This window comes from Rosa rugosa, chromosome 7, assembly GCF_958449725.1.
Source record: "Rosa rugosa chromosome 7, drRosRugo1.1, whole genome shotgun sequence".
Classification (NCBI taxonomy): Eukaryota; Viridiplantae; Streptophyta; class Magnoliopsida; order Rosales; family Rosaceae; genus Rosa; species Rosa rugosa.
The window spans coordinates 38,132,489-38,204,577 of NC_084826.1; the positions used below are offsets into that span (position 1 = coordinate 38,132,489).

At 38.8% G+C, this 72,089-nt stretch overlaps 3 protein-coding genes and 1 long non-coding RNA gene across 9 annotated transcripts in view; 3 read left to right on the forward strand and 1 right to left on the reverse strand.

The window, feature by feature from the left end:
• The first annotated feature begins 15,550 nt into the window (after positions 1–15,550).
• On the forward strand, positions 15,551–22,328 carry LOC133720833 (cationic amino acid transporter 4, vacuolar). Of its 6 annotated transcripts, none has more exons than XM_062147312.1 (13): positions 15,552–16,020; positions 16,123–16,409; positions 16,493–16,633; positions 16,746–16,864; positions 16,944–17,040; positions 17,831–18,003; positions 18,094–18,160; positions 18,799–18,957; positions 19,207–19,474; positions 20,071–20,179; positions 21,219–21,331; positions 21,716–21,791; positions 21,923–22,328. In XM_062147312.1, the coding sequence occupies exons 1-13, from the start codon at positions 15,885–15,887 to the stop codon at positions 22,080–22,082; spliced, it is 1,905 nt and encodes a 634-aa protein (XP_062003296.1). In that variant the 5' UTR covers positions 15,552–15,884; the 3' UTR covers positions 22,083–22,328. The 6 variants fall into 6 exon arrangements, 3 of the variants coding, with proteins under 3 accessions (XP_062003296.1, XP_062003297.1, XP_062003298.1); XM_062147313.1 differs by having other exon boundaries at positions 20,074–20,179; XR_009851989.1 differs by lacking the exon at positions 21,923–22,328 and having other exon boundaries at positions 15,551–16,020; positions 20,074–20,169; positions 21,716–21,792.
• Positions 22,329–24,017: 1,689 nt separating this feature from the next.
• LOC133723560 (uncharacterized) lies at positions 24,018–31,423 on the forward strand. Its single transcript, XR_009853114.1, has 3 exons — positions 24,018–25,070; positions 25,846–30,546; positions 31,322–31,423. It is a non-coding gene; the product is annotated as an uncharacterized LOC133723560 (long non-coding RNA).
• Positions 31,424–34,863: 3,440 nt separating this feature from the next.
• LOC133720428 (BTB/POZ and MATH domain-containing protein 4) lies at positions 34,864–40,361 on the forward strand. Its single transcript, XM_062146718.1, has 4 exons — positions 34,864–35,371; positions 35,454–35,802; positions 35,887–36,166; positions 39,936–40,361. Exons 1-4 carry the CDS (start codon positions 34,953–34,955, stop codon positions 40,205–40,207), a joined length of 1,320 nt encoding a protein of 439 aa, XP_062002702.1. The 5' UTR covers positions 34,864–34,952; the 3' UTR covers positions 40,208–40,361.
• A 29,433-nt stretch (positions 40,362–69,794) lies between these two features.
• The window catches only part of LOC133720153 (cationic amino acid transporter 2, vacuolar-like), a 15,598-nt gene continuing 13,303 nt past the window's right edge, over positions 69,795–72,089 (reverse strand). The window contains exons 13-14 of the mRNA XM_062146324.1: positions 71,783–71,858; positions 69,795–70,198 (exon numbers count right to left, since the gene is read on the reverse strand). Of these exons, the coding sequence (XP_062002308.1) occupies positions 70,042–70,198; positions 71,783–71,858 (233 nt within the window). The 3' untranslated portion in view covers positions 69,795–70,041. The remainder of the gene's footprint in view (positions 70,199–71,782; positions 71,859–72,089) is intronic.

Below are 72,089 nucleotides of genomic sequence, written 5' to 3' on the forward strand. Positions count from 1 at the left end.
AATACTCTTAATCATCATCTTTACTGAAATCTCAATCACGTAATGTCGAACATCTCGAAAACTCTTGAATATATAATGATATTTCAAAAATTTCGTTAAATTATTCATATCTCAAGATCATATCTCAAATAGGCGATGACTAGAGGGGACTGCCGACTAGTCATCTCATGCCACCTGGAGGGGACTGCCGACCGGACGAGGAGGTGATGGTTAGAGGGGACTGCCTGTGATGACCTGGATTTCCGTTATTTAATTTTGGTAATTATTAATGGACCAGTTGTACGAATAATTGTTATTGTGTGTTATTCGTAAGTTGTATGTGAGGTGGAATGGTTTTCGTACGTATAATTATTCGAATTTCACAGTTTAGGGGGTCGTGTGAAGTTTGACTTTTTATACTTTGGGATTCTCGGAAAACTTCCTTCACGAAAGTTGTAGAGCGCGTCGATACGAATTCGTGGACATGCGGAACGCGTCAATCGGAGTTCGTATGACAAAGTAATGGCTAGCGGAAGAAGTTTCCGTTTTAGTATAAATATAGAAAATCAGAAAATGAAATCATTAATCCCATTTCCATTTCCGGAAACCATCTTTTCTCTCTCAGTCGACACCTTCAGAATCGAAATTTTCCGCCTGACCCGACCTGAACCCGGCCGACCTGACCCAACTTTTCCGGCGGTCTCTGGCCGTGAAAATTTCCAGACTAGATCGTCTCAACCGTCTGCTCCTCCCTCTGGTGTCCTCTAGTGGCGATTCTCCTCCACGGCGGCGCTGCAAGACGGCAAAGATTGAGGTTTTCGGACTCGACCGGAAAACGTAGCTCCGGCGACGACACGACTTCAAGTTTCCTTCTTTGGCTTCATGGGAGCCTTCTGGATCGATCTATGGTGTTTGTTTGGATCGATTTACGTGGAAATCAGTTCAACTTAGATTGAGGAAAAATTCAAAGCTTGTGAGGTAGTTTTCGACCCTTTTATGCTTGTTTTCTTACTTCGAGCTAGTTATGAAAATTCACAAGCATGCTTAGATGAACAGCTTTGATGTTGGGAGTTTTGTGAAATATTGAGTTTTGGCAGGCGGCGGTGCGCCACCGCCTGTGGCGGCGTTCTGGTGGTGTTCCGGCCATGTAGGGAACTGTTTTTGGAATTATATATGTTCTACTCGTTGATACGAGCGTTTCGATATATAGTATGCAAATTTTGGAGTTCGTATGGATTTGTTATGATTTTTACGGTTTCATACCGGTCGATTTATTAGATCCGTGAGGATTCGAGCTTCCGATCGACTTGTGGTTTGGACATATCGATTGTGGAAGTATTCCGGAGACTTTGGGAGGTCTCGGATGTGGTTTTGCCTCGATTGGCGCCACTTTGGGGATTTTAGTTCAAAACAGGGATTTCGGACTTAAATCAAATGTGAATCGTTACTAAGTTAAACCGTATATAATTAGGTACTTGACGAAGTATTTTGGACGGTTATTTTGTGGATTGGCTGCTTTATTCTATATTGAAGACTCAGTGGGAGTTTCGAGGTGAGTAATCTCACAAGGTTCATTATGAACGGAATTACCATTATTGTTTTGGCGTTAATTATTTAACTGCAAACTATAGTTGGTATTAGTAGGCATTCCTGAGCGAATGACTACGTATATATATATTTACGTGAAATATATATATTCTTGTGAGTGATGTGTGATGGAATAATATGCATGATGGTGTTCATATTATTGTTGAATGTGACTTTTCAGGAAACAATATTGTGGAAAAAGATGTTTTCTATTGTTTGAAAAGTATTGAGTTTGATGTTACATTTTTGAGTCAAGCGTGACTCATTTTAAATGTATTGGTCCTTGTACCAAGGGTCACAGATGGTGAGCAGGGATGGGGAAAGCCGAAACTAGATGTTTGTAACGGTTCTAGGTCAGGTGTGACTTACTTAACGTTTGATTTTGAGAACAAACGGGGTCTAAAGATTATATGTCACAGATGGTGACAGGTTGCAGATGGTGACCTTGTTGTTTGATTTTATGACCAGACGGGGTTTGAAATCATATGTCACAGATGGTGACAGGTCGTAGATGGTGACCAAGGCAGGAAATAGGTAATCACGTCCTTGGCCGGACTAGTGGTTACAATTTCAATCAGAGTTCTAGTGTGTCTGCCATTATAGCTTATGGGGGTAACGGTCGAGGTTGCTGGAGACTCATAAGTATGTAGTTTAAAGGAGAGTTCCGAGAGTATTCTTCTTTTATTGTCTAGATGAGACTTGAATTGCTTCTTGATGGTTAAGTTAGCAAATAGAACATTGTCACATCGGTGACTTATGTTGTCCTTTCGGTGGAAAGGATATGGAAGGTTAGAAGGAATCATGGTTGCATGGTTTCCTTAAGCTGATGTGTGTGAGTTGTTGATTGATGTTTATGAGTTACTCATACGAGCTTTCATAAGCTTACCGGGTTTGTTGTGTGGCAACCCGGTGCACTATTCAATGGCGTAGGGGTTAATCCTGCTGGTCAGGGTAATCGTGGCTGAAGCTGAGGTAGCTTGTTGGCAGCAAAACGGGTAGGAAGCAAATTTTGTTGGCTTTGCCATTGTTATGACTTCCGCTATGTAGTAAGCTCTGAGGAGCATTTACGTTTTATTTTGTGATGACAATTTAATTCGTAAGTTTTGTGTAATATGTGACTCTGTGGAACGAGTCAATATTGGAATTGTGGGTTCAGGGCATCAATTTGTACTTGGTTTAAAGGAAGATGTCTCCATGTATTTTGTATTGATGGCTGAACGATCGCGCATGTATAATTATGAGATTATATATCGATTTTTATGGTGTTAAAAATCAAGGGCGTGACATTGCCGACTAACCATAGGTAGTTAGAGGGGACTACCGACTAACTACCTCATACCTTCTGGATGGGGCTGCTGACCAAATGACGCATCGGATGGAACTGCCGACTGGAATATTTTGGAGGGGACTGCCGACCAGAATATTGTCTGGAGGGGACTACCGACCAGACTATTAGTTGGAGGTGACTGCCGGCTAGGTAATGCATGCATGCGCTGACTTATTTACCTCATCAATAAACTAGAATCAACCTCTTTCAAATAATTGCTTTCGGAAAGAAACCCGATATTAATTAAATAAATCATCCATAAATCGTCAAAAGCATAAATCAAGAAACCTCAATACATCACTCATACTCAAATAATCGAAAATTCTTAATTCTCATAATATTTCCTCAATCAATCACTTTCCGAAAACCACTTCTCAATACTTCTCATAACTCAAAAATTGATAAATGCTTCTGAAAAAGAAAACTCAATATTAATTCCGTAAATCCTCAATAATCACCGGAAGCATATTTCAATAAATCCCGATAAATCAAATACTCAAAAATTATCAGCATGCCACTAAATATAATTTAGGAGGTTCCAATAAATCAACAATTAAAGGAAATCATTATATCTTAAAATCATATACTAAATCTCAACCGGAACATAATAAAATAAATCAAATACTGCATGCATAATTATTTAAAATCAAATGTCCACTCACAATACTATTTTGGCGACCACGCATACGGGTTTCTTCATCAAGCAATAGCTCGGAACGTCGCTCTGTACATAATTATATTCCATGAATAATTTGACATTTAAATACGATTCCAAAATCAATACTCATAAGTCAACGTCTCCATTTCCTTCTCCGATTCAACCCAAACTTTACCACTAACATCATTTCATTAATTTACAAGTTCTAGGGCAGATTCGAGAAAAATCTGACGGTCGGATTCTCGTAAATCGATAATCAAAATTCTAAATCTTCGGAAAGTAGAAATCGATTCAAAACTTCTCCAATCTTCACCAAATTCACATATATAAGGTCAACATCAAATATAGGATTTAACTATCTAAAAATCGAAGCCAGGAACCTTCCTTATGCGCCTCCATGCGCCACCTAGAGTGGCGGCGTGTGGCAACCTCCACTTCCAGCCACCAAATTTCATATACAATATCATCTCAACATTTCCAATAACTTTCTCAACTGTGATAAAGTCAGAAAATACATTGAAATGGCCGGAAACCAAGCAAACCTGAAAAACCTGACAGTGAATAGTGTAGAAAAATTTCCCGACGTGATTTCTCCTTCCACGCTTCGATCCGCTGCAAAAGGTTTGGAGAGCATAAAGGGTGGCCCAAGGCGCTTCAGAAAAGCCTGGCTTTGTCGCCGGAAGTGGCCGGAATTGAGAGAAACCAGCGTTGACCTCAATTGCTATACTAAACTTCTCGGCCTTGGTTCGCCGGTTTCAGGCCAAGATTCAGTGAGCCACCACCGTAGGCGTTGAAGCTAACCACGCCGGTGGCACGCCGACAAGTGGCTTGGAGATGGAGATATGCCGGAGAGAGAGAGAAAAATAGAAAGTTACCGTGCAACACAGTAAAAAGTTCAAATTTATACCATTCACTCCAAACAGTAACTTTAGTATTTTGCTTATAACTTTCACATACGAACTCTGATTTTTACAGACCACATGTCTATGAACTCGGTTTAACGTCCTCTACAACTTCCGTGAAGAAAATTTTCTCAAAAACTGACTCGAAAAAAAGTCAACTTTTAAGGCCTCCTAAAAGATTGAAACAGAGTCAAAAGTAAAAGTAAATGTCGTTTACCGTTCGAAAGACTAGTAGACCGGTAACTTGCGATCCGGGACGTAACACCATCAACTCATACACACTCTCATAATCCATTGAGATTTCTTTGTTCTCTAGAATCATTTCAAACATCAAAGCGTCCTCCAGTATTGATTCATGGACATGACTATAATCAAAGACAATCTCATGAGTGGGATTCTCTACATTGATGATTAATGGATCGGTTTGTGCCTTACTCGCCCTCTTCTTCCTTGGGTGAGTGTCAGTTGAACCAAGTGGCCTCACCCTCTTCCTTTGGGGAGCCACGGCCTCAACCACACATCCACTAAGTGTGGTTGCAGCGCCTCTATCTATGGCACCGTGCCACTTGTTGGGAACTTCTAACCTTGCAGGTACATTTGTAGCTGGTATATGTGATCTCGTCACTTTTGAGATATCAGTAAACGCATCAGGCATCGAATCTGCTACGTTCTGAAGATCGATTATTCTTTTCACTTCACTTTCACATTATGAAGTGTGGGGATCAAAATGAGACAGAGTGGGGACAAACCACAACAATTCCTGTCGTTCCCTTGGAAAATCCTTTTTCCTATCCCCCCTAACGACGGGAAGACTATCTCATCAAAGTGACAATCCGTAAATCTAGCAGTAAAGAGCTCGCCTGTCAAGGGTTCCAAATAACAGATAATTGTTGAAGATTCGTATCCAACATAAATACCTAATCATCTGTGAGGACCCATTTTGGTGCGCTATGGGGGCGCAATAGACACATATACTGCGCAACCAAATATGCGTAAGTGTGAAATGTCAGGCTCATATCCAGTTACCAACTGGTACGCAGAAAATGGTTGGCTAGCAGTGGGTCTGAAATGAATAAGTAAAGCTGCGTGCAATATTGCATAACCCCAGAAAAATATAGGCAGGTTGGTACTCATAACCAGTGCCCTAGCCACCATATGTAGCCGTTTGATGGTGGCTTCTGCGAGACCATTTTGTGTATGCACATGGGGTACAGGATGCTCTTCATCGATCCCAATAGACATGCAATAATCATCAAATGCTTTTGATGTAAACTCTCCAGCGTTATCGAGCCTTATAGAATTGATAGGGTGATCAGGGTGGTTGACAAAACCCGCCCCGAATTTCACCCTGAAATCCGAAGTGGCCCTGCGGGGCCCACCTTAGAAGAAATTCTACCAAAAATTTGGCGGAACTTCCCCTAAAATGGACAACCCAAAACCTGTAGAAAGAGAATTCACACTTCTAAATCACCCATCCTTATGCTCCTGGAGCCACCCTGCTCCCCAAATCAACATTCCCCAACTCGCAAAACACAAAACTCAACTTAACGATACAAATCCCAAAGGTTATCAGAGCAATACTAATTCACAAGGGAATAAAAAAAATAGAGTAAATGATCAAGGGATCCTACAATGCGGAAGTGGTGACAATTATGCCTCAAATGTCATGTACGCCCGACCTCCACTAATTCGCCTGCAAACTGGGCATTTGAAACAGAAGGGCCCAGGGAAAAGTACGTAAAAACGTTAGCGTGAGTGGACAAAAATAAATAATTTAATATGAATAAAACAAAATAAAACTTCATACTTTCCCACATTTTTCGATATATAAAATCCGGATGCATGCAACATTTATAGAACACTTAAGAAAATAATCCGAAAAACGTTGAACTCCAGAAAAACCGACTAGCCCCGCTAGTCAAAACAACAAGTAAAAGATTGAAATTTCAATACTCGAAAATATAAGTCCAGCCCCGCTGGTTAAGGAAACTCAGACTAGTCCCCGCTAGTCAAAAATAGTATAAGTAGGGGAAGATGATAGCCATACGAATAAGCCACTCAGGCTTGGTTGGGTGATAGCCTCCCAGGCTAAAGAACTCCCATAACTCCCGTAATATACCCTTACGCCACTAAGTGTAGCGATAGGATACTGGGCTACAGAATTACTGTCACAGAGACAGTAACCTGCGCCACAAAGGCGGAAGGGCTACGGTGATCCCATCACCGCGCCACAAAGGCGGAAAATCAATGCTAGCATGATAAAATCACCCCTCAGTATGGCACAGGGAAACATAACCGAAAATCCAGTAAATCCAAAATACATAAAGCTTCCCCCAACTCTCGCAAATGAATTTCCAACGACGTGTCCCACACGCCAAGAATATCTCAAATCAATAGCAAAAATGCGAGAAATAATAATAAATCATAATCTCCATAATTCGAAACAAAACCAATTCCAAAATCATCATCAAGGCATTCCCAATGCCAAAATCCGAAAGTCGATAAATAAATAAGAAAGATCAATAAATTAACGGCGTGTCCCACACCAAAAATAAACTCATATTTAAAAAAAATAAATAAGAAATAATTCCATCGAAATCCCATTTCGAAAATCTTTCAGAAATCTCAAATCGATGAATGAAATTAAATATGAAACTCCGGAAATCAACATAAATCACAAACTCGAATCCGAGCATAACGAATTAATATCCGAAATTCATGACCGAGGTAAATCATAATCCATCTCAGAAAATCATTATTGAAAGCCAATCCAGGAGATAAACCAATAATCAAATTCCGGAAACAAATAATATGCTTGAAAAGTAATATGATAATTAAATAAAGAATTAATTCAAGAAATAAACGCATGCATCATTATTTAAAACAAAAGTCCACTCACAGTACTATTCCGACGATCACGTATACGAGTTCCTTCATCGAGCCAGGGCTCGGTACGACATCCTGTACACGATTATATTCCGTGAATAATTTTTCAACAATTTAATATAATTCCTAAACTCAATTCCTCATAATTTACATCTCCCATTCTCCTCGGATTCAGCCCAAATTATACCACTAATACCAATTCGTTAATTTAAAGGTTCCAAAGCAGAACCGAGAGATATCCGACGGTCGGATTCTCGTAATTCGATAATCGAAACCCTAAACTTCAAAAATTCATAATTAATTCCAAGCTTCTCCAAAAATTACCAAACTTCACATACAAGCTCTACAACATTTATAGAATTTAATGGGCTAAAAACAGAAATTAAAACACTGCCCTACACGCCTCCACGCGCCGCCACTGTATGAAGGTTGCCATCACTTTTACCGCGTATGAAGGTACTATTAAGTGTCAATGGATATCCATTTGGGTGAAAATTGTTGAACTTGGGATCAAGAAATAGTCGTAGTGACCCCACGGGGTGTCCATAGTAATTCAAGTGGAAGTTCTAGGTGATGTGGTTATGATCTTAATTTAAAATCTTTGAGTTATGGCGAAGGTTTGGTAGCAGTTGTCCTTGCGGGTCAACGATAGTCAACAAGTTTCGATTAGTCTTCTGGGGACTAATTTATGATGGATTTCTCGATTAGTCTTCTGGGGGGTTATGAAAGAATTTATTTCTTGCTTGTGGATTACGTCGTTGCTTCAATAGCTCTTTTTCTTAATTCACGAGTTGATTTTCTTCCCTGCAGTTTTTGGGGTGCTTTACGTTCACGTAACACGATGCGCCTTTGCTTACTTATCAAACCATTTACAGGTTACTTCGAACATAAGGTTTTCAGTCACGAATGGAGGTAAACTTTTCTTTTGGGATGTTTGAGTTTGGCGGGGTTGCTATGGAATCGATCAAATTATTATGACTGGCAAGGTTTCAGTTTGAGAATTGTTCATTTCAAGTATTGATTTTCTAACCTAGTTGGTCAACTCTTGGATCAGATTTGAAGCATCTACTAGTGTTGTTTGAGACATCGTAGTCCATTAAAGGATTTGGTACATACAGGGTTTGGAAAATTTCCGCAATGTCGTAGCTGTAAATGAATTGTCATGAGGTTTTGTCAGACGGTGGGTTGGAGATGTTTCTATTTAGGGCTAGCGGAGTAGTTATAAGAGAGAGTTTTCCTAACTGAATAAGAAAGCTATTTTTATTTTGGTTTGATCGAAATTCAAGTCTAGCATCTAGTAATTCAAATTGTGGTGCTCTCGGTAGTGAGAATTACTTGGGTATATGAATTAAGAATATCATTCGGGACAATAGAGATCAACGAGAACAACATGGATTCAACCAGATTTCAGATCTATGACTATTAATGAATTGTAGCATCGGCTAAGAACAACTTGAGGGTGATGCTTTTCCTTCTGGATTTGAATTGTTGAGCTAGAGTAGAGCTAGTAGTTATAATTTTGCTTGCACCAGATTTCTGAAGACGTGGTACATGATATGGCGTTAAATGAGTACTAACTTGTGAGAAATATTAATAGTTTTGATTGGAGGCATTGGTAATCAGTAGATTTCTTGAGACACATATGATTAAGAAAAGTTTTCCACATTATCGTACTTATAAAAGTTTTTGAGTGAGGTGTTATATGTGTGGCCAGAGTAAGGTAGCTATCAATTTTATTAGTCGACTCGGAACGTCACCTCAAGGCTGGACTAATGATTTTAGTCAGGTGTTAGAGTAGCGCAGCAGAAGTGTAGTGGCCCTATAACCTACTTGATTATGAACTTATTGGTTCGTTCGAGGTTGATCTTTATATGTTTGACAACTATGGGATCTTTATGTGAACGACATCTGATTAGAAATTTAAGCACAAACAAACAAGGAAGGAAGTGCTGTCTTGTGGTAGCTAAGGAAGTGATGTCTTTTGGAATTGTTGATTAGCAATGGTATCTTGTGGTTGTCACAATATTGATGGTGAATGGGTTGGATTTTCACTAAGCGACTTCTGTGAGAAGGTTATGAATGCTATAATTTTAACAGGGTGGTTTGTGACGTCAATATCGGGTGTCGTCTGAGCTAACCATTGAAATGAATTTTTTCTTTTACACCGGAATTCATGTACTTGCGAGTTTATGGTGCTACATGGTTCAACAAGACAAGTGATTCGACTTTGGACATTGATAATTTTGGATTATGAGCATGTTTTCATTGCTTTTGTAGTGGGGATCATCAGAGTTTTGTTGGTTGTTGACTTGATGTTGCGAGAAGGAAAGTTTAATCTGAGGAAAAGTTGATAAGTTTTGAGATTATGGTATTTTGAATCAAATGGTGTGCCATTTCTCTTCTAACCGGCATGAAATTTCGAGGGCGAAATTTTTATAAGGAGAGGAGAATGTAACATCCCGTATCTTAATTCACCGGTTTACTAGTCATTTGGACAGTAAACGACAATTTGACTTACTTTTACTCTTTTTCGGTAACTTTAGTGGCCCTAAAAGTTGACTTTTTGATCGGGTCAAAATTTGAGAAAACTTCCTTCGTGAAAGTTGTAGAGGACGTTAAACCGAGCGCGTGCATATGTGGTACGTAAAAATCGGAGCTCGTATGCAAAAGTTATAAGCGAAAGATTAAAGTTACTGTTCATGGTTACTGTTCACGGTAACTTTCTATAAATAGCCGAGTTACCAGGGTAAGTTTCCATTTCGGGAAACCTACCCCCCTACCCCGATTTCTCTCTCTTCCTCTTTCTTCTTTCCCCGCGTCGGACTCTCTCCTTCTTCCTTTCGATTCGCCGCCGTCCGGCCACCTGGGGACGAGCCATGGTCATCACCGGTGCGTCTCATTCTGCTCCACACGCTAGCAGCAGCGGGTCACGGCGATTTGGCCGGAAAAGTGGGAATCGACGGCTTGAAGAGAACTGTAGAAGATTGGGGTTTTCCGGCAATTCTTCCGATTCCGGCCGTTTCCTGCCACCAAACCACGGTCGAAGGTGCGGTTTTTGCCAAGGATCGTTTTGCCCCTAGCCTTGAGCCACGATTTGCAGTGTAGAAGGAGAATCAAGGAGAACCCGATTCTAGGGTTCTTGGGTTTTCTGGGCTCGTGTTCAACGACTAAATTGGAGCTCTTCCAGGGCGACGTACCGAGCTATTGCTCGACGAAGGAACTCGTACGCGTGATCACCTGAATAGTACTTTTGCAGGCGAAATTAGTTGAGGTCGGGCGTACATGGAGTCGAGGCATAGCCAACAGCATTGCTTCCGCGTACTCATTCTATTTCTGTTTTCTTGGTTACCTAGGGGATTAGTATTGCTCTGATAATCTATGAGATTAATATTGTTTTTGGGTTGAGACTGATATCTGTGAAACTGGAGTTGTGATTTGGGGAGCAGATGGCTCCAGGAGAATAAGGATGGATGATTTAGAAGTGTAAATGTTTTCCTACAGGTTTTGGGTAGCCTACTTTTAGGGGAAGTTTCGCCAAATTTTTGGTAGAATTTCTTCTAGAGTAGGCCCCGCAAGGCCACTTCGGATTTCGGGGTGAAATCCGGGGCGGGTCCTGCCAATGTATTTAAAATGAGCATGAATTTTCATTATCAGGACAAAACTGAGTTTTATATATAACATGTTGGTTTCGAGAAAACAAAACGATCCTAGCGCATGCGCGCATTGATGCAGATCTGGTGGGTTTTGTGCTCTGAGTTTTTTTTTTTTTGGGTTTTCATTTGGTGTCGACGGGAAAAAGAAAAAAAAAATCTAGGTTTTTTTTTTTTTTTTTTTTTTTTTGCTATTGGCTCTGAGCGTGCTGATAACGTGTAAAAGTAAAAATGGCGAAATTAGTCTACTCATTTCATTAGATAGTCTCTTTATATAGGGTGAGGATTGCAATGGTAATATCAATTACAATAATGACAATAATGGATGATTGAGCTGTAACCGCTAATTCCCTAATTCCCTCTTCGTCAGTTACCTTGACGAATGCACATAACCTGTTTTTCCTTTAACATTATTAAAGTTTTATAAGTATCATGATAAAAAAAAATTAATATTACTATTTTAAATTTAAGAATATTCGTTAAAATAAGCGGATTGAACTAGTGGCCTGGGAATCCGTTAATCCGCTGGATAATCAGATTGGAGGAGAATCTAACTCGTAATTTAAATTCTTTATTTATGATTACTTAGTAGAATTTTATGATAAGAAATATCTAAATTTGTCACGAAGTGTAATCTTATGATCAAAAACTCTCATAAACACCATACAACTGTTTAAAGATTGTGCTCATAAAACATCAATTATTAATTTATTTGTCTAATTGTATCAAACAAAATATACGCGAATACATCATCAATGATGATGGAGTTTCTATCCCATGTACACCAGTGTAGTTTACAGAGATCTCTATATTATCGGAAATTGGTTCTGACGTTGAGGCGTCCGGAACATTTTCATGATACGGATTTTGAGTATCGATGATCAAATTATTCGGTTGTGCCAAAGTCGCTCTCTTTCTACGGCGAGTATCCTTTGAACCTAAAGGCCTCCCATGCTTCCTTGTGGGGGCGGGGGCCGTGGCCTGTGTCGCCACATCACCACCACTGTGGGTAGTTAGTGGCATCATCCCTCAATCCTTCAGAGGCGTCTATCCTTGCAGGCACGTTTGCAGCAGGTATATGTGATCTCGTCACTTTAGCAATATCAAAAAAATGCATAAGCAGTATTATGAGTAGACAAGAGCGCGACATATGACTAGTGTGTTGACGGGTCAACCAATACCATAAAGTATCTAAAAGGTTCACAAGTTGGTTGAATAGGTCCGCAAATATTCCCTTGGATTCTATGTAATAAAGGGATGAGAACTTTTATATCTTTTGCATAGGACGGTCTCGGTTCTAATTTCCTTAAGGGACAGGCTTTGCAAAATGAGCGAGGGGCCTTATAAGCAACTAATGAGGAATATGGTTGGACTGGAATGTCAGATTTAACGTGAGAAGAAAAATTAGAGGTTAGGGCTCCCTTGGTGGCGTCACTGGAAGAGGCAGCGTCAGCGGTGGACAACTGTGGCGTTGGTGGCAGCGGTCTGACTTGCTTCTTGAATTAATTTTTGATTCTTGCTTCTTGTCACTTGAAAGAAAGGATGTCCATGTGAAGTCTACGGATCATCATATCAAGACCAGGATGACCTCACATGTCGTGCCAAAGCTAATATATGTTTGAATCAAAGAGATCTTCTCTTATAAAATCATTGGATTCAATTGCTTGAATAGTGATAACATAAAGCCCACTATAGAGACACATAAGTTTCTCTAAGATGCGCTTTCATCCGCAATCATTAGAGGTGATGTAAAGGAACTCATTCCCGTTTTCACTATGCATTTCCGCCGCATGAAATCCGTTGGTTAGAATATCTTTAAAACTCAATAGGGTCCTATTTGCGCGTAGAGAGCTTCTGTGACATTGATCAAGGTGTCATTGGGCAAAAGGACCAAATTCGATGATCCTGCCATCGTAGTCACAGAGGAATGTGTAGGCAACATCTCCAAAAATAATTGCCGATGACGGAGAATAGTGTGCGTAGTCGCACTATCCGCGAGACAATAAAGTTTTCCATAGTCCATTCCTAAAAGAAAGTCTCAAAATTAAAATAGAGTCTATATATTCATAAAGCCAACGTTGACATCAAAGTTTCTGGCCACGAAAAAATGTAATCCAAATTATCTACTGCAAACAATGGTCGTCGCTTAACTTTTTTCGGTAACTCCAATCCGAATGCAACTAGGTAAGAAGAGGAGAGGTTTTGGTGGAGTAATACTCGCTTTAAATGCTTCTCGCTCCAACTCTTACGTAGATATCACATCCATTTTGGATAAGCCTAGTTGAAGAAAAACTAATACCAAAGGCATCTACTAAAAAATATGGCAAGTGTCTATTACAATCGATCTTGGAAAATAAAAAAACTCTAAATAAAATGTTTCTTCATCGTCACTAGATTTGAAGTCTTTACCCCTCAGGTTGACCTCTTGGTCTTCATGTTCCACGGTGTGAGCTTCTCATGCTTCGCGATACACTTTGTATGCTGCAGCTAGACCTTCAGATGCTGTAAAAATGTGTGCCCAATAACTGAATGCTCTACATCTAATTGAGGCGTGTTTTGTACGTGTGTAGGACGCCCATTAGGGCCGGCGGCAACATCTCTCTTTCCACGGTGGCATCCTCTACTCTGTATCCACTTATTCTGGTGGTTACCTTCCTGACAAAGCGATTTTATGAACCAGGACGTCCGGATAGATCCCTAGATTTAGGGTTTCGCTCGCGGCGTCCTCCCTTAGGGGCGCCATTATAATTGGACTCCGAAATAGGCTTAGTTCCCACAGGTGTCAAATTATAATTCTTCACATGGATATTGTCGTGCTTTTCAGCAACAGACATAGCTCCAATGAGCTCATGAAATCTTGTGATCCGTCTCGCATTCACTTCAATATGATAGTTCTTAACAATCATCAATGCAGAATAGGGAAGGTGGAGAGAGTATTCTCAATCAACATAGTGTCTATGATGTCTCTATCATAGAACTCCATCAAAGATTTGATGACAAAGCTTCCAAATTATAGTCAAGAACAGACTTGAAATCACAGAAGCGAAAATTATGCCATCACACTTCTAAATCCGGAAGTTGACCACGAACATTCCTAAAACACTCCTTGAGTTAGACCCACAGCTTTTTAGCATCTTCTTCATTTAGGTACTTGAATTGAAGAGACTCGTCCATGTGACTTATCATTAGAATGATTGCTTTGGCACAATTGGTCTCCAAAGTATCATAGGCGTTTTTGGTGAGCACATTAGTAGTGCGCTCTTGGATCGCAAATAGGATCTCTTGGGCTTTGAGGTGATTTTAGACATCACAAACCCTCTTGTGATATCCAATGCCCGTTGTGTCAAATGGAGCAAAGTCAAGCTTGTTTAAGTTCGACATCCTGAAAGGAAAAACAAGAACAGGGTTAGTTTCGCAGTTTATAAGCTAACCACAAAAACAATATGAATTTCTGAGCGTAATTCACTACTAAGAAATTCAATTTCTAAGAGATATTGGATTAGATCAAAATGGTGATGTATAATGAAAGTCTATCGTTAAAGCACTCTCAACCAACCAATGTTCGGAGATAGTACGAACCTCCACAGTTCAGCTCAATCCCACGTTATAACAAAGGTGAGAGGTATAAGAAGGGATATAAGAATCCCCGAGTGCAAGAAAGCAGGAATTTTAAATAAAGCAGCAACTTTTATAAAATCTTACCTTGAAAAGTTTGCTTGCGAGGCTAGCGGTGCGGGGTAGTGCTGAGCATAGGCGCAGGCTGGTGTATGAGTGTAGGAGGCACGAAGGTGCACTGCTGGTGAGGCTATTCGCGTGCAGGGGTGCGACAGGAGTGAGTGTGGTGCTGAGTAAGTGCAAGCGAGGACAGATGCTAGCTAATGAGGTAGACAAGGGGAGGGACTAGCGAGGCTAACGGCAAATATTCTGTTTTGGTTTTGTTGTAGGTTTTTGGCTATTTATTCAGGGTTATGGCTTCGTGCTAATAACATATTTTAGAATAAGAGAACTTGAGAGAATACTGAGATACTTTTAATGATAATATGAGCCTATTTATATAAAGGATTTGTACATTCCTTGGAGTACAAAGTATCATAACCATATATTGATTAGGAGATCTAGAATATTCTACCCTATTACAACTAGAAGAATTAATCATGTTTGGACCAGGCACACAAATTGGGTAAATCTCAAAAAGTTATTATGGAAATCTACAAAAACATAAAAAAAAACATAAAAAATTGAGGAATGGGTGAGAAGAAAACTTCACATTCTTATTCTTTCAACAATAACACGTGCATCACACATGCTTATTATGGTAATTTACAAAAAGTATAAAATTGAGGAAGTTAGTAAGAAGAAAACTTTTATGTTCTCATTTTTTCAACAGTAACATGTACATCGCACATGTATAGATAAAAAAATCAAAATTTATACAACTTATTGATAAGAAAATATATTATTGAAAAAAAAAAAACCTACCCACTTTTAGACAGGTAGACACCCACCACCATAGGGTGTTGGCAGTTATAGTTAAATTGTTATTAGAGATGGGCAAGTACGGACGGAGGCCTTATATCCAATGGCGGTAGGGATGCGGAATTCTCGATAATTTTATATTTGGATTGAGGAGGAGATGAGGCGAAGAATGAAGTTGCCATCCCTGGTGTGGCTGTTGATATCTCCCATTCGTTTCACGTCTCTCTTTTTAGGCTCTCCGAAAATGCACGTTACCCGAAGCGTCATCACAGTAAAACTGGTTTGTTACTTATCTACCCCTATCAAGGAACATGTTGTCTGTTATCCGTCTCCGCAGTTTTATCCCTCGTCTGAAAACCAAAGAAAGAAGTCAAAAGAAGAAGAAGAAGAAGTGGGTTTGATTTTGATTCGCGGGAGATATGCAAAACAAGTGTTTTTGGGGGTTTAGAAGCGTGGTTCGGCGGAAGCAAGTTGATTCAGTTCATGTGAAAAGACAGGGAGAGGGCCATCATGAATTGGCTAGGATATTATGTGTCACTGACCTCATTGCCATTGGTAAATCTCTCAATCTAGGAATTGGCTGCTTACTTATGGATTGATCATTGATCCTTCCCCTCCTTTTTTTTTTTAAATTAAAAAAAAAAAAAAATGAATCAGGAGTTGGAGCTACAATAGGTGCTGGAGTGTATGTGCTTGTGGGAACAGTTGCAAGAGAGCAGGCAGGGCCTGCGCTTACCATTTCATTCTTGATTGCTGGGATAGCTGCTGCACTCTCTGCCTTTTGCTATGCAGAGCTTGCTTGTCGCTGTCCGTCTGCTGGCAGTGCTTATCACTATTCCTACATATGTCTTGGAGAAGGTGTTGCTTGGTTCGTTGGTTGGGCTCTTGTTCTAGAATACACTATTGGTGCTTCTGCTGTTGCTCGTGGCATTACCCCAAATCTGGTACCTACCTACCTACTCTTTTTCTTTTCTCATCTGCAATTTCCAGCTTTTATTAATTATGCCTGTTTCTTTCTTTAATTCAGGCCTTGTTTTTTGGAGGTCTGGATAATTTGCCTGCTGTTTTCGCCCGTCACACCATCCCTGTGATTGGTGTCGTGGTTGATCCATCTGCAGCAGTATTAGTTCTTATCGTCACTTTCCTCTTGTGTACAGGAATCAAGGAGGTACTTCTGTTTCCGTATACAATTAATTATTACCAAAAACCAATATAATTGGAAGTTGCATTTTTCTCTTCTTTGTTTTCTTCTTACTAATGCAAAGGACCCAAATTTTCAGAGTTCATTGGTACAGATGATTGTTACATCAGTAAATGTTTTTGTCTTGCTATTCATCTTGATAGTCGGTGGATATTTGGGTTTCAAAAATGGATGGGTTGGATATGAACTTCCCAGCGGGTAATGGCTAACTCCACGGTCTTTAATGACAATTTCCCCCGACTACTCGGCCACCTCACATTTAAATTTAATTTTTCAGGTATTTTCCCTTTGGAATAAATGGGATGTTTACTGGCTCTGCTGTGGTCTTCTTTTCATACATTGGTTTCGATTCAGTTACCAGCACAGCTGAGGAGGTAAGAATTTTGTGTAGCAGATAGTTTCTGTTACATATTTTCATGTACATTTATTGTTGCGTTGGAAATATCTAAGTTATTTCTATTTTTCTAGACTGTATTTAATCTCTCATTTGTGAAATAGAAGCACAATTACAGCATCCAAGTTTTTAAGGTTCTAGTATTTTTGGGTAAAATGAAAATGTCTACAAAAGCAGCTACTTGAGAATGCATTCATGTGGCTGAGCATTAAAATTTGCAGAGTAGTTATATATGTTTTACTGCAATAGAAGCACGGAAAATTTTTAAGGTTCCTTAGTAGTTTAGGGAAATACAAATGTGGCTACATAAGGAAGAGAAACTAGGGACTATTGAGCAAATGTTCATGTGGAAGAGGGTACAATTGTCTTAGTAGTCGTCATGTCTTGCCACAAAAAAAAGCAAGGAAATTTAGCAATGAATTACCAGATGAGACACCCAAGAAATACTTATATGCTTGAGGTTACCTCATAGCTCACGTTGTTAACTTTTGTGATTCATTCCCAAACCCAATAAGTATATGCTGATTAGTTTCAATTAATAAAACTTTCAAGATTGGGTGCCAGTATTCTCTCAAAAAAAAAAAAAAAAGATTGGGTGCCAGTATTTTAATTTTCCCTCCCTTCTTCTCTCTTCTCCCTGTCTATCATTCACTACCTGTCTGTCTGTCTATCTAAGGGTTAACCATGAATTCCTAATCTAAAGTTCCGCTATTGCTGGGTTCATGAATTAAAACATTTTTTTTTTTTTTTTTTTTCTTTTTATATGTCAGGTGAAGAATCCTCAACGGGATCTGCCCCTCGGTATAGCAATATCATTGCTTATATGTTGCATCTTGTATATGCTTCTATCTGTTGTTATTACCGGTTTAGTACCATACTATGCCTTGGATCCAGACACTCCCATCTCCTCAGTATTTGCCGGCTATGGCGTGCAATGGGCAGTGTAAGATTCAACTTGTTTTTGCTGTTACTCCATTCTCCAGCATTGTGAACCTTTTGTTCATAACTATTGTATTAAGATTCATTATTGCAGGTATATTATAACAACTGGAGCAGTTACTGCTCTCTCTGCAAGTTTGTTGGGTTCGATTCTTGCCCAGGTATGAAAGTAGGATCTTCTGTTTGTGATTTAGCATAGTTATGAACCTGTTGCCAGAATAGGGTATTGAAGAATAATTTTTAGAAGTCAAATTATACTTTTTTTGGTGAAGAAAGTCATTTATTCTCAGTTAGAGGTATGTTTAACCATACTGAAGTTTATAGAATAGTATTCTAACTAATCCTTGTACAAGGTAACCTCTGTTATTATAGATCTTAAGTTACCGGTCTTTATTTTTTGATTGCATTGAAATTGTGCAAACCAGAATGCTATTTCTTTTTGTTTGTGACAAGTAATGAGTTAACATTGTGAATCCATTGTGGAAACAGTTGTTCAATTGTGCTCTATATTTAACTCTTCACTCTTCAGGATATTATGTACTAGTTTATCTTCAGGTTTTTTTTTCTTGATTAGAAAGATACTCTGAGGAAGATAATATATCTTTGTTTTCATCTTCAATATCTACTATAAACTTATGCCCGCAACTTTAAATATGCTGTACTATCAATAGAATTTCATTTGTTTTGGTTCACAAGTGGGTATTTGGCTATCAGAAACAAATTTGTTCTCCATTGTATCGAATGAGATTTTCTGTTCCACCTACTAATTGGAAAGCTCTCGCTTTGTTTGATTTTCCAGCCACGGATCCTGATGGCAATGGCCAGAGATGGATTGTTGCCTTCATTTTTTTCAGACATTAATAAAAACACCCATGTTCCTGTGAAGAGCACTGTTGCAACTGGTATCTTTGCAGCAGTTTTGGCATTCTTTATGGATGTTTCACAATTGGCTGCAATGGTAAGTTAAAACTTAAAGTTTTTACTGGAGTTGGTGAAGATGATCACCTTTTCTATATAAATTATGACATCAAATGCATAGAGTCTAGTGACATGACTTGTTATCGTTTTCTTGCTCTTCTAGTTTTATCAATAAATGCATGTAATAGATATCTTTTTGTAACAGTAACTTTTATAGTGCGATAAATCTCTATTATTGTCTTGCTGTTGTAGTCTTATTCTTATATAACTATATATATTGTTCATACAGGTTAGTGTTGGTACCCTTTTTGCATTTACTACCGCAGCAGTTTCAGTCTTGATACTTAGATATGTTCCTCCAGATGAGGTGCCCCTTTCATCATCACTTCAAGAGGCTATTAAGTCAGTATCATCACGATTAAGTTGCAATATTCAAGAAAGTGACAGCAAAAACCTTCAGAATTCTGCCGGCTCATCTGAGAATGAGAGTCACAATCTACATGAAATTGGGGAGGCATTACTCGGCTGTCCTCCGATTGAGAAAAGCATATCACAAGGTAATACTAGTTTACTTGATTTGAAGTCTGGAAAAACAAGTATTGCACTTGAGTTACATAAACTTATGATGTTGTGTTCAAGAAGGGGATGACTCTCACCAAACATGGATGATTGAAAGTTACAGTCTGAATTCTTCTAGGCCCTGAATGTTACAGTCTATAATGAAAATGGCCTCAATTTGAAAAACTAAAGGTTTCTCAATCCAGTCAAATAGGAAATTTTTCATTTTCTGCCAGTTGCATGAGGGCCCATGCTTTAATTTACAGCTTTGATAAGTATTCTTTACTATTGTGACATGAAGAATGACATTAATAATGCTGATATTTTTGAACAAGTATGCAACTTTAAATTGAAATTCTCAGTTAGGGTGGGGTTTTTTTTTTTTTTTTTTTTTTTCATTTGCTGGGCAGGAGGGGTGGGGATTGAATAGAAGACCTGAGTGTTATTGCTTTCATTTTGAGACAAACTATTTATTGGTTCTTGAAAATCCATTTATGATTCGTTCTTCTTTAGTATGTCAAATTTTTTCCTCAGTTTTTAATCCACAGTGTTCTTGACGATGATCCCCCTTTTTTGACTGATAATAATCATACAGTAGATCTAAATGAACAAACAAGGCGAAAAATTGCTTCCTGGACCATAACCTGTCTCTGTATAGGGGTTTTTATCCTTGCATTCGCAGCTTCAGCTAAAGGTCTTTCCAGGTTTGCCTTTTACGGATGTTGATATTTATGTTAATATCATTTTTATGTGGGAATGATTCCACATTCCAATTTAGCTACTTAGACTTCTTGAATTTTTTTATGTTACATGTAATTTGATTGCTTGAATTGCCAGATTTTTTACCAGAGTTTTCTACATAGTTTGTTTGACTTTTGAAGAAGAAACTTTTGCTAGCTAAGCTTGATAGACAATGTTGGTCCATTCTCAAGCAGTTGAAGATTTTTGGGGACTACTTGGAATTTTGTCTAAAATGGCATCGGACCTCTGCTTTCAGTAGATACTGGGTTCAAAACCTCATCTCCCAATTCCCTACGTATTAATTTGCAAGTTGTAGGGCGGGACTACACCTAAATGTTTATCTCAGATCTGTATCTGCCTCCTTGCATATGCTTAATATACATTGTTAAAGCTTAGTTTTAGCATAATATACATCGTTCACAACCGAAGCATTTGTGATCTAGTGGTTGTCTACAACTTCTGGTCTCTTACTTAGTCCTACTTTAATGAAATATGGTTTGCAAAAAGAAATAGTATGGATACAAATTCCCATCCAACTCAATGTCGGTTCCTTTTTGTCATTATTATTTTTCTGTGTACATTGTTTTCAGTTAGAAATAAAAACTCCAAGATTATGCAAGTCATGTTACTTACAGATTTCCAATATCATCTGGATTTGACATTGGTTTCAGTGTGATCCATGAGAAAGTTGGTTATCAATGCGGTAGTTCATGCAACAAAAATCTATCTTTATGCACATAGTTTATATTGACAATATTACACTTAATAGTTTAGAGAACCAGGCTACTTTCTCAATTTCAGAATCCAATGAGTATAAACACACAATAGATTTGACCAATATTCATTAACATTTATCTGTGTCCGCAAATTCAAGAAAGATACGCATGTTTTTAGTTTGGAACTCATACGTGAATGGGGATGAGACTGGGCATAAATATCTATAGTTTCATGTTATTTAGTTTAATGTATGGAAACTCTGTGAAAATTTGTTGCTTGTTCCAGCACTCTTCGTTTCACATTGTGCGGGCTGTGTGGAATTTTCCTGCTTTGCTGCTTGATTGTGCTGTCCTGTATAGGTCAAGATTTTGCAAGGCACAGTTTTGGACACACCGGAGGTAAGAGTTGATTTATTATTGATATGGTATCGTCAGTGTTGATGGATCCATCTAAAGTCTTGAATCTCTGGAACTTTTCTTCTCTAATTTCTCTGCTAGTATTGAGAGTGGACTTTATTGGCTAAAGTTTAAGCAAACAATTAATTAAATTCGATATAGATTTTAGAATTTTGGGAACCTTCTCTGTCTTTCAAAATTGAAAAATCCAATATATGTTTAGTTGTTCTTGGAGTGGTAAAATGCAGTGCATGGAATTAGTAAGTCTTGTGTAGTTGATAAATTAATATTTGAATTATTTGATGTGGTTGTTCTTTGATGAATAGGCAAAAAAGGCTGAGGTGTATTTCATAAGCTGTTGACGATCACTTTTTGTCTGCTTCTCAGGTTTCACTTGCCCATTTGTTCCATTCTTACCTGCTGCTTGCATTCTCATAAATACTTACTTACTTATTGATCTTGGGTGAGTTCCCTCCCTAGCATACATAACTAACTGACTGCATATGCAAACACAGAAGGGGAAAAACTCAGCTGTGAATTTTGAGATATATATCATAATAACTACTAATTATGTGTTTCACATGTACCTCTTAGAGCTGCGACATGGATCCGCGCCTCTGTATGGTTTGCCATAGGAGGATTGACATATTTATTTTATGGCCGGACGCATAGTTCACTTTCGAATGCAATTTATGTTCCCTTGGCTTATGCTGATGAAATCTATCGTTCCGACTCGCAACATCATCTGACCTAGCCTTTGTACAAGGCCTGAGGCGAGAAGTGTGTTTTGTTGTATTAAAGTCTGGACAGGCACAGTCGTCTCATCGTATACTAGTGCATGTAGTAGTGTTCTTGATGTGCTATGGCAACTGTTGTGGAGAAACATGTAATAGCTAAGATTGTATCTCATCCTCTTTGAAATGTCAAAGGTAGGTCGTAGAGAAAACGTGTACATTCTTATCTAACATTTCCATAATAATAAATATCTATAACCACAACACAGGAGCTCTTGACTGAATAAATTAAACGGCCTCTCGTACAAAATTTAACATACGATTTCAAAACTCTTCTAATTAACATAAAGAAATACTACTACAGTAAACTATCTGCTGGGTCGGCCGGAGTTGGTATCTCAGGTGGAGGCGCGACTGCTTTGGTGGCTGACTGAGGTGCAGCTAGGGTTTTCTCTAGATGGGTCTCTTGGGCTGTTAGTTGGGCTTGGAGTGTGGCTGCTAATTTTTGGGCTTGACCTAGGCCTGGAACAAGGTTCTTTGGGCTTGGTCTCAAGTTCTAGGCTAATTTGGGATAAATCATCGGCAAAGAAGCTCAAGCCTTTTAGGAAAGAGGAGAAATTGGTGAATGGATTACCGGAATTCACCGTGGTGGAGGCAGTTCATGGTTCCAACCCATCACTGGGTAAGGAACCAATAGTTGTTGGATAGGTTGATCCTAGTTACTATTGTCTATGCTGGTAGAGGTACCTCTATGCGTCTTGTGGAAGTACTTGGTTTTAACATACCACAATTGCGTGCTCGGCGTGTGAGACTAAGTAGAATAGATTACCTGCAAGGCGAGGTGTTTGTATGTGGCATAGACTACTCAGAGCATAAATGTTTTATTGGAGTAGTCTTCTGTACTATTTCTTAATCTATGAACGGAGCATACTATTGGTATGTCTCAAATTTGATCAAAAAAAAAAAAAAACTATACGATTATCCTCTACTCGGGGCAAAACAAGAAATCAAAGAGCTCCATACCTGACGCTTTTAATTTAAGCGAGAACTGCGGAGCCTAGGTTTTTCGACTTAGGGTTTTCCGGTTCTTTGTAGTGCCGCCGGCCGGCTTCAGGAGGTGTCTCGTCCACCTTGTTTGTGTTTCAACATGAATATTTTGATTTGGAATTGCCAGGGTATTGTGAACAGAAGGACCAGGCATGCCCTTAAGCTGCTTATACAAAAACATCGCATAAGTCTTGTCTTCCTCAGCGAGACTCACTGTACAAAGGACCAGCATCAATCCCTTCGCCGTTTTGTTGGTCTGCCTCATATTGCTCACTTCGATCGTGTGGAGCGATCGGGGGGCCTCGCTTTGCTCTGGGATGATTCTATTTCGGTTAGGGTTCAAGATGTGGAGAGGTATTATATTGATGCTTTCGTTCAAGCTCCTAACGAGGTGGAATGGAGGTTTACTGGATTTTATGGTCATCCTGAAACCGGCCAACGTCATCTGTCTTGGGATTTATTACGATCTCTGGTCCGGAACCTGGGAGAGAGATGGGTAGTTGCCGGGGATTTCAATGAGATTATGGAGTTGGGTGAGAAGTCTGGTGGCAGACTGCGTAGTCAGAGTCAGATGCAGGCTTTTCGACAAGCTCTTTCAGATTGTAACCTCAAGGATATGGGGGCTGCTGGAGGTCTGTTTACGTGGTGTGATTCCAATACGAAAGAGCGGTTAGATAGAGGTACTTGTTCACCGGCCTGGATATCGGAATTTAGTTTTTCTCGTGTGATCAATCTTCATCCCAGTCGGTCGGACCACACTCCTCTCCTGTTGGAGGTCCGAAAGGAGCAGCTGAGATTTGAGCAGTTTCGACGCCAGTTCCGTTTTGAAGAGATGTGGTGTGCCCATGAGGGTTTCCCAGCCAAAGTGGAGGAGGCTTGGGGAATTCCATATGGTGGGGAGCTGATAGGAGCATTTTAATGTGGTATTTTAATAGTTAATTCCTCACATTTTGCTTAGTTAATTCCTTAACGAATCGATTTTTAACTCAATTTCTATTTTCTTAGGTACATTGGAGTAAATGATGGTGAAATGAGCATTAGGTCCACACTTACCTATAAATGGTGGAGAAAAATGGAAATGTACTAAAATGTCAATTTTACACATTTTCCTACTCCGGCTAGGAGAAACCAAGCCAAGCAAGGAAGAAGGAGCGGCCGCCTGACCAAATGAACTCCAAATGAGCTGAAACTTTCCAGATCCATTCTAGACATCCTAAGGATCGTTTCTTATGAAGAGTGCCAGAGCTAGAATTGAGTGGAAGGCCTTCAAACAATCAGCCCAATTTCCCGCAGAAGCAAAACTGGAAAACTGGACCCGTAAGGAGTCCAGCAGCATTTTCGGCCCAACCACATGGAATAAAAATCTGAAATTTTACCAGGGTGATCTACACTCATAATGGAACATTTTTTATGAAGAGGTCATAGTGAAATTGGGAATGCTTGTTGGAGAAATAATTGAAGGAATAAAGGGGCAGAAACTGATCTAAAAACAGCTCAACACCACATGTTCAAGTTTCCTACCCACATGAAGAAAGCTAGATGCTTTTCTCTTTTTCCTTGGATATATTTTTCTGCTCCAATAGATCATCATCACTTCCATACTTCTACACCTTCATGCCTTGCTTTCATTTCATCATTACTCCATCTTTTCCATATTTTACAAACCACTTTCATTATTTTTCTTCCATTTATCATTTCACTCTTCTTTTTCTTCCCTATATAAACACCTTCTCCTCTCACTCTAAAAATTCCTTCATCCATTTCATCTTCTTTGTCTCTCCATTTCCATTCCATTTTTCTCTCCATTCTCTAGTTGCAAAATTCTGCGTTTTCAAGTAAGAAGAAGAAGAAGAAGAAGAAGCCGGGAATATCATATCCTCCATCGTCCACCTTGAAGGCTTGCTTCCAAGATTCAAGATTTCAACGTTTCAAGCACTCCATCTCCATCTCCAACTCACGGTGTAATTCATTCTTTTTCCTTATTTAATTTCGTAGGAATTTGTTTCTAGTTAACAATAACATTAAGGGCAAAGTTTAAGCCCAATTTCTATGTTTGAATAAAAATTGTGATTTCTTTATGTTGATTTTTATGTTGCTTATGTGAGATTGCTTAATTGATTTTGGATTATGGAAAACTTTTATATGTATGTGTTCTTTGATGGCCAACTTAGGATATATGCATGTAATTGGTGCTAGATTTAAGTAGTAATGGCTTTGGACAAAAGTCGAAATCAATTAAGGAGGATTGCAAATAGATGGACTTTTTCATACTAGGTTGTGCACTTTGGTTGACATCCTTTCTTTGTTCTTCATGCATTGAATGTGTTCTTGATTAGCTAGTTTTCTAGACTATGATTGCATGTTCAATAGGTTTAATTTAGGTGCTTTCACTTAGATTAAATATTCAAGGAAAGTAAAATATGGGAAATCATTTGCTTCGAATGTTTCACATGGTCAACTTATTTCTCATGACATAGATAATCAACTATAGGAATTGTAATTGGATTTCATTCATATGATTGTAGTTTTGATCTTTGTTTCTTGTGTTCCACCCTTGTATATGTGTTTTTACACTTTCTTTATTTCATTTAATTTTAATTCCAATTCTATAATCTCAAAACCCCCCTTTTTATATTAACTTGTATATATTTTTATTCTTTATTTTATTTTTGTACATAATACTTTTTACTTTATTATTTTAATTCTTTCTTTATTTGTTTTTTTTGACAATGACAGGTGTACCCTCAATCCCCGGAATAGAACGATCCCTATTTGCTTATACTACTAACGATGTTTTCAGGGTTAAATTATGCGCTTGCTTTGAGCGTATCAATTTTTGGCGCCGTTGCCGGGGATTGAAAAATCAATTGTTTTTGTTTTTAATTAGCGTATAAATTTTTGGCGCCGTTGCCGGGGATTGAAAAATCACTTGTTTTGTTTATAATTGTTGTATATAAACTGTTTGATACTTAGTTTAAATTAACTAGGTTGTTTTTTTTTTTTTTTTTTTTATTGTTGAATACGAGTTTAATTGTGAGTTGTAAATTAAAGAAGGAATAGGTGAAGTCGTGTTTATTAATATTGGCCTAAACCCCTTATTGGTACCTAGTTCAGGTCCCTTAAGGTTGAGGGCGGCCTTTATTAACATTCATTGAACTGTCTAACACACTTAGGACCTTTTACATCCTAGTAAGAATATCCTATGTGAGATGGTGTCTAGGAAGGGGATAACGTTCATGACGGGTTTTTGAATCCAGAAGTGCTTATAAATGGGCTTAGCTCATGCCAAAATGGATTTTTCCTCTCGTGTTCACCCTCCCCTACCTGGCCATTTCAGTAAGGTTGCCCAACGGATGTAGGAGGGACTTTGTGTCTAGACGACTATACTTGGGCCGCACGTCCACTTGATTTACCGCTTGGAATTAGATTTGATATCAATAATGTTTATAACAAAAGAAATACTTGTGCATACTCTTTACGTGTAAATTATTTTGTTGTTTCACACTTTATACTTGTAAAAATACTTTTTACGTTTTATACTCACTTGTGTACTTAACTTGTGTCTTATGTACAAAATACTTGTTAATTATACTTGTAGTTTGTAATTCATAGTTACTTGTTTATTTTTTTTGTATTTCTTTGTTAATATTAAGTTACTAACTTTATTTAATGTAGGTACCGTCTGGCTGCAAGACGTAAAATACAAGCGCTGCTTGGGAGGCAACCCAATTCAGAATATAATCAGATTTGCTTTCTCTTCCCCTTTTACTCCTCCATTTTCTTTTTGTTTTAGTAGTTATTTTCGTAAATTCCATCCCTATATGCTTACTTATTTCATTGCATGCTTTTAATTGATTACATTGAGGATAATGCAATATTTAAGTGTGGGGGAAGGGATTTATATTTTTGTCTTTCATTTTTGAATCCTATAAATATTTTTGTCTTTCATTTTGAGTCCTATAAATATTTTTGAGTCCTTTATTTTAAAAAAAAAAATAATAATAATAAAAAATAAAAATAAAATAAAAATAAAATAAAAATAAAATAAAATGCATTCATTCAGTCTTATTAAATTCAGCTTTTTTACAAAAAAAAAAAAAATAAATAAAAAAAAATAATAAAAAAAAAATAAAAAAAAATAAAAAAATATCTCCCAAATTGTATATTTTGTATTTCTTAGTTAATTATAGTTACTAACTTTCTAATTTCTATTCTGTCTGGCTGAAAGACGTTAAACTCAAGCGCTGCTTGGGAGGCAACCCAATTCAGAAGTAGCTGTGAAGGAGTCTACCTACACAGATTTGCTTTCTCTTTCCCTATCTCTTTTTATTTTTTAATTTTTTATCTTTTGTTTTTATTTTAGGATTTATTTTCATAAATGTCTTCTATCTATGCTTATTTGTTTCATTGCATGCTTATGATTGATTACATTGAGGACAATGCAATATTTAAGTGTGGGGGAAGGGATTTATATTTGAGTCTTTTATTTTGAGTCATATATATTGGAAAATACAAAAAAATCGAAAAATGTCAAAAATTAAAAAAATTTCGTTGATTTTATTTATTGAGTCTTAGTCCTTTGTTTTTATTTTTGAGTCATAGGATGCCCTTTTAACTGTCTAGGATGAGCTTATATCTCTGAAATTAAGGCTAAAAGAGGATCACAAGATTGGGATAATATTTGATGATATTCTTTGGTTAATTATGATTTATGAAAAGCATATGAATGTGTAGTAGATATGGTGCATGCGTAACTTTGGTACAGAATATGAACATGTGGATGATAAGTTATGATTCATAATAACCCTTGTGAGAATTTGAGCCATGTGCCCTTTCTTTGTTGAGTGATTAATGAAAAAAAAAAAATGAATTATACTCTTATTTTCTTGGCGATGATTCTGTTGATCTCATTATTCTTTCATCTTGATTGATTACATGCCATAGATTAAGTTTAATGGACTAGAGAATGCTAGAATTCGCTCTTGTGCTTGTTGAGACGTTTTGTCAATACATGGCCCTGATTCTGGAAAGGATAGAGGCACCTAGGAACTAACATCATTGCCAAATAAGCATGTGTCCCTATTTGTGCCCGTCGTGGGACCCCCTTAGATAAACCCCTTTGAGCCTACATTAAGCCTTTTCTTTCATCACCCTAAAAATCCTTAACCCCTGAACCTTAGTATAGTTATAATCCTACCCTTTGTTCTAAAAACTTAGTGGAGCTATCTTTTGAGACTTACTACATGATGGTGACAAGGATTGAGAAGAGGTGAAAATTCAAGTGTGGGGGTAGACTTGTCCATGAAAAAAAAAAAAAAAAAAATGTATGTATTGCCGTGAAAAAAAAAAAAAAAAAAAAAAAAAAGAATGTTTATGGATTTTAGTCCCCCATACTTGGTGAGTTTGGAGATTGTTTTGAATTGAAGGCCCACTATCGAAAAATTTGGTCTTTGTCCAATTCACTAGAATCAAAGGGAGTTTAGAATGAAGATGAAGACATTAAGCCCTTTTATAAAGCCTCATGGGTATGACGTTATGCCTTGGTGGATTTCTAGAAGTCTCTCTACATCAACATGAGCTCTGCTAGGTTTTTAGGATACTTTGTTAAAATTCCTTACCCTTTCATTTCTTAAAACCTTGAGCCTTAGCCCCATTACAACCTTTGAGAAGACCTTCTTGATCCTTAAGATGGGACAGCCTTTGATGTGGAGATGAGTTACAAGAGTTGAACATATGACTTGGGTCCATTCGTGCAAGTAGTTGATATCTTTCATGAGATCTTTTAAAAAAATTATATTCACAAAGTGCTTTTTGTTTCTTATATATGTGAGCTATTTGATTGCCTCAAAATATTTTCTCTCACATATAATTGAGTGATTATAAGCTTTTAAGCATGAGCCTTGAATCTGAGAGAAGAAAGAGTGATATATCCATGTGAGGTTTGAATCATGACTTGTTTGAAATATGTTGAGCTCCACTCACCACCATTGTTTACTCCCAAGTCTTACATGCTTATATGTGGATTATATTTTGTAATTAGCTCTTGAATATCTTGATGATGTGATTCTTGGTTAAGTGCTAATCTTGGTGACTTGAAAGTATGAGATTTCTGAGACAATATGTTAAAGGGCAATAGAGATCTTTGTGATGTCAACATCATGGTCTTTGTCTTTGAATTTACTCTTTTATGTGTGACGTTTTTTTTTTCTTTGTGTTTTGCTTTGTGTTTTACGTTTTTGGTTTCTTTGAGTCTTTGTGTTTTTGTTTCCATACTTAGTCATTTTTTTCGTTGGTTTCTTTGTTTTGTGTCATAGTCTTTTTGGTTTGTTAGTTTTTGATTTTGCTAAGGGACTAGCAAAAGCTAAGTGTGGGGGAATTTGATAGGAGCATTTTAATGTGGTATTTTAATAGTTAATTCCTCACATTTTGCTTAGTTAATTCCTTAACGAATCGATTTTTAACTCAATTTCTATTTTCTTAGGTACATTGGAGTAAATGATGGTGAAATGAGCATTAGGTCCACACTTACCTATAAATGGTGGAGAAAAATGGAAATGTACTAAAATGTCAATTTTACTCATTTTCCTACTCCGGCTAGGAGAAACCAAGCCAAGCAAGGAAGAAGGAGCGGCCGCCTGACCAAATGAACTCCAAATGAGCTGAAACTTTCCAGATCCATTCTAGACATCCTAAGGATCGTTTCTTATGAAGAGTGCCAGAGCTAGAATTGAGTGGAAGGCCTTCAAACAATCAGCCCAATTTCCCGCAGAAGCAAAACTGGAAAACTGGACCCGTAAGGAGTCCAGCAGCATTTTCGGCCCAACCACATGGAATAAAAATCTGAAATTTTACCAGGGTGATCTACACTCATAATGGAACATTTTTTATGAAGAGGTCATAGTGAAATTGGGAATGCTTGTTGGAGAAATAATTGAAGGAATAAAGGGGCAGAAACTGATCTAAAAACAGCTCAACACCACATGTTCAAGTTTCCTACCCACATGAAGAAAGCTAGATGCTTTTCTCTTTTTCCTTGGATATATTTTTCTGCTCCAATAGATCATCATCACTTCCATACTTCTACACCTTCATGCCTTGCTTTCATTTCATCATTACTCCATCTTTTCCATATTTTACAAACCACTTTCATTATTTTTCTTCCATTTATCATTTCACTCTTCTTTTTCTTCCCTATATAAACACCTTCTCCTCTCACTCTAAAAATTCCTTCATCCATTTCATCTTCTTTGTCTCTCCATTTCCATTCCATTTTTCTCTCCATTCTCTAGTTGCAAAATTCTGCGTTTTCAAGTAAGAAGAAGAAGAAGAAGAAGAAGCCGGGAATATCATATCCTCCATCGTCCACCTTGAAGGCTTGCTTCCAAGATTCAAGATTTCAACGTTTCAAGCACTCCATCTCCATCTCCAACTCACGGTGTAATTCATTCTTTTTCCTTATTTAATTTCGTAGGAATTTGTTTCTAGTTAACAATAACATTAAGGGCAAAGTTTAAGCCCAATTTCTATGTTTGAATAAAAATTGTGATTTCTTTATGTTGATTTTTATGTTGCTTATGTGAGATTGCTTAATTGATTTTGGATTATGGAAAACTTTTATATGTATGTGTTCTTTGATGGCCAACTTAGGATATATGCATGTAATTGGTGCTAGATTTAAGTAGTAAAGGCTTTGGACAAAAGTCGAAATCAATTAAGGAGGATTGCAAATAGATGGACTTTTTCATACTAGGTTGTGCACTTTGGTTGACATCCTTTCTTTGTTCTTCATGCATTGAATGTGTTCTTGATTAGCTAGTTTTCTAGACTATGATTGCATGTTCAATAGGTTTAATTTAGGTGCTTTCACTTAGATTAAATATTCAAGGAAAGTAAAATATGGGAAATCATTTGCTTCGAATGTTTCACATGGTCAACTTATTTCTCATGACATAGATAATCAACTATAGGAATTGTAATTGGATTTCATTCATATGATTGTAGTTTTGATCTTTGTTTCTTGTGTTCCACCCTTGTATATGTGTTTTTACACTTTCTTTATTTCATTTAATTTTAATTCCAATTCTATAATCTCAAAACCCCCCTTTTTATATTAACTTGTATATATTTTTATTCTTTATTTTATTTTTGTACATAATACTTTTTACTTTATTATTTTAATTCTTTCTTTATTTGTTTTTTTTGACAATGACAGGTGTACCCTCAATCCCCGGAATAGAACGATCCCTATTTGCTTATACTACTAACGATGTTTTCAGGGTTAAATTATGCGCTTGCTTTGAGCGTATCAGGAGCCTATGCTTCAGCTGTGCCGCAAAGTAAAAGGTTTGGGGACTCATCTTTTGGAGTGGGATCGAACTATTTTCCGTAGTAGAAGAGAGGAAGTGGAAGGGGTACGGGCACAACTGGATGCTCTTCTCCAGAAACCTTTCGACCAAAATGATCATGCCCTCAAGCTGCAACTTTCGCAAAGATTGAATGAGTTGATGTCCATTGATGAGACGTATTGGAGGCAACGGTCTAGAGCGGTTTGGCTTCGGGATGGTGATCGGAACTCCCGTTTCTTTCATAAGAAAGCATCGAACAGACGGCAAAGAAACAAAATTAAAGGCCTTTTCGATATCAATGGAGTATGGCAAGAGTCCACGGCCGATATAGATGGGGTTGTGTTGGATTACTTTCAGCATATTTTCAGCTCCCAACCACAGGATTTGGAGGCTCAAAACTTGGTTCTTCAGACAATTGAGCCTCGTGTCTCAGCAGACATGAATGCCATCTTATTGGCTCCCTACAGCTTGGAAGAAGTTCGTATAGCGTTATTTCAGATGCATCCTTCGAAAGCGCCAGGACCGGATGGTCTCTCACCTTTCTTTTTTCAGAAATATTGGGACTTAGTTGGGCAAGAGGTCAGTAATGCGGTGATTTCAATGTTAACTCATTCGGAAATTCCCCCTGACTTGAATTTCACCTATGTCGCCCTCATTCCAAAGATTAAAGAAGTTGTGAATATGTCCCATCTTCGGCCTATTGCGTTATGCAATGTCATTTATAAAATTGCTTCAAAAGCTATTGCTAACCGACTGAAAAGTTTCTTGTCAGATATTATTTCTCCTCAACAGAGTGCGTTTGTTCCAAATCGGCTTATTTCTGATAATACTTTGGTAGCGTCAGAGCTAGCCCATTACATGCACAGGTTGAGGCGTGGACATGACGGTTTTTTGGCTCTTAAATTGGATATCAGTAAAGCTTACGACAGACTGGAATGGGGTTTCTTGCAGAGAATCATGTTGAAAATGGGGTTTGCGGAGGAATGGGTGGACCTGATTATGTCTTGCCTTTCTACGGTGCGTTATTCTTTCCTTGTTAATGGTACACCTAGGGGTTATGTGACACCGCAGCGTGGGTTGCGACAAGGAGACCCATTGTCCCCCTACTTGTTTTTATTATGTGCAGAGGGCCTGTCCGCTCTTATTTCCCACGGAGTTTCTAGTGGTCAATGGCAGGGGCTACGTATTTGTGATGGTGCCCCTATTATCAGTCATCTATTGTTTGCAGACGACAGTATGCTTTATTCTATTGCTACGCCTCAGGATTGCGCCATGATTAGGGATTTGCTAAATATTTATGAAAGGGCCTCTGGGCAACAGGTGAACCTACAGAAGAGTAATGTTGTTTTCAGTGGGAGTGTTTTACCGCCTTTGAGAGACAATATGGCTCAAATCCTGGGGGTTCAGGTGGTGGAGAAGCATGATAAGTATTTGGGGATTCTGACCCTTATTGGTAGATCCAAGTCAGAAACTTTTGCTTATATTAAAGATAACCTGTCAAAAAAATTGACAGGTTGGAGATCCAAATTGCTTAGTGCTGCCGGTAGAGAAATCTTAATCAAGGTGGTGGCTCAGGCTCTACCACTGTATACCATGAATTGCTACCTACTCCCTCAGAATCTTATTCAGGAACTCCACCAGCTTTGTGCACAGTTTTGGTGGGGCAGTACGGACGACAAGAAAGCTATGCATTGGCGGGCTTGGGATGACCTCTGTAAACCTAAAAGTATGGGAGGTATGGGTTTCCGACATCTTTTCGCTTTTAACTTGGCTATGTTAGCCAAGCAAGGGTGGCGGTTACTCCAATATCCTGACTCCCTGATCGGTCAACTTTTTAAAGCTATTTACTTCCCCCACAGTAACTTTTGGGAAGCTGAGCTAGGTTCCCAACCATCTTTTGCATGGCGAAGTATCTTGCAAGGCCGAGACATACTTAAAGCGGGCATTAAACGTCACATTGGGAATGGTTTGTCTACCAATATATGGCGGGATCCGTGGTTGATGGGTGAGGATTTGGGTGCTTACTACTCGAGTCGAGCAACTTTCGTTGCTGATCTTCTCATCTCTCCAGGTGTGTGGAATGTTACTCTTTTATCTGAACTTTTTCCTGATTCTATTGTTCAGAAGATCCTCACTCTTCCTCTTAGTCCTCGGGTTCATGAGGATAGATGGATTTGGGGTGCAGATACAAAAGGCCAGTTCACGGTAAAGTCGGCCTACCATGTAGCTAGGAATAGGATTCTTGATGATGTTTCATCCATACCGAATCCAAGTGCTACTCTTTGGCGTCAGCTGTGGAAAGCTCAGGTTCCAAGCAGTGTGAAGATATGTGCTTGGAAAGCAGCCTCTAACATTCTTCCTACTCGGGGTCGGCTTAGTGAACGTGGTGTTGATATAGACACCCAATGCCCACTTTGTGACGAAGAAGTTGAAACTCCTCTCCATGCAACTCGTGACTGTCCCCATGCTACAAGTTTGATTCAGGGTGCCATTATTCCCCTTGTTTCGGCCCCTTCCACTGTAGCAGATTGGCTCACAGTTGTTTCAGCGACATCTCCTCATCATTTTGCCTCTTTGTTGATGATTTTGTGGGCTACTTGGAGGAATAGAAATGCTAAAGTTTGGGGAGGTGATTTTAAGCAAGCCTCAGAGATTGTCCCAATGTCATTGGGTTGGTTGGCAGAATTTCAAGCAGCTCGCATTACTACCCGGTTGGGGTTGGCAGCTCGTCCAGTACCCAAATGGTCGAAACCACCAGCTGGCTTTGTAAAGTTGAATGTTGACGCTGCTTTTGATCAGACCTTGTGTCGTACGGGTTTAGGTGGGGTGTTCCGAGATCATGTAGGGACTTTTCTTCATGGGTTTCGACATTCTGTTACAATTGCTCAATCAGCTAGACATGCCGAGCTATTAGCATTGATACTGGGAGTGCAGTTGGCCATTGATAATCATCTTACACCTTTGATTGTGGAGTCGGACTGCCTGGACTTGGTGTCAGCATTGTTCTCATCTTCATTGGATTGTTCGGAGCTGGGTTTTTTGCTGGTAGACCTGCGCGCTTTGTTACATGAAGCATTGGATGCTCGTGTGCTCAAGGTAGCTAGGCAGGCCAATAGTGTGGCCCATATTTTGGCGCAGGAGGCTAAGCATGATGATTTTCAGATAGATTATTTCTCAGATATTCCTCCGTCTGTGGAGGCTAGTTTAATCAATGATTGTAATGATGCTTCATCAATGAATTAGTCTTTCATTCCCCTAAAAAAAAAAAAGAAATCAAAGAGCTCCGAGAAAACATAGAAACCATGTGACAAACTCAGCGAGGAGACAAAAATAATTTATCCCATCCCACTTTATGTCTTTATCCCAAAACACAAGAGGAAAAAAAAAAAGAAAAAGAAAAAGAAAACAGGGGGCAAGGGTATAGGAATAGGAGAGTTAGGGGGAAATGCGATAGAATAGAAAGGGGGGCGATCTAGAGATTTGGAAGCGGAGAAAGGAATGTCGTCAGGGAGCAGTAGGATTAGAGGAGGAGGAGGAGAGAAGAGCGGCGTGGGTGTGGTGGTGCCGTCGAGCTCACGGTTCGTGACTCAGACGGTGAACGGGTCCCACCAGTTCCTCATCAAAGGCTACTCTCTCGCCAAAGGCATCGGCGTCGGAAAACACATTGCCAGCGAGAATTTCACCATCGGCGGTTACCAGTGGGCCATCTACTTCTACCCCGACGGCAAAAACCCCGAGGACAACTCCGCCTACGTCTCCGTCTTCATTGCCCTCGCCAGCGAAGGCACCGATGTCCGAGCCCTCTTCGAGTTGACCCTCCTCGATCAGGGCCCCGACGCCAAGCACAAGGTCCATTCCCATTTCGATCGATCCCTCGAGAGCGGGCCCTACACTCTCAAGTACAGAGGCAGCATGTGGTCTGTAAATACTCTCTCTCTTCTTTTCTTTCTTTGTGATTTCCCCCATTTTCATATCTTGCTTTGCTTTCCGTCCGTTCAGGGGCTACAAACGCTTTTACCGACGCACCATGCTTGAATCCTCCACCTTCCTCAAGGATGATTGCCTCAAAATTAACTGCACCGTCGGCGTTGTGGTTTCTGCCATTGATAGTTCCAGACTGCACTCCATTGATGTCCCTGACTCTGACATCGGAGCACATTTCGGTATGTTTTTGGAGAACGGGGAAGGCTCTGATGTTACTTTCAATGTCTCCGGGGTTAAGTTTCCTGCTCACAAGCTCGTATTGGCTGCTCGTTCCCCCGAATTCGAGAATGAGTTCTTTACTGGACTCGAAGACGACGACAATCAGGAGATACTGGTTGACCATATGGAGCCCAAAGTCTTTAAGGTAGCACTTCTCACTTTGCTTCTTTTCATTAACAACCAATAATGATGGTAATTCCACCTTTAATTTCTTGTTTTTCGGGGGCAGGCTTTGCTTCACTTCTTATATACAGATAATCTTATTGAGGATGAGGAGTTGTCAGAGTCAAGTTCATCTTGCATGCATTCTTTATCCGACATATTAGCTGCAAAGTTGCTAGCTGCAGCAGACAAATATGGCTTAACAAGGCTTCGACTCATGTGTGAATCTGTTCTCTGCAAGGATATATCTGTCAATTCTGTTGCCAATATCCTTGCCTTAGCTGATCGCTATTCTGCTGTCGAACTAAAATCTGTTTGCCTCAAGTTTGCTGCTGAAAATCTAGTCGGTACGTCTCTCTCTTCTTCTGTTTTAACTTTAATGTATCAGAACACAAGCAGTATATGAAGGCCAGTGACATTGCTGTATGGATTGCCTCGTAATTTCCGATCAGGGATTGGTTAACCACTCGCAGTAACATTAAGATTCCATCTCAAGTATGCATTTGACTTTGAATTAGTTTTATCCTCAGTCTATTAATCAGTATAAGAAAAAACAAAGGTGGAATATGTGTGTTATTTTTCTGCTCGTTTCTTCAGTAATTTTCATGAAAGGTTTCCATTTAGTCATTGTCTTCTCCATTGGGTTATTTATTGTTTTAATGGCTGTTCTTACTCTCGTAACTGGTTGAATAGCTTTTAGAGGGATGATATTGGTGATCGCCTCTTGACATGGCTGTTTTACTCTTCATTTAGTTTTTTCCGTTCAGTAAATCCGTTTTGTGTAGTCCTGTTGTGTTCTAATGGTGCTGAAATAAATTATTTAGAAAAACTGATCCCTAGGATTATTATTACTATTATTATTTTGTTGAAAAGATGATCCCTAGTATTTTGTACTACTGTTTACAGATACTGTAATGTCACCACAGCAGTTGCAAAGTAGGATTTTCCGGGTTATTTACTTCGGATACTTTTTACAAATAGGATTATCTTTGTTTTAGGGGCTGTGGTTCTGTTTCTTTAGGTACATTAAGGCTATCATCTCACAGTTATTGGGTAATACTAAACTTTCTGCTAGATTCCTGCCTTAATAAATAGTTGTACCGGACTCTTGATTCTACTTACCAATATTGCTTGCCTTGGATCTTCAAGGTCCTTTGAGCAAAATCAAGAGTGCCCAAAGGAGGTTTTCTTGAATAGCACCCAATGTAGGTGTTCTTCATTTTTCCTGTAGAAGGCCTTGAATGTTGATTACATATGGTATGGTGGCTCCTCATTGAGCACTGTGGTGCATAAATATTGTAAGGAAATTTGATTAGTAAGGACAGGAGTTGATATTGGATCAGAATGGTTTGGGTCAGCGTATGATGGCTGGGTTTGTTTGCGTAGCCTGTAGGGCAGGGATTACTGTGTGTTCATGGGTTTAGTTTATGAACATGATATGCATATGATTAAAGGCTTTGTATGGTATATTTAGATTCAGGTTGACTGAAGAATGCTGGAAAGTTGTTTTATCTAGGATCTTATCAATCTTGTAGGTAGTTTCTTTGGGTTATACTCAATTTGTTTGGATGATTTGGCAGATTGTATGTAGATTGGATTGTTCAATCTTCTCTGTGGACAGGACCTTTGCATTCTTAGAATCCCAATTAAAATATAATAATAATATTGATGCCAGTTGATTATCAATTTACATCATCATGGCCTCAAGTTAAGTCTATAAGAGCATATTCATGTTTTGATGTCTTATATAGAAGTCCTATTTTCCTATTCCTCTGTGTAATAAAGAAAAAAGTTACATTATTTTCTTCTGTCAGTTGTCTAAATCTTTTTTTCCAACATGGTATCAGAGTGATTTTCTCCTGGGACTGGACCAACTGCTACCCTTACCCTTCTTTTTGGCTACCATACCATAGATTCCCTTACATCTTTTCGTTAGGATGAACCCCCCCAACACACAACACAAAAAAAAAGATTCTAGCAAGCAGTACTGTCGGTATCTGCTCTCTGCATTGACAGGTGCAAATAGGCAGAAGAATAGTTCTTTACCTTAAGTTAAGTCTATTAGATTAAAATAAGGTCGGATAGTTTTAATAGCAGAGCATTTTCAAGATTTTGGCCAAAACTCTGGTGATGTGGAGTAGGAACATGGCCAATGAAATATTTGTGGAGGCCTTATGAGGGAGTCCTAGGGCAATGAGATTCTGGAATCTGATAGTGGAAGAGGGGACAGAAAAACTTTTGAACAGTTTACCAATTAAACATCATTTTGTGTTTCAAATCCATTGTGTGGAAAAACAATTTTTTTTTTTTGGGGGTGGGGGGTTGGGAATGGATGAAGGAAAAATAAATCATTTAATAGATTGGGAATTGGTGATGCAAGTGCAAGTAAAAGAAAGGGGGATTTCAGGAGGAAAAAAAAACTCATTATGTTACCCTGTCATGATGAGTGGATATGGACTGCAAGCAAAGCAAATGGCTGGATTCCAATATTGTGCTTCAAGGCTCTAGCCGTAATCCTGGCAAGCATGGTATCAAGTCATTTACTGCTTCCAGTTTTCTGGTGGGGAATGGGATTTGGGTTTCAACTGGGTGGGGATATGTGTGGCAACCCAAATCTCAAAAGCATAACTTCTTTACTGCCTGGATGTCATGGAAGTTGAGGAACTCATATCCTAATTATATGAAACTGAAAGTGTAGTGCCGGTTTCATTCCATTTAGATCAGAGAGGAAAAGGTGTTGTTTGTTGAGGAACATTTGATGCACAACCCCACTCATACTCAGTTTATTCCCTCTTTTGTATTTGGAGGCCAAAGTACCTCTAAGGTATGGGTGTTAGCATGGATTGTTATTTTGTATATTTTTTACTTCAAATTCTATGAACAAACTAGAATAGAATACATCGAAGCTAAGGGGACATAGACCTTACCCAGCAAAAGATGAAAAGAAAGGTATTATTGAACGTGGGAAGATTAAAACCTGTGATATGGTGCAGTGAAGAAGGCCTTCTTTTTGTCTTTCTCAGTGGTGTGATGTGAAATGTGTCTAAATTATCCAAATGCTTTAGCCTTTGGAAAAGATCATTTAAGGAGGCTATGTTGAGTGGGTCAACCCAGCTAATTGTCTGGCCCATTTGAGGGGAAGACACTAAAGCTTTATGTGAGAAGAAGGCAATGGTTTTGGGAATGTGGTGCTATGATAGCTATCATTTTGGTTATTTGGATATAAAGAAACAAAAGGATTTATGAAGATGTGAGGGAGGAGCTTGATAATTTGTGCGATAGAGTTTGATTCTGGGTGTCCTTATGAGCATCATTCTCTTTGGATGGCCATCCCATTCTTAAACGTTGATGACCCTTGCACTAAATGATCCTCCTATCATTATGACCATGGCCTGCACAGATGACAGGCTTAAAAGCAATTATTTGATTCTTACATTTTAAAAATTTAGACTTTATGAGTAGCTCCACCCTTAATGTGTCTCTTCTTGTTTGGAATAACTCTATTTTTTGCACGGAAGTTTTCTTAGCTGCATTGACATATTCGTAGCAATCATATTTGATCCAATGTTTGAGATTGCAGTCCCCAAGGACTGAGAGGGCTTTGGATGACTTTTTTTCTTTCTTTTTCTTTTTTGTCAAACTCCTGTATATTGCATTGATATAGTTTTCATCCACCATTTTTTATACATATACCTCTAATGTTTGCTTAATTTTTAAGGCTGCAACCTAGATGAGATATGAGATGCTCAGGAGAATTTTCTTATTCTCATTCAGTTTTTTTTTTGTCTACTTGTATTGGCTAAACTCATGTTGATTTTATTAACATCACATGCCGATATATTTTGATTTATTTCACTTAAATGACTATGTAAAGCCATATATGACTCCCTTCTTCCCCGTCATAAGTTGCGTAATTCTGCTAAGACAACATTCTCTGGATTTGTTCATCTGTAATCTATAAACATAGTCAAACCAATCTTAACCCCATACATTATGTCAATTAATGTTTGTCCTAGTTGGTCCCTTATTATTCAGAACCCAGAATGTGGGGCCATAGGATTCCTTACTTCTACATGCTATAATTCTGTTCTAAACTTATCGCTCCTTTAAATGTAGCTGTCATGGAAACGGATGGTTTTGAGTTGCTCAAGGAAAACTGTCCACTGCTGCAGTCAGAGCTTCTGAAGACAGTTGCAGGAAGTGAGGAGGAACTAAGCGGAGGGGGAAAGAGTCAAAGCGTATGGGCGCAGTTTTCAGATGGTGGGAATTCAAATGATAGACGTGCAAGACAACAGACCCTGCAAAATGGAGAGAGAGGTCAGAGAATTTGGGTCCAGTCTTTGGATGGCAGTGATGCTAGAGGAATGAGTCCTGGGCAAGAAGGTTGATATGCTAAAATAAGTTGTATCAGTTTGTTGGTGACACATATGGCAGATAGAAATGTAAAAAGAAGAGAAACACAAGAAACCAGATATTGCCCTGTAATTTTTCTTCTGTTTGTGCTGTATTAGCAATAAGAGGTGGGATCTTAAGTTTGAACTACTCGGTAGCATTCTTTTTTACTCTTCTGGTAAAGAGGTCTCCATAATTCCAGCTGTCAATTTCGGCTCGCCTGGGCTGCCAGCGACCGTGCCTCCATGTCCAATCCACCAATAAGCTGATGGCAAAAACAAGGTTATAACACATAAACAGCAACACAAAACAGTCCAAGCATGTGGAATAGCAAAAAATTAATACAAACTTCTTCACAATCTTGATAGAAATAAAAAAAATTAATTTAAATTCCATATCACAGAGGATGTTATACTCTATGGGGAGTATTTTATGACTGGTTGTCTACGAGGATTTCTAAATCTGCACATTTGACATCTCTCTTGTCAATTATTAAAGGGAAATTTTTAAGAACGGTACATAAACTTAAGACCACTCCGAATTAAGGTGACCAACGTTTGTGAAACCCAACTTCAGTACATGGACTATGAAACCCGACCCATGTTGGTGCGGAAAAATTTCACGGAAAATCTCCCCACCCACTTCTTCTGACTGGAGCGGGAGTGGGGGCTTCGTGTTCCAGGAACAGGGTCATGATCTTTGGACTTGGGTTTTGTGCTTGGCGTTCTCAGCCTCAGGAAGGAAATGGGTGGGGGTACCTGCAAAAGGTACTCCGATGCTTAAGTCAATTACAACTTGAATTGGGATGGATTTTGGAACAGATTGCTTACCTCGAAAGCTTAATTCTCCCGGCATTTATAGGTGAGCTAATCTTTAGATCCCAACCTATTGGGAGAAGAGCTACTTCTATGATCATTGTGTTTGGCTCCAATTTTGTTGCAGCTGGTCAACAGTCTCTTTTCTGCGCGGGCGTGCCAGCACCGTTCGGGTGCGGTCGTCGGGGATGTCCCTTGACCTGACTTCTTTTCAAGCGATTGTAGACGAGGAGAGCACCAACCTCGTCATGGGGATTCTTTCTGCCTCGTGGTGAGGACTTTGCTGAAGTTTCTTCTTGTTAACACAATCGATACTCAATATTGTAGATCGAGCAGAGCGACATCACCGGGAAATGTTGAGATCTTGCTAAAGCATGACTTTAGCTTGGCTGGGTTGCTAGGGCGTTACCCTTGCTTGGCTGGTTCTGTAACCGTTGTGGTCGCGGCACTACCGTCGGCTCCCGAGGAGACTAGGACCGAAGCAAGTTGACAGAGGGTTTGGTGGCACTGAAAGTCGGCTTCTGAGAAGACTAGGACTAGGAGTGTGATCACCGGTAAGAGAAAGAGAAAGAGAGGGAGAGGAGTTGCTCTTAGAGAGGTTTGCTCTAGAGAGAACTTAGATCATCTTAGAGATGTTGTTGTTGAATGTGAATGTGTGTTTTAGAATGAGAGGAGAAGGTGTTTATATAGGGAAGAAAAAGAAGAGTGAAATGATGAGTGGAAGAAAAATAATGAAAGTGGAGTATGAAAGTGATTTGTAAAATATGGAAAAGATAGAGAAATGATGAAATGAAAGCAAAGCATGAAGGTGTAGAAACATGGAAGTGATGATGATCTATTAAAGAGATTGTCTTGAAAAATATATCTAAGGAAAAGAAGAAAAGCATCTAGCTTTCTTCATGTGGGTAGGAAACATGAACATGTGAATATTGAGCTGGTTTTAGGTCAGTTTCTGCCCCTTTATTCCTTCAATTATTTCTCCAACAAGCCTTCAGAATGAGCCTTCGACTTCTTCATAAAAAATGTTCCACTATGAGTGTAGATCATCCTGACAAATTTTCAGAGCTTTATTCCATGCAGTTGGGCTGGAAATGCTGCTGGACCTCTTACAGGTCCAGTTTTCCAGTTTTGCTTCTGTAGAAAATTGGACCGATTGTTTGAAGGCCTTCCACTCAAAAATATCTCTGGAACTCTTCATAAGAAATGATCCTTGGGCTGTCTAGAATGGATCTGCAGAGTTTCAGCTCATTTCAAGTTCATTTGGTCAGTCTGCCGCCCCTCCTTCCTTGTTTAGCTCGGTTTCTCCTAGCCGAAGTAGGAAAATGTGCTAAAGTTGACTTTTCATGTTTCCATGTTTCCATGCTTCCATAGTAGGCTTTATTTAGCCTCTAAATATATATTTCGAACTTCTCGACAATATATAGCTTGAGCCACTGACATTGGCTCAATTTCTCCAAGATGTGCCTTGTCAGGTCAAAATGCTCATTTTGGGTCCAAACATTGCCCCCCAGACCTCGAAGTCAAAGGTCTTCATCTTGACTGAAGAGGTCTTGAATCAACACTACTCTTATAATGTCGTTGCTCCAAAGCCACTTGTATTGGCTTGACTAAAATTACTTGAACAGTAGCCTCTCTCCCTCTTAATTATACATAGTATACATATATTAATCGCCAGTCTTCCTTCGCGAACCATCCTTTGCGAGGCCATGTAATTAAAACCACTTCGCTGCCAACAATTCGCAACCCAGATTTCGCCACAATTATTAGCAAAAATATTGATTTGACCTCCTCCACTGCTAATACCATACTAGGCATATTAAATGCCTCTTGTATATGTGCCCAGACCAATACCAATGGCCTCTTAAGTATATTAGCAAGTTCCAGCCACTATTAGGCAAGAACACAATTTTTTGCATCCTCCGCGACGCACAAATTTGAAACTCTTTTTGTAATTTTGTATTTATTTATTTATTTTTTTTTAATTTTAATAAGACATTGTGAATCAAGGTTTAGACATGCGACCCAAGTATAGTCGCCTAGACACAAATTTTCTTTCAAATCTTTTGGGCAACCTTACTGAAATGGCCAGGTGGGGGAGGGCGAACAAGAGAGGCAGAATCCATTTTGGCATGAGCTACTCCCACATAGTGGTTTAGGCCCATTTGCACGCACTTCTGGATTCAAGAACCTGTCATGAACGTTGTCCCTTTTCTAGACACCATTTCACATAGGCTATACTTACTAAGATGAGAAAGGTCATAAGTGTGAAGACAGTTCAACAAGTGTTAATAAAAGCCTCCCTTAACCTTAAGGGACCTGAACTAGGCACCAATAAGGAGTTTAGGCCAATAGTAACAAAAGAGACTTCACCTATTCCGTTATGATTCACAAATGACGAAAATAAAAATGAAAACTGAAAATTGACAGGAAATTTAAAAACAAAGAAAGAATTTAGCAGCACTATATTTAGCTAACCTCCAGAAGGCCACGGGGGAGGCCATCTATGCTTCACTCCAAGCTCCGGTGTATCAAAATTTGTAGGGTAAAAATTCCTCCTGTGAGAGCTCCTGCAAGTACTACCGCCTGGGTTGGGTTCAGGGCCAACATACTGAGAATGACAGGTTTTTTGATAAGCCTGCTGAAGATGACGCCGATGAGGACACCGCCTGATTTCTCGTCTAGCATAATTGTCTTAGTAATATTTAGCACTATCTTTTCCTGTTTTGTAATCACGAAGAAACTTGTTTGCTCTTATACCTCACTTTCTTGCTATGATGGTCTGAGCCTCTTTCATTTTGAAGTTGTATCCTGTGACAAGAATTTACTATGAAATGAATGAATTTTGTTAGGGTGAAACGACCATGACAAGTTTTCCCTCCTAGAAACTGACCACGAAATGAAAGAGGCCCAGACCATCATAGCAAGAAAGTGAGGTACAAGAGCAAACAAGTTTCTCCGTGATTACAAAATAGGAAAAAAAAAAGGAAAAGATAGTGCTAAATATTACTAAGATAATTATGCTAGACGAGAAATCAGGCAATGTCCTCGTCGGCGTCATCTTCAGCAGGCTTGTCTGCCGAGTCCATTCCTGGGATCCAGTCATACTCTGACGAATGCACTCCCATCCCCAAGTCAAATGCGTCTGGTTCATCAAAAAACTATCCTTCTCGGTCTGCTGGCCCTGAACCCATCCCATGCGGTAGTACTTGCAGGAGCTCTTGTTAATCTCATTCTGGTTCAGCTCGAATTCCCTTACTCTATTGACAATCTCATTTCCCAGCTTGGTCCTCAGCTCGCTGACGTCTCTCTCATTGGCATCGACCACCTGGCATTTTTCCTCAAAGGCTGCACGTGTTTCCTCCAATTTTATTGCATTGGCTTCAGCTTCTTGTCGAGCTTCTTTTATGAGTCTCCACAACTGGATTTCGGAAGCTTCCATCCCCATCATGAGATGTTGTGCCATCGATGAAGACTACATTTGCAAAAAGCAATATTATGAAGAGGAAAAATTAAGTGATGATTGGAAAACAATTTGCAATGACAGGAAAAGATGAGATGATAGAATTACCAACTACAAGCCTAGGGCAATCTGCGTCGAGATATCTTTCATGCTCAAACCGGAAAGCTTCTCGTGGTCAACATCATTTAGGGCCAAAGCTTGCGCCACCGCCAAACATGCCTCTTTGTCGAAGGCAATTGCCAGCACGTAAGAGTCATCACCCCTTTAGGAAGGTGAGCTGTAAAGAGGGCTTCAAGAGTTCAAGTTTGACGATGAAACATTTGGGCGAGCCACAAAGTTAGTGTCAGAGAGGAAAATCGCTGAGTGGTCACTAGCTGACTTGCGTGGTGAATTCAGGAGATTGGTTTGAGGCAGGGAGAGTGTTTCTGAAGCTTCCTTGTGGCCGCGACTAGATTCAGCCTCACCGCGAACCTTCTCAAATCTGTTGCGGGCATTTCCGGTACTACCCTCAGTCAGTTTTGGGTTCTTGGCGGATTTTCTTCCTTGTGGTGCAGGCAACTTAACACGCCTGATGTTCATCTTGACACTTTCTTTTTTCTCCAACTCCTCTTCGATCTTGAGGCTTGCTGCAAACAAAGCAGGAGTATGTTCAGTAATAAAGAATTTGTGTTCCAACTCAATGACCTGTAGAAGTAGTTCTTCTCCCGATAGATTGGGATCTAAAGATTGAAGACAACAAGAATAAATCGCTCCTGCCCGAGATTTCGAGATGTCCTCAAGCTCCACCTTAGAGGTAAAATGGGCAGCACTCCATTTTCGGTGCAACTAATGTTCTTTTATCCAAGCTGTGCATTTCTCATTGAGGAGGGAATCCACCGAAACAGGAACGTATGCTACACATAAGAAGGAAAGAGCGGCGTCAGAATTTTGCATGAGAAAGTGACTGCGAAGTAAATGAGGGAAACAAAAAGATGTAAAACCATAGTTACATGCTCACAACATATGCATAACAATCATAATAGGTTTAAGGCTTACCTTCAGCAATAACAGTCATGGATTCCATCTTATGCAACTGCTTAACTCGATCACTGAATATAGTCTTCTGTTACTTACCAACTTGCTTCTCAATGGACAGAACAATATGCAATAGTCGTGGTAGTAATCAGGGACCAATTCATCTGTATATATATGAGACTTAAACCTCAAGAAGCTTCCCATTAAAGCATTCCTTGTCGGTTTAGGTTTCACTATTAGATTCCTAATGTATCACAACTTGTAGCCTTTCTTGTCGACTAAGCAATGGATTACTATCCTTAATGAATTGATACACTATTCATTAAGTTACTAGTATTGATTTACTGTTTGTATCCATGTTAAACTAGGATTGATATTAAGCTAATCATCAATTACTTTATGATGATATGTGTTATGTCCATATTTGATCTTACAATCTCCCCCTTGGACTCACACATATCATGCTCGATGATTTGCACCAGAGAACATCAAAACCTACTTAACTTACTGAAGTGCGCGCCAGATAACAAACTCAAATCGAAAATCCATTCCAACATGGTCAGATCACAGTTACTTATGTAGAGCAAGAAACAGTATACATTTTAACAAAAATGCAGAGTTTCAAAACCACTAACACAAGCTTCTGCAATCTACATATGTTCAACCAGAAGTGATACAATATATGTTAATGTGTATCAACAAGTAAACATATATTAGGTCCTACTTTATGTTTCTAAAACCAGAAACTCAAACAAATTTACTGAACACTGATGGCTTAAAAAATATTGCTTGAACCTTAACATCATGCTTCACATGATTTAAGCCATCTGATAGCAAGTATGATATTCAAAACAAGATGATAATTTCCAAAATAAAACAATAAAGCTGCAGCAAAATCATAACTGGAAATACCTCAAAAGTTTATTGATAATAATAAAATCTGTCATTACAAACAAGTTGTGATAAATAAAGTCAAAAGACCACAACTAAAAAAATACAAGAACTAAAAAACCTTAGAAATTTAAATTGCTCCAACTGGATTAACTCTCTACTGAACCTAAGCATCTAGACTAGCTAAAACTCCAATGTTGGCTGTATGCTTCTGGAATGCTGCTACTGACAATGCCTTGGTGAAGGGGTCTGCTAGCTGTGAATTCGTGTCAATGCTCAAAACAGCTATCTCACCATGCTTAACCCTTTCTCTAACACTGTAATACTTTAAATCAATATGCTTAGAATTATTTGATCTTTTACTGTTCTTGCTAAAGAAAACTGCAGCTTCATTATCGCAATAAATCACAAGTGTGTCTGCCACAATGTGACTTAACACTTTGGTCTGCATCAAGAAATTCCTGATCCAAAGTCCTTCACACACAGTTTCATATACTGCAATAAATTCAGCTTGCATGGTGGAGGTTGAAACTAGAGTTTGCTTCATGGTTTTCCAAGCAACTGCACCTCCTGCTAGCATGTACACGTATCCACAAGTTGACTTCTTGGAGTCTGGATAATTCCCTGCGAAATCAGAATCTGAAAATCCAACGAGGTTCAGATCCTCCACTTGCCTATAAACTAGCATGTGACTTTTAGTTTTCTGCAGGTATCTCAACACTTTCTTCCCAGCTACCCAATGTTCATGGCCTGGATTAGATTGAAATCTCGATAAAATCCCTACTGCAAAAGACAAGTCTGGCCTAGTGCAGACTTGTGCATACATGAGACTTCCTACAAGTCTAGCATAAGGCTTTGAATCCATATTTTCTTTCACAACATCACTTTTGGAACTTTGCTTCTTGGTTAGTTTATCACCCTTGGACATGGGGACTTCTCCAGCTGCACACTTCTCCATACCAAATCTCTTCAAAACTTTGGTGATATAATTCTGTTGAGACAAACCAAGTAGTCTCTGTGCTCTATCTCTTTTAATCTCAATGCCTAGTACATAGGATGCTTCTCCTAAGTCTTTCATGTCAAAATTCTTTGACAGAAAGCTCTTGGTGTCTTTAAGCAGTTTAATGTTACTGCTAGCCAAAAGTATATCATCAACATAAAGTACTAGGAAAATAAAATTGTTCCCAACTGTCTTCAAGTAAACACACTCATCAACAAGATTCTCTGTAAATCCAAAAGTAGAAATCACAGAATCAAATTTCTTGTACCACTGTCTAGAAGCTTGTTTAAGGCCATAAATTGATTTTCTTAACCTGCATACTAAGTTTTCACTTCCAGCTTGCACAAAACCTTCTGGCTGCTTCATATAAATCACTTCATCTAGTTCACCATTCAAAAAGGCTGTCTTAACATCCATTTGGTGTAGCTCCATATCAAAGTGAGCAACTAAAGCCATGATTATTCTAAATGAGTCTTTTGTAGAAACTGGAGAAAAAGTCTCAGTAAAGTCAATGCCCTCCTTCTGTGTAAAACCCTTGGCAACTAATCTTGCTTTATGTCTCTCTATATTGCCATTTGCATCTCTTTTGGTTTTGAAAACCCATTTACAACCTATAGGTTTCTGATTTGGGTCAGGTTCAACTAATTCCCAAACTGCATTTTGACTCATGGAATTAATTTCTGCTTCCATTGCTAGCTGCCATTGATGAGATTCACTACTTTCAATGGCCTGGTTAAATGTAGTTGGATCATTGTCCTCTGCACAATCTATTTCAATTTCTGCTTCTTGCAGATAAACAATGTAGTCACTATCTTCCCCCCATAAGTTGGTTTTCTTGCTCGCTGTGATCTTCTAGGCTGAGGGTTGTCAGTTACGTGGTCAGTTACCTGACCAGTGACAGTTACTTGGTCAGTTACGTGGTCAGTGACATGACCAGTGACAGGTACTTGACCAGTTACTTGGTCAGTGACATGACTAGTTACAGGTACTCGACCAGTGACTTGGTCAGATACTTGACCAGTTACATGGTCAGTGACTTGTCCAGTGACAGTTACTCGGTCAGTGACATGGTCAGTTGCTTGACTAGTTATAGGTACGTGATCAGTTACTTGGTCAGTTACTCGACCAGTGACTTGATCAGTTACTTCTTGTTCTAAAGGCAATGCTACGCTTATATTCTCATCCGACACAATTTCCTCAAAATCTGAGGATAAATCCTCAAGGTTTGTATTGTGAACTTTTTTCACTTAGAAACTTTACTTGATGTGTTTCAAAAATTCTAGGTGAATGATAAGCAGAATATAATTTATAGCCTTTAGATTTATCTGGATAACCTATAAAATAGCAACTAACTGTCTTAGGATCAAGTTTATTCAAGCTTGGATTATAAATCCTAGCTTCTGCATGGCATCCCCAAACATGGCAGTGATGAAGACTAGGTTTCCTGCCACACCAAAGCTCAAAAGCAGTATTTTCTATGGCTTTGCTAGGTGTTCTGTTGCAAATATAATTTGCAGTTTTTAAAGCCTCACCCCACAGAAATTTAGGCAAACCTGTTGTACACATCATGCATCTAACCATGTTCAAAAGAGTCCTATTCTTTCTCTCTGCAACACCATTCTGTTGTGGGTTATAGGGTGTTGTATATTGAGCTTTAATTCCATTGTCTTGTAAAAACAAGGCAAATGGACCCTTTTGTTGGCCGGATTCAGTGTACTTGCCATAGAACTCACCTCCTCTATCTGATCTTACTGTTTTGATTTTCTTTTCTAGTTGATTTTCTACTTCAGACTTAAAGATTTGAAAGGCTTTCAATGCTTGTGCCTTTTCTGAAAGTAGATAAATATAACTGTATCTAGAAAAGTCATCAATGAATGTGATAAAATACACATTTCCACAGATAGTTTGATGCCTAAATGGTCCACATATATCAGTGTGTATGAGTTCTAATAAATTTTGGCTTCTATATGCAGTCTTCTTTCTAGTATTAGTTATTTTTTCCTTAAAGCATTCAACACAGTCTGTTAGATCAGAAAAATCAAGTTCATTTAGGATGTTGTTTTTCACCAAAATTTTCAGTCTCTCTTTTGAAACATGGCCGAGTCTTCTATGCCATAAAAATGCAGACTTTTCATTTAGTTTGGTTCTTTTAACACCTGTTAAAGTGCTAGTACTGTTAGTGTTATTTTCAACAAGTAAAATTTCTTGTTGAGCCATTGAACAATTTAACTGTAAATAATCATTCATAATAACACCAGAACCAATTTGAACAGAATTTTTAGAAATAAGAATTCCATTACTATCCATAACAAGTCTACAACCAGATTTTACTAAAAGAGAAACTGAAACCAAATTCCTTCTCATGGAAGGTACATAAAAAACATTGTCCAGAACTAATAATTTTCCTAATCCTAAATCGAGCTTTAAGGTTCCAATAGCCTTGACTGCTACTCTCATGCCATTTCCTACACACAGGTTCACTTCATCACTTTTTGGGATTCTCCTCCTTATGAATCCCTGCAAAGAATTTGTAATATGAATAGGTGAGCCTGAATCTATCCACCAAGACTGTGGTTCAACATTTATAAGATTAATTTCTAAGGAAAAAACTGTATTAGAAAAAATCTTACCCTTTTTGGCTAACCAGTTCTTATAGCCAGTGCAGTCCTTTTTCATGTGTCCTACTCTTTTGCAAAAGTAGCACTTGAACCTGAATGGCCTGTTTTCCTTGGCCACTACAGCTGTTGAACTCTTAGTTATGGCTTTGGTAGGCTTGAGCTTATTCTGGGGCTTTTTCCTTTTAGGCTTCTCAATGAGGTTAATGGTTGTAGCAGGTTCCTTTTCTTCCTTGATCCTAGATTCCTCATCCACACAGATGGATATAAGTTCATCTAGAGTCCAGTTTCCCTTTTGAGAGTTGTAACTGGTCCTAAGATGACTAAAACTGTTAGGCAAGGAATGTAGTGCATAATGCACTACTTGCTCATCCCTAACCCCCATTAAGAGTTCCCTGAGTCTGCCATTTATATTGATCATCTTCATAATATGTTCTCTAACTCCCCCTGAACCCATGTACTTCAAATCATGAAACTCCTTGGTTAGCCTAGCTGCTTCTGCTTTTTCACTTTCTTTAAACTTAGCACCTATGAGTTCCAGAAAATCTGATGCTAGCTCAGGCTCTTCTATACTTCCCCTGACAGTCTTAGACATAGATGTTCTGATGAGGTTCTTAGCCATTCTATTGGATCTATGCCACTTCTTGTAAAGGTCAGTATCTTTCTTGGTGCTCTTTTCATTTAACTCTTCAGGCTTATCCTCAGTAAAGCAGTAGTCTATGTTCTCATGCATTCCCATATAATTTTCCACAGAGTCTAGCCAAGCTCTATAGTTGGTTCCAGTTAACATCAAGACACTGTTCAAGTTCATGTAAGAGTTACCTAAGGAGCAAAACAAAATTCAAGTGAGTTCTCAATTTTGTAAAGAAAATTAATTTTAAGTTTTCTGTGTTTTATTTAGCTTTAAGCAACCAAAACAAGAACATACAGAAAACCTAAACAATCCATACTTGCATTTATATCAGTCCATAACCAAAAACAATGTTAAGCAACACTTTTGAGCAGAAGCATAACATTCTGGAGTTCTTTATCAATATGCCATGTTTAATGAAAACAAGTTATCCAAATAAATTTATCCACATCTTTAGACAGAAGAAAAATTTCTAAGTATCCGAATTTATTTTCATCAAACATGCATACTGCTGTTTTGTATTCTAAAACCACACTTGACCACTTCTTTGGAAGATAAAATTGAAGCATAGTTTTAAAACACAAAACACAATTTTAGTTTTGTTACTCGATCAGGCACAGTTACTTGGTCAGTTACTTGGTCAGTTACATGACCAGTTACATGTACCTGATCAGTGTTTTCTGCCAACATCAATGAAGGATGCTTTGTGCATCATAATCACTTATGCCAACAGAAAACCACAAAACACATGAGCTTTTATATTCTACCCAGATCATTGTCTTTATAAGAAATTTAAGCTCATGCATCTGTCAATTTCAACGATGTGTAAAATTTGGGAGATTCTGGTTCTTCATACATCGTCATACGATCACAGATGCAATACCATATAAACAATCAATTCAACATGCATATCAATTCACACATACACATTGAAGCACAGACAATTGTTTCGATTCCAAGAATCCACAGAACAATCAAGAAATTGTAAATTTCATCCGGTCACCATCTACTCTAACCTAACGCACGCCGGGAATGCTTCTAGGGTTCTTGAGCACAATCAAAACTTAATTATCATGCTATGAATCGAAAACAATTTTCACAGAAAAACCTGTTTTTGCTTTTTCCCCAATTTGCTGCTTAAAAAATCATAGCGGAAGCGTGAATTTTATATTTAACCAGATGCAGCAATCGACTTAAGTAACTTACCTTTGATCAGGTACCTGACCAGTTACTTGGTCATTTACCTGGTCAGTTACTTACTTGGTCAGGTACCTGATCAGTTACATGTCCAGTGACTTGGTCAGTAACCTGATCAGTTACATGACCCGTAAAGCAAAAAACCCTTTAAAAATTTTATGTTTGTTTTGCAAAACCCTAAAACGATTTTTCATATTTGTGAGCCTATGCTCTGATACCAATTGTAAAACCATAGTTACATGCTCACAACATATGCATAACAATCATAATAGGTTTAAGGCTTACCTTCAGCAATAACAGTCATGGATTCCATCTTATGCAACTGCTTAACTCGATCACTGAATATAGTCTTCTGTTACTTACCAACTTGCTTCTCAATGGACAGAACAATATGCAATAGTCGTGGTAGTAATCAGGGACCAATTCATCTGTATATATATGAGACTTAAACCTCAAGAAGCTTCCCATTAAAGCATTCCTTGTCGGTTTAGGTTTCACTATTAGATTCCTAATGTATCACAACTTGTAGCCTTTCTTGTCGACTAAGCAATGGATTACTATCCTTAATGAATTGATACACTATTCATTAAGTTACTAGTATTGATTTACTGTTTGTATCCATGTTAAACTAGGATTGATATTAAGCTAATCATCAATTACTTTATGATGATATGTGTTATGTCCATATTTGATCTTACAAAAGAGGCATACCAACGCGCTTGAAAAAAGCTTTAGGGATGATGGTGGGAATTTCCGGTGCAGTCCATTCGCCTTGGACCATAAGCGCTTTGCTGTTCCAGCCAAAGAAGTTACACGTCGACCTTTCTTCAAAAACTTTTCTGTGCGGGCGCGGCGACAAGTTGAAGAACCAGTCGGTATTGGCAATGTGCACCAAACGATGACAAAAAAGGAAGTCGTTGATCCCAAGTGACACCTCCCACTTTTCCCCATGACTAACAACCTCGCAAGAAGCATATACAAGTTTGGGTTGAACTGCATCGGGTGCAAACCCAATATCCGCCATAGAATTTGAAATAAAGGGTGGAGGGGAAACCTAAAGAATCAGAGCTGATGGGGGGAGAGCACAAGAGCATCACTTGGGATACCCTTACCGAAAAAAACGTCGGCGCCAGCGGGAATTGCGCAAATCGACACCCGATCCGAGTCGACGATATTTTCTCTTGTCCTTTTAATCTAAAATTCTTTGGGCAACCAAACATGAGTTCGACCCCGGAATCTTCTTCCGTAGAGTCCTCCAAGCACTCTCTCCTTGACATGATGGTTAGAAACAAGGGAGAGGCTAGAGTTGTGGAAAGAGTATGGGAAGTGACCGGGAAATTTAGAACAAGAGAGCAACTACATAAATGAACTTTTTAGAGAAAAGAGATTAGGGAAAGCAAATCGGCTCTTACCCAGCTAGAGGTGTGTCGTTTCAAAGCACCCGGAGTCGCGTCAAGGAGCCATCGCCGGGTTGTAGAGCGACTGAAAGATTTTTAAGGAGTGAGTGGAGGTTGGATCAGAAAGCTTCAGAGAGAAATGGAGGTTGAAGAAGAAGGCTTCAGAAGTGAAGGGCCGAACAGTGAGTGTAGTGTATTTACGAGGAAGAGGTTGAACCAATTAAGAAGTCTAGGGAAAAGAAAGGATAAAAATAGGGAAGAGAATGGGATGCATGGGGAACGCAAATGAGGAGTAAGGAAGGATCTGGAAGTATTTAAAAGTAATATTAAAAAATGAGAGTAAGAAGGGGTCTCTTTTCCCGAAGGAAAAGTGAAGGGGGGTCTAAATTTAAAAAGTACAACACATGGGAGTCCTTCATAGGGTTGATTGGAGGTATGAGAAGAGAGGGTGCAATCTCATGTAAGCTTCCCTCGAATAATGAATCTGGGGCCCCACCGCAGTGAGAGGGTCGTTCTTAAACAGAAAGATCGCGTTGCGGTGAGATTTCATGTTGCGGTGGGGAGCTTATAAACAGATTGCGTTATGGTGGAAATTTCATGAAGAAGAGAGATTACGTCACGGTGGAAAGTTTTGTGGTCGGATCACGTTGCGGTTAAAAATTTTCTTCTCAGGTAATACCTTAGGTAACTGACATGATGAATATCGACGGCATGACTCGGAAGATTTTTTCTTTCTCCGCTCAGGTTCTCGCGCAAAAAGAAAAAGGGAGCATTGTGGAGCTGAAAGTTTTCGAGAATGACTTTTGGGCACAGCAAGGGGGTATCCCGCTAAGGAACAGATATCTAGTTGGGCGGAACACAATATCCTCGAGAATGAGATCCCCTTAGGGTGGGTTTAGTTGATGCGAAACATAGTCCCCTCAAGGGTGATATTCCCTCAAGGTGGGTTTAGTTGAGGTGAAACACAATCTCCTTAAGGATGAGAGGATTCTCTCGAGGTGGATTTAGTAGAGGTGAGATACAATCCCCTCGAGGTGGATATGGGCATAGCGGAATCGGTCAATGGATTTATCTAGATCATCCAAAGTCCCAGGTAATCGGAAGCACTCCCCCACGATGTCAAAGGAGTAACGTCGTGGATCCACTTGTGCATGACTTGCGGATCAAACTTGCCACTATGCGCACTAGTCGAAATATCCGTTCAAGCTTGCCTATAAATGCTGGGAGAATTAAGCTTTCGAGGTAAGCAATCACTTCCAAAATACACCCATCCCAATTCAAGCTATTACTGACTTAAGCATCGGAGTACCTTTTGCAGGTACCCCCACCCATTTCCTTCCCAGAAGTTGAGAATGCCAGGCACAAAACCCAAGTCCAAAGATCGTGACCCTGTTCCTGGAACACGAAGCCCCCACTCCCGCTCCAGTCAGAAGAAGTAGGTAGGGAGATTTTCTGTGGAATTTTTCTGCACTAACAACCCACCTTCCATACATGCCGTTATCTTCTCCATTACGGAGGATGCCACATGTCATATTTTCAAGGGCAATTCGATCTCTTCAAGTTTGATTGAAAAAAAAAAAAAAAAAAAACTGGTATGTAACACCAGCAATTGCTATTGACACCCAAGACTTCTCTCTACACCCAGTTCTCTCTCTCCTCACCATCTTCCTTCAGTACATCCCAGCACGAAATCAACAATTACTATGGTTTTTCCATGGTGATGTCAGATTCGCCGGAGGCATCGCCGTCGCACAGTCAGATCTCCGGGGGAGGCCAATCGCGAGAGGCGACGCGGATTTGGATCCCAAGGACGGTAATTTGATTGTGGAGCTAAGAAAAGAATGAAGCTTCTGTAGAGTCAGTTCATGGTGGCGAGGAAGAGAAGAAGCAGAGCGGTGAGGGTCGAGGCGGTTCTGGTGCGAAATTTACTTACTGGCCTTCGGAAATTCCGGCTCACCGGAGAATTAAGGAGAGTCCTCTTAGCTTCGATGCCATTTTTGAAACATTTAGGACGACAGTGCGTTCTTGGCCGCCATTAGAGGTCGAAGTAAACTCAAAACCTAGTAATGGGTTTTTCTGGGTTTCTTTAGAGAGCAAAGATTGAGAGAGAAGAAATGGGTTCTTTGAAGGATTGGGGAGAGAGAGTCGTCATCATCTTCAATATTCTTCATTTTGTTGTATTTGGAATTTCCATCAGTGGCCTTAGTCATGATAGTAATGTGGTCTTTCACCATGCTTTTGCAGAAGCCAGTGTTCCTCTGCATTATCTGTGCTTGGATTCAGCTACATCAACAAAAGGACAGAAATGAACAAAAAATCGTATCAAAGTTATTGAGTTGCTACATGAAATGAATAAGAGAAAGAGAAGGAGTAAAATCAATTAAAGGTAGTGAGTGACCTGATGAGAGAAATGGTGATGATGAAGTATTGGGCTTTGAGTTTGAAACGAGAGAGAGAGAGAGAGAGAGAGAGAGAGAGAGAGAGAGAGAGAGAGAGAGAGAGAGAGAGAGAGAGAGAGAGAGAGAGAGAGAGAGAGAGAGAGAGAGAGAGAGAGAGAGAGAGAGAGAGAGAGAGAGAGAGAGAGAGAGAGAACAAAAATATTAAATTACCCTTTAAAAAAATAAACAAAAATATAGAGTTAACAGAGTTAGTGACGGCATATATGAAAAGTGAGTCGGGTTTAAAAGTCTATGTACTTATGTTGGGTTTTAGAAATGTTGGCCACCTTAATTCGAAGTGGCTTTAAGTTCATGTACTATTCTTAAAAATTTTCCATTATTAAATAAATAACTTCTAAAAATGAGTCAACCAAATTACATTTCGTTCTAAACAATATTTTAAGTTCCGAACCTCTACAAATAATTCATTTTAACATTTGGGGAACTTGTTTCATTTTGGAGCATGTTATTTCATTACCAATAATCCTTTACACGCTGTGCTTGTAGTTGTATATTTGATGGAATGTGTTCTATATCTATACTTTACCACAGAGATGTTCCCCTGGTCAGCAGCTGACCAGAGATTTTATGGTCAATCACCGTCCGATTTCAATCGGACGGTTGACAACTCTCTAACTTTTTAAAAGATGAAAGCTGGCAACCGTCCGATTTCAATCGGACGGTGATTGACCATGAAATCCCTGGTCAGCAGCTGACCAGGGGAACATGACTCACTTTACCATCTACCTCTTACTTTTTTGGAGGGAATTTGTTCGCACCGGCCTCCTTCATCAGTTGCTTGCCTACAAAAGGATTGCAAGTGATAACACCCCTGTGGGTTCCTTGTAAAATGTCTCATCTCTCATCAGTAATGGTAAATATATACTGACCACCACCAACAAATACTCTATCCTTGTAAAAGGATACTGACTTGGGCATTAAAGAAGTGAAGACAGACCTTACCCAGTCTACCTCTTGACTCCCCCTGTATTATATTTGACCGGTATCCACCGAGTCCATATGCCTACGATCCAGCCCCAAGGCTATCCCATGCTTCAGTCTATAAGTCAGGCAGAATAGACTCCCATGATGCGTGCTATATAAGTCAACAAAGCTATGGTACTTTGCATAGCTATATCTGTCATTATAGCCATGTAATCGACCGTGGCCATATTGGCTATTGTTATCATTTTTGTAAATATTTTTTTGATCAATCAAGGGGGTATCAATCTATTAAAGTAAATGAGGGAAAAATTACAAAATAACTCACCGGGATGCCCTGGTTTCGACAAAAATGAGCCATGAATGAGAACCCTAAAGAAAAGTCACTAAAGCAAATCTAATATAATGCAATCCTAGAATGAACCTCTAAATAACCAAGTAACTTGACACTAGTAGGGAAGACCCCAAACACAGTCAAGACCCTTCCCCAATGTTATTCTTGTTCCCAAAGAAACACCATACATAGAGGGGGCTTCCACGGGCTCAATGAAAAGATAAAAAAATAAAAATAAAAATTAGAGGCCCAAAAGACCAAGTAATTGCAGACCAAGGAAAAGTCTGAAATAAACTAGGAGCCAAAACCCTAGCTGCAACCCTACCAACAAGGAGCTAGACCATGGTACCAGAGACCATCGCTACAGCCCCAACCACACAGCGCTCCAGACCTAAATCCAGCCTGAGATCAACCCGGCCGCAGCAGTTGATTACTCCCCCAGCCGCAAAGCCTCCAAAGTAGGCCTCATCAAAAAGCCCGCGGATCAAGTGGGCCGATGGAGGCCCGCCGGCCCTGAGGGCTAAAAGCCCGGCCCGACCCTTTAAAAAGCCCGCAAAAGCCCGCCTCGGGTGGGTAGTGGGCCGGCCCGCAAAAAGCCCGTAAAAGCCCGTAAAATATTATATATATATATATATATATGTTGTAAAACAAACATAAAATAATTTGAGAGAGAGAGAGTTTAGACGCAGAGAATGGAGAGTGTGTCTTATTCATCTCACTATGAGGAGTCTTATATAGGGCTACATCTTGTGTACAAAAGGTAAAACATCAATCACTCATACAATTACGAATGTGTCAATCGCTAATTAGAAGCATATCAATCGCCAATCAATAGTAATGGCATGCATCAAGCAATACCTATTGCATGAATAGCCATATCATTTACAACACTCCCCCTTGGATATTCTATGTCAATAGTGTTGGTTCTGCTATGCGCTTCTAAGTTGCCTCGTCAAAAACCTTGCCAAGTAATAAAAACCCTGTGGGAGAAAAACAACCTTGGTCGAAGGAGAAAAAGAGCACAACGCGCGTGAATGTGGAGTAGTCGTATCACAACAGAGATAGGTGAAGTCTTCTTATCAGCATCGTAAGTAGATAGTATGTCTACGAGAGGTATGCATTAGAGTTGCTACACCAAAACCTTGCCCGGTAAACCCAGTGGGAGAAACCCGTGGTCGAAGGGAAAAGATGAGCAAATGCATATATGTCAAATCAAAGCATCTTCCGGATGCAGTAAGTGGGGTGACCATGCCAAAGATGTGCCTCGTCAAAACCTTGCCAGGTAACAAAACCCAGTGGGACAAAAATAACCCTGGACGAAGGACGAAAAGAGTACACGATGGTCAAGTGGGTATGCTTCAGGATACTCCCCCTGATTTCGAGTCCCCCTGAAAATTACATTTCAGGTAATTTAGATAGTTTATGTAGACCAATACCTTGGACATGCTTCTGGAATGTAAACTTTGGTACTGACTTGGTGAAGAGTTTGCACGATTGTCTTCAGATCGAGTCTGCTTAACTTCAATCTTCTGATGCTTCTTGTTGCTGATTGAAGAAGAACTTCGGTGCAATATGTTTGGTGTTGTCTCCTTTGATGAAACTCATCTTTATCTGCTCTATGTAAGCAGCATTATCCTCGTAGATAATGGTTGGTTCATCAGTGGTGGAATGCAGTCCACATGTGCTTCGAACATACTTTGTAACGGCTCTTAGCCATGTACATTCACATACTGCTTCTTGAAGAGCTAGTATCTCAGCATGATTCGAAGAGGTAGCAACAAGTGTCTATTTCGTAGACCTCCAAGAAATTGCAGTATTCCCAATGGTAAATACATAACCAGTTTGGGAACGTGCCTTGTGCGGGTCTGATAGATAGTCTATATCAGCATATCCAACAAGGCAAGCATCATTCTGAGGATCAAGGGGGTGATCCATTCCTTGATGCGTAGGGATAGGATAAGCCCATATCCGCGTACCTCTAAGGTAGCGAAAAATGTCTTTTATGCCATTCCAGTGGCGGCGTGTTGGCGCAGAGCTATATCTAGCAAACAAGTTCACTTCAAATGAGATGTCCTATCTAGGGCATTGAGCCAAGTACAATAATGCGCCTATTGCACTTAGATATGAGACTTCTGGCACCAATATCTCTTTGTTATCATCTGCAGGACGATACGGTTCTTTCTAGACTTCAGACGACCACGGGTGTGCTTGCTTTTATCCTCATTAAAGCATCTTAACATCTTCTAGATGTAATTTGGTTGATGGACCAAAATTTCATCTGCATTGTCCTCAGACTTCAGGTCGAGACAATAATTTGTTTCCCAAGGCCTTTCATCTCAAATTCCGACTTCAGGTGTTTTGCGGTTTCCTTGATCTCTTCAGGAGTATCAGTCAAATTTATGTCATTGACATAGACAGCCACAATTCCAAACTAGGAACTTTCTTCCTTAATAAACACGCATGGGCATAGTTTATTATTCACATATCCCATCCCGATTAAATATTCACTTAGACGGTTATACCACCTCCGTCTGGATTGTTTCAATCCATAAAGTGAACGCCTCAAAACTAATGAAGAGCGTGTTCCGTGGTCTAGAACTATTTGCATCGGGTATATTAAGTCATTCAGGAACTTTCATGTATATCTCTGTATCGTGATCCCTATAGAGATAAGTTATGACCACATTCATAAGCTGCATATTCAGTTTTTCGGAAACTACCAAACTGATAAGGTAGCGGAACGTTATGACGTCCATTACGGGAGAATACGCCTCCTCGTAATCAATCACAGGGAGTTGAGAAAATTCTTGCGCCACTAGACGAGCCTCGTGTATCACAATCTCGTTTTTCTCATTATGCTTCCTTACAAATACCCATTTAAATTCTACGGGTTTAACACGGGGAGATGTAGGAACAACAGGTCCAAACACCTAGCTTTCTCTTTGTCAAGGAATCTAATTTGACCTGGATTGCTTATTTCCTTTTTGGCCAGTCGTCTCTACGTTGACATTCATCAACGGAGCGAGGTTCGATGTCATCGCTATTTATAATTTTGGTAGCTACTGCGAATACAAGTATATCATCGATGATAATCTCATTCCGATTCCAGATCTCACTTAAGCATGCATAATTTACCGAGATTTCTCTATTCTCGGGAGTGGGTTCAGACGTTGGAGCGTCCCCCAACGTCGTCTCTTCTAGGACGGACCCATAATCCGGAATTGTCTCGTGAGATGGATCAGTTGAGATCGCGATGTCTAGTGGATTCGTTGGTGCCAGTTTTACCCTCTTCTGGGGATAAGAATCCTTCGAACCTAGTGGTCTACCTCACTTCTGGGCAGGGACATGTGACTGGTTAGCCGCCATGGTAGTACCTCGTCCATCTGGGGCGACGTGTCCTACAGGGATATCTATCCTTGCAGGCACATTTGCAGCAGGTATATGTGATCTCGTCACTTTAGCTAGATCAAAGAAAGTGTCTCTATAGATCTAGAATTGTCCGCACTTCAGTATTTTCATGCGGTTTGGGGATCAAGATGAGACATTGTGGGGACATTCCATGTTAATTCACGCCGTTCATCAGGAACGATGACGTTCTTATCTCCCCATAACGGCGGGAAGACTGTCTCATCAAAGTGACAATCCGTAAATCTAGCGGTAAAGAGATCGCTTGTCAAGGGCTCTAAAAAGCACATAATGGATGGGATTCATAATCGACATACACGCCCATCCTTTGTTGAGGACCCAATTTTGTACGTTGTGACGGCACAATTGGCACGCGGACTGCATACCCAAATACGCGTAAGTGCGAAACATCAGGTTTGTACCCAGTCACCAACTATATCGCGGAGTAAGGTTGGGTAGCAGTGGGCCTCAACGGGACCAACATAGTTGCATGCAAGATTGCATAGCCCCACGCAAAAACTAGAAGCTTGGTGCGCATTACCAAGATTCTATTTGCGAGACCATCTTGGGTGTGAACATAGGGAACTATATGTTCAGCATCAATCCCAAGGGATATGCAATAATCATCGAAAGACTTCGATGTAAACTCTCCGGTATTATCAAGTCTTATAGACTTTATGGGATAATCCGAGTGGTGAACCCTCAATTTCATGATCTGGGTGAGAGTTTAACAAAAGCAGCGTTTTCTTGTGGACAATAGTGTAACATGTGATCACTTTGTCGATACATCAACCAAAACCATTAATATTTAACTGGTCCACATGGTGGTTGGATATATATGTCCACAAATTTCTCTTGCATTCTGTGTAGAAAAATGGTGGTGTATGTACTAGTCTTTGCATATGATGGTCTAGTATGGCATAGCGTGTCATTATATACAAGACCCTTATTCAGAAGGGGATGCACCTGCGATGAATTGAGGATACGGTGCATCATACTTTGACCTGGGTGTCCCAAACGGTCATGCCATAGCAAGTAGTTGCTTGAATTAGTTAGCTTCTAGCTAACAGATTCCAATTTCTCCAATGTACGCTTCTGGCCACACACTTTGGAGGTTATGCAAAGATATTACACACATTTTTCTCAGTGGTTTCAGCGTAATAACCGTTGGTTCGAATATCCTTAATACTCAATAACGTTCTTCTGGAACGTGGAGATTATAAGGCCTCATTAATGGTAGGTTCAGTACCATTGGACAACATATAGTGGGTTTTGCCATAACCCTCTATCAGGTTGGATTGACCTAATACGGTTGTCACAGAGGTATGATTTTGAAAAATATCTCCGATCTGGGAGTATGGTGTGCGTAATAGCACTTTTAACCAAACAACAAACTTCCCCACAAAATATGCCTATTCATTTATTTAATTCAATGGATCACATGTATGAATAAGTTTATTGAATTAAATATATTCGAACATAACCACATTTCTATAATCCAAAATAATTGAAAACATAAATCACCAAAATCCGAAGATGTTTCATTCATTAAGATGAAATAGATATGGCACAAGGGGCCAATTATACCCATGTCTTCGAGTTCTAATCCTCGGTATGTTCAGTAACTGCCTGAAAATCCATGATCTCTAGTGTGGAATCAATAGAAAATGACCCTTTAATAAAGTTGGTATTTCGAGTTCCGCGACCGGCGTAATACTCATCTACTGCTTAGGCTATCGCACAACAGGTGCGGGACCAGCAGTCAATTCCTCCACATTGATAACAAAGATCATGCTGATTCTGGTGGCAGCGGACGGACCAGTGTTCCTTTCAACTCGGGCTTGCTGAGTTATGGCATCATGGTTCCTACCACGTGGAGCCTGATTACATGGCCTCTTGGGCTTTGGCCAAGTGGCAGACGGTCATATGGGCTAATTTCGTTCTGCCAATCATGTCTTGCTTCAAACAAGAAAATGGTCATTTGATGGTGAAAGTGCTCTTCTAGAGCGACCCAAAGAGTCTGTGTCCTCTTCATCGGATACTCAACTTGGAGTGTTTTCTCCATATGTTTCCTTTGAAAATTATGGCACTCATATTAAAAGCCTCAATGACGACATTGTTAGCATTGATTGTTGATCTCATCTTCTTTGCAATCAGATGAATTTTCACATCTTGAGTTCACTTTAGATAGTTTCTTCTGGAGACCTCCAAAGCAACAAAGTCAAACATGTTGAGATTTGACATTTCTTACAGGAAAGGAACAAATAATATTAGTGCTTTGGGTAATATCATCCATAAGCAAGTAATGAGAACTTCAGGTTCTATAACATGGTATGAAAAATCGGATTAGACATGTAAAATCTACTGGTTTTATCGTGTGTGGTGAATTTATGAAGGAAACTTCAAGTTTCTTAAACGGCATTTATCGAAACTACAAGTTCGATATATGTATGAACTACTGGTTCATTTAGAACTTTTAGAACTTCTAGTTCATTAGGTACCTGCATTTTCTACACATATATTCTAGTGCGAAAATTTAGACAAGTAACACAATAATATTGAATTGAGCAAATTGAAATAATCTCACAAATTTGGATAAATAAAAATCACAAATCAATTGAGATATTAATTGCATGCTTGTAATATAACAGATTAATTATCACACAATTATGTGAATAAATGCTTCTGGCAATTAATTACACATATTAGATATGGTGAATGTATTTACAATATGAAATTATTTTTCCTTTTATTTTGATTCTGCTGGACCAAAGAAGGAGTGGGCTTGATAGTGAAGCCTATCGGGTTTAGTCTGCGGGCTTGTGACCCGACCTTTCATGCGTAATTCAAATGGTGTGTGAGACCTGCTGGGCTGCTAGGTCCTGCTGAGGGAGAGTGGGCCTGCTGGGCTCAGGCTAGTCTGCCAAGGAATGAAAAGTTATTACTCAACCCTTTCGGTAACTCCAATTGAATACGACCAGGTAAGGAAAGATGAGGTTTAGGTGGAGCGAGGCTCGCTTAAGTACACGGCCTCATCTGAACCTTTCCTAGACATCGCATCCAACTGGATGAGCCTAGTTTGAGAAGATTCATAACTTTTGTCATGGTAACATTTAGTGAGCTTCTATTCTGGCCTTGAAACTTGGGCCTGAGCTTCTGGCTCGAATTTGTTGCTATGACTTTGGGCTTGATTTGAGCTTCTGACTCAGCCTCTATTAATATTCACGATTATAATATAACCAAATTCAATATATGTTTTTAAATCGTAACATAAATAAATTAATGCAGCGGTTATATACCTAAGGAAATGGGTTCAAATCCCATTAATGCTTCTTGCATTTCGTATAGGTAATAAATTTGGGCAAATGCTTCTGGCATAATGTTAATGTAATAATCGCGTAATAATTTAGCCCATAATTCTTCTATCATAATTCACGCAATAATTCAGAATTGTCTCAATGTGATAATGAAGTGATTGTGGTTATGAGCATAAATTACTATGGTAATTGCTTTGGATAAAATCAATCAAAATCAAATCACGGGTTGAATCAATTGATCAATCACCAATTATATGGAGTTGAATCTGCTTCTGGCAGTATTAATATTAAATGGTGTTGATAAATTCCAGCTAGCCATAGTGGCATAGTGGACAATGTGCTAGGCTAATGCATGCTGTGGCTGGGTTCGAATCCGAGGAGCAGCAGAATCCCTTTTCTTTTTTGCTTGTTTTTTAATTGGTATGCACTATATGGTACTACTGGACCAAATGCTTCAAATCCAAGAATCCTAACCTTTTTTTTCCTTTTCCAACCAAACAATCCAAGCCAAATAAACCAAGACACATAAACGAATATATATAAATATGTATATACCAAATATTAGGGTTCATGCATCATGGTGATTGTTCATATTCAATCGTTAGGCTCAATAAGCATGAATATGAAATTAGATTTTGGAAAACATTACTTGATGAAGAACGGATGAATCTTCAGCTTATGTGTGCAGAACTGAGAAGGTTGTCTTCTCAGCCAATCCAAGAGCTATTCGCCTCTTCTGAACAGCTCCCACTTCGAATGGTGTACTGGTCTCAAAACGACTCCAATAAGGCTGAAATTTGGAGGTCAGATAGAAGAGGCAGAGACGAACAACTTTGATGAAGGAAAGATTTTGATCTGAGGTCCCGATCAAGAGGTTTCAGGGCGTACAAACAGGCTGATCTGCACAGGAACTGGCGTGCTGCTGTGCTGCAGGGGCAGCAGGCGTGCGACGATGCTGCAGGGGCAGTAGGGACTGCAGGGAGGCTGCGGCAGGGAGGTTTTTTCCTGGCTAGGGCTTTGGTTGATGATCCTCAATCTTGTCTCAATGGTAGAACTATTCGTGCTGATAACGTGTTGTAAAACAAACATAAAATAATTTGAGAGAGAGAGAGAGTTTAGACGCAGAGAATGGAGAGTGTGTCTTATTCATCTCACTATGAGGAGTCTTATATAAGGCTACATCTTGTGTACAAAAGGTAAAACATCAATCACTCATACAATTACGAATGTGTCAATCGCTAATTAGAAGCATATCAATCGCCAATCAATAGTAATGGCATGCATCAAGCAATACCTATTGCATGAATAGCCATATCATTTACAACAATATATATATATATATATATATATATATATATATATATATATATATATATATATATATATAATATGTGTGTGTGTGTTTATAAATATATATATACACACATATAGATATATATTTGTGTGTGTTTATATATATATGTGTGTGTGTGTGTGTGTGTGTGTGTGTGTGTTATATATAGATATATCTATATATGTGTGTGTGTTTATAAATATATATATATATATAGATATATATATTTGTGTGTGTGTTTATATAGATATATATGTGTGTGTGTGTGTGTTATATATAGATATATCTATATATGTGTGTGTTTATAAATATATATATAATATGTGTGTGTTTATATAGAGATATAGAGATATATATATATATATATATATATATATATATCAATATATCATGTATGTGTGTGTGTGTTTATATATATATATATATATATAGATATATATATCTATATATATATATCTGTGTGTGTGTGGAAGTTCTTATACTTCTATATATATATATATATATATATATATATATATATATATATATATATATATTCTAAATATCGGTTGACCAATTCGATCGGATTCGAAAATATGGTGAAATTGGCTAAATTTTTTACCACACTCATAATTTATTGTAATAAACTCATCCAACGGTCGGTTTTTCCATTCTCTTTGAATTGATAGGGGTTGCTCTTAGGAGTGTATGATATATAAATATAGGTTTATAAGAGTAACTACGTTTGACCTAGTTGATCGAATTCGAAACGATAACCAAATTTGCTAGATTTTTTACAACCACCATAAAATATTACAATCTCTCAATCGAGCGGTTGGTTTCTCCAAATTCATCTTCCACTTCATGGTTGTTTTAGAATGGACCTCAACAATTTAAATGCAATGTATAAGTCATACAACTTTAGGAGACAAATTAGTATAGGCCAACGTATTTGTAATTAAAAATTGAAATTTTTATCTTATGTCCACACACATCCATCGATGAATTATTTACAAGCGTGATGTAAAAAAATAAACAAGTTTTGCGTTCATCACGCCATCGGTCAACCAAGAAAACATGCAAGTGACTACAGTTGACCAATCCGATCGAGTTCGAAACTATGGTGAAATTGACTAAATTTTTAACCACACTCATAATTTATTGTAATAATCACGTCCAACGGTCGGTTTTCCCATTTTCTTTGAATTGATAGGGGTTGCTCTTTGGAGCGTGTGATGTATAAATATAGGTTTAGAAGAGTAACTAGGTTTGACCTAGTTGATCGAATTCAAAACGAAAACCAAATTGGCTGTATTTTTTACAACCATCATAAAATATTACAATCTCTCAATCGAGCGGTTGGTTTCTCCAAATTCATCTTCCACTTCATGGTTGTTTTAGAATGGACCTCAACAATTTAAATGCAATGTATAAGTCATACAACTTTAGGAAGAAAATTGGTATAGGCCAATGTGTTTGTAATTAAAATTAATTTTTTTTATCTTATGTCCATGCACATCCATCGATGGAATATATACAAACGTGATGTGAAAAAATAAGCACGATTCGCGGTTGTCACGCCATCGGTCAACCAAGAAAACATATAAGTGACTACGGTTGACCAATCCGATCGAATTCGAAAATATGGTGAAATTGGTTAAATTTTTTAAAGTTAAATACTGGTTACTCCCTATAGTTATAGAGTTTCGTCGTTTCAGTCCCTGACCTTCGAATTTCACCTAAAAAGTCCCTGAACTCTCAATTTCCTCCCGTTTCGTCCCTGCAGTCAAGCTCCGTCCAAAATGTCCGTTAAATTGCTGACGTGGCATTCCTCACGCGCTGAAATGTCCAATTTACCCTCACTTACTTTTTTTTTTTTTAATTTATTTATTTTCTTCTCTCTCTCTCTTCTGTTTTTCTTTTTTTCTTTTGGAAAATTCTACAAAATGTTAACGTATGACATGCATACAATTGCCTTAAAAGTGGTAATTTGAGTCCTCAAAATAGTAATATTAGTCCTCAAAGTGGTAACATGAGTCCTTAAAGTGATAAATTTTCTTAGTTACCACATGAGTCCTCAAAATAGTAATATTAGTCCTCAAAGTGGTAACATGAGTCCTTAAAGTGGTAAATTTTCTTAGTTTACCATATGAGTCCTCAAAATAGTAATATTAGTCCTCAAAGTGGTAACATGAGTCCTTAAAGTGGTAAAAATAGTTGATGTATGAGAAATGTTAACATACTATAGCTTTACCCTTTTCTTTTTACCTCTTCTTCTTCCTCATCTGTTTATCTCTGTCTTCTTCTTCCAAAAACAAACCCAGCTCTCTCCATCTTCACTTCCTGCTCCCTCAACCTCCTCCACTTCTCTTCCTCCATCCACCATGAAGAAATAGTCCTAAGCCGCACACTTGGACTCCAGCATCGGCGGCGATGAGGACCCTGTCATCGCTGCCGCCGCCGTCGCCGCGCCCATTTCCTTTCTTGATCTCCGGCGAAACCGTTTTTCTTCCTCATGGTCCTCTTCTTCCTCATCCTCGTCCTCGTCGATCACCAAAACCCCCAAAGATTTCGACTTTCCACAACCATGGCTTCCTCCACCAACGACGACCTCAAGAAAACCCTCGGCGACCTCGACAAGGACTCCTTCATATCCCTCCTCTCCAAGCTCATCGGCGAGGCCAAGTTCGTCCAGAACAACCCCCCTGGCCTCATTCCTCAGGAGGACCGAGTCGTCAAGCACGTGCTCGCCTCTCTTGCCCCTTAGCACCACCACCGGCGGCGGACCTCTCCTCATCAATCACGTGACTTACCACCCCGGCAGGGGCAACGTGATTGTGGAGTACCCAGGGACTGTGCCCGGGAAAGTGTTGTCCTTTGTGGGGTGCCACATGGACGCCGTCACTGCCAATCCTGATGATTGGGTTTGTTCCTCTGGTTCCATTGTTTCTAGTCTGAAAGTTTGTTTCTTTAATTGAATTTTCAGCTTTTCGGGTTTTGCTCTGTTATTGTTGTCTATGGTTGGTTTGTTAATAATCTGTTTAGCTTAATTTGTAATTGTGTTGATGATTTAGCTATGCTGATTCGGAGACCGATTGAGTGTTGTGCAAACGAAGCTTGCTGTGTTGTTAGCTTAATTCGAACAGAGGAGGAAAGAGATGGAAGGAGAAGAGGTAAAAAGAAAAACAGGAGAGAGAGAGAAGAAAATAAATAAATTTAAAAAAAAAAAAAAGTAAGTGAGGGTAAATTAGACATTTCAGCGCGTGAGGAATGTCACGTCAGCAATTTAACAGACAATTTGGACGGAGCTTGACAGCAGGGACGAAATGGGAGGAAATTGAGAGTTCAGGGACTTTTTAGGTGAAATTCGAAGGTCAGGGACTGAAACGACGAAACCCTATAACTATAAGGAGTAACCAGTAATTAACTCAATTTTTTATCACACTCATAATTTATTGTAATAAACTCATCCAACGGTCGGTTTTTTCATTTTCTTTGAATTGATAGGGGTTGCTCTTTGGAGTGTATGATATATAAATATAGGTTTATAAGAGTAACTACGTTTGACCTAGTTGATCGAATTCGAAACGATAACCAAATTGGCTAGATTTTTTACAACCACCATAAAATATTACAATCTCTCAATCGAGCGGTTGGTTTCTCCAAATTCATCTTCCACTTCACGGTTGTTTTAGAATGGACCTCAACAATTTAAATGCAATGTATAAGTCATACAACTTTAGGAGACAAATTAGTATAGGCCAACGTATTTGTAATTAAAAATTGAAATTTTTATCTTATGTCCACACACATCCATCGATGAAATATTTACAAACGTTATGTAAAAAAATAAGCAAGTTTTGCGTTCATCACGCCATCGGTCAACCAAGAAAACATGCAAGTGACTACAGTTGACCAATCCGATCGGGTTTGAAACTATGGTGAAATTGACTAAATTTTTAACCACACTCTTATTTTATTGTAATAATCACATCCAACGGTCAGTTTTCTCATTTTCTTTGAATTGCTATATGTTGCTCTTTGGAGTGTATGATGTATAAATATAGATTTATAAAAAATTAGTGCCTTTAAAAATTTATTTATCAATAAATTAGTATCTATATATAAATAAAGATTTTTTTTTGGTACAATATAGAATTATAGATATGTTATCTTTGATTGTATTTGATCATTATCCAATGAATTTCCAAAGCTTGATTAAAAAAATATATATTTGTGTCTTTAAATATTTATTTATACATAAAGCCCGCAAGGCCCGGCCCAAAAAAGGCCGCAAGGCCAAGCCCGGCCCGGCCCGAAAAAGCCCGCTAAACCCGCTTTATATGGACGGGCCTGGATCCGTCTATTTTTAATAAAGCCCGGCCCGGCCCGGCCCGTTGACGACCCCTACTCCAAAGTCCATACCAACTGGCACAAAGAACAGCATCGACCCCGCACCGCCAGGAATATCACCGTCAAACCCTCGACAAACTGCAGAAAAAGCCCCCAACCTAATATGATAAGAGGAAGGTGAGAAGGAGGCCGAGGCCAACCCAAGACCTCAAACGGGGATGGTGCCGGAACCGGCGACCCTTGCGGCCTACGATCCCCAAAAGTAACTCTGACAGTTTTACGGCGAGGCAATACCCTAGAAGAGCAAAAGTCTCCACTGTGATATGAAAATAATTTATCATTGTTGTAAATATTGATATTTCTTTCTTATATTTTGATGACTTTTTGAAGGATAAAAAAATCAAGTAACCTAGAGAATAATAAAATTAATAAAAGTGACCTTACACGTCATTAGGCCTAAAATTCATGGTAATTCGAAACAATATTCAACAGCAGCAAGCATAAAATTCATAGGTTTCCTAAGAAAGGAAAGTAGAAATGTTATATTGATTGCAAATTATTTACATCGCAGGAACATATTCGCCATCAACCAATAACCCTATTATACAAAGTGCAAATTTGGGTCCTTGCTAACATAAATAGTACAAAGGAGAAACAAATTAATGTACAAACCAATAACTTGAGACCCAAATGCATTTTTTGTACAAAGTCAAGCAACATAATTTTCTGAGCTGCGGAAAATTTCATTGGCATGGGCTGCTGGCACGTAAACTGCATCTTGCAGTGAGCTGTGAGTTCGGCCATAAAATACATAAACCAACACTCCTATTATCAGCCATACAGCAACACGAGCCCAGGTGTCACCTCTGAAAATGAGATAATTAATTAATTGCATTAGATGTCTGGAAAAGAAAATTTTTCTAAGAAGATTACAGACAGTAACGAGTTGGTCAACAGAGCATGAAAGACAACTGGAATTAACTGTCTTCCATACTTCTCTTCAAGTCAACAGGAAAATCAATATGATATATCATTGCAAAGAACTGCATGTATTGTTGTTTCAGTAAATGGTGGTGGTTCTATTCAAACTTCTCAATTTAGCAATTGGACCTCCCTTCATTTTTTTCTATTACCCAAACTTCCAATTTGAACCCTCTATCTTTCCCACCTACCGGCCTACAACCAAAAACTCATTTCTTCACCGGCTTTCTCTTCTTCAACCTCATTGTCGTTGCTGTCCCTATCGATATCCACAGCTCTACCTCTATCTTGTAATTGCGAATAACTTGTTCGGCTTTACTGAGGCCGCAGCGAGCCCTTTCTGAAACCCTATTTATTATTACACCCTAATTTGTGTGTGAACTGAGAGAAGATAAAAACCGAGCATTGCTAGAGAAGAAGTTTCAATGCGGGTGACGTGGAGAAATGGGAGAAGTTGATGGCGGAGAGTGACTGGCAAAGGGGAGTCAGTGTTGAGACAGAAGAATCCTTTATCATCAAGACAACAATTGGTCACTCACCTTTTATCTTTATCTTTTCTTCTCAAGATCAGATCACTACACAGCAAAATCCTCCATCCTCAAGAAAATAATCTGTCAATTACCTTTTATATTTTATTCTCAATATTTCATTACAGATAATCATTCCCTTCTAGAATGAACCTCTTTTTAAATTACATGATCACAAAAGAAAACCTTGTTGAAAACAAACCGTTCTAATAAAAGCAATGTTGTGAGTACCTTCATGAGACTATTCGTCTCTCCAAGAACTCAACTAATTTAAAAAAAAAAAAAAAAAAAAACTTTCCAAGCCATTGATATGTGCTTGACTAGTTGTCAAAAATTGAACTGCTTTTGTTTCAAATCACCATAAAAAGGACTGTCCTCATTTAACAGAGGAAATGACTTAATATACCAAAAACTACAGTGCGGTTGTGCAGCTAGTACGATCAAAGGAGTCTGAGATTTTTTTTTTTTTTTTTGAAACGGTGTTTTTCTTTTTAAAAATACTTGTAGGGTAAAGCTGAATTTAAAATTGTACAAAAAATTGAGGGGGTCCAACTGTTAGCTTGGCAGATCCGAATAGAACGACCATTTATTAATGATAAAAAACTATAGCGCATTAACACTAAAACAAGATCGAGTTAGCTGCAATTTCCACGATAGTTTTCCACAAAGCTGCTTGACAATAAATGAAAGCATGACTACAAGTAAAAAAAAATCACTTTGGGAATAGAAGAAAAAAAAAGAAAAAAGAAAAAAGACAGAATATATGTTTGATTAATAAGAAAACAATACCAATATTAAAAATTCTCAACTATATTGAACATTGAATTTTAGAGCATTTCTCAACTATCAAAGGATAAAACAGATTCATAATAGTGAAAATCAAGTAGAAAGGAAAATGATAATGCAAATAACAGTATTAAACCTCTTTAATGGGATACTTACCCAAGATTGATGAGTAAGTAGACGTTGATGAGAATACAGATGATTGGAAGCAATGGAACAAATGGGCATATGAAACCTGAAAGAAAATCAATATACCACTGTTATGGAAAACTCAAATGGTAGTTACCTCAATCCAGTGTAACATAACAACTTAACCCAAACTAGCCACAGTAGCTTAGAAAGTCTACTCAAACTAACCAAACATGACATGAAGAACTAAGTTTTTTTTTTTTTTTTTTTCTTAGTACCGTCAATAGTTCAGTCACTTCAAATATGATCAAATTGTAATATATTAGCATCAGGGGTT

Excerpts from the sequence above, each read along its gene's own strand:
- LOC133720833 (XM_062147312.1), top strand. The coding sequence starts at position 15,885 with ATGCAAAACAAGTGTTTTTGGGGGTTTAGAAGCGTGGTTCGGCGGAAG. Across the intron at positions 16,021-16,122 it reads CACTGACCTCATTGCCATTG|GAGTTGGAGCTACAATAGGT; the intron begins GTAAATCTCTCA and ends AAAATGAATCAG. Across the intron at positions 16,865-16,943 it reads GGATATGAACTTCCCAGCGG|GTATTTTCCCTTTGGAATAA; the intron begins GTAATGGCTAAC and ends TTAATTTTTCAG.
- LOC133720428 (XM_062146718.1), top strand. The coding sequence starts at position 34,953 with ATGTCGTCAGGGAGCAGTAGGATTAGAGGAGGAGGAGGAGAGAAGAGC. Across the intron at positions 35,803-35,886 it reads TGGAGCCCAAAGTCTTTAAG|GCTTTGCTTCACTTCTTATA; the intron begins GTAGCACTTCTC and ends TTTCGGGGGCAG. Across the intron at positions 36,167-39,935 it reads TGCTGCTGAAAATCTAGTCG|CTGTCATGGAAACGGATGGT; the intron begins GTACGTCTCTCT and ends CTTTAAATGTAG.